Source organism: Sebastes umbrosus, chromosome 1 (assembly GCF_015220745.1).
Source record: "Sebastes umbrosus isolate fSebUmb1 chromosome 1, fSebUmb1.pri, whole genome shotgun sequence".
NCBI lineage: Eukaryota > Metazoa > Chordata > Actinopteri > Perciformes > Sebastidae > Sebastes > Sebastes umbrosus.
The window spans coordinates 1,861,993-1,934,081 of NC_051269.1; the positions used below are offsets into that span (position 1 = coordinate 1,861,993).

At 45.1% G+C, this 72,089-nt stretch overlaps 2 long non-coding RNA genes across 2 annotated transcripts; both read left to right on the forward strand.

Annotated features, from left to right (window-relative positions):
- The first annotated feature begins 31,285 nt into the window (after positions 1-31,285).
- Positions 31,286-32,159, forward strand: LOC119501584. The gene is made up of 3 exons (XR_005209863.1): positions 31,286-31,358; positions 31,845-31,932; positions 32,084-32,159. It is a non-coding gene; the product is annotated as an uncharacterized LOC119501584 (long non-coding RNA).
- Positions 32,160-32,452: 293 nt separating this feature from the next.
- LOC119501533 lies at positions 32,453-55,086 on the forward strand. The gene is made up of 5 exons (XR_005209857.1): positions 32,453-32,463; positions 39,722-39,730; positions 42,204-42,209; positions 43,656-43,663; positions 54,868-55,086. It is a non-coding gene; the product is annotated as an uncharacterized LOC119501533 (long non-coding RNA).
- Positions 55,087-72,089: the final 17,003 nt, after the last annotated feature.

The window sequence follows — 72,089 nt, forward strand, 5'->3', positions numbered from 1 at the left end:
CTCGCCCTTTCTCTCAGCCTCTCTCTCTCTCAGCCTCCCTCCCTTTCTCTCAGCCTCCCTCTCTCTCAGCCTCCCTTTCTCTCAGCCTCCCTCCCTTTCTCTCAGCCTCCCTCTCTCTCTCAGCCTCCCTCCCTTTCTCTCAGCCTCCCTCTCTCTCAGCCTCTCTCCCTTTCTCTCAGCCTCCCTCTCTCTCTCTCAGCCTCCCTCTCTCTCTCTCAGTTTCCCTCCCTTTCTCCCAGCCTCCCTCTCTCTCTCTCAGCCTCCCTTTCTCTCAGCCTCCCTCTCTCTCTCTCAGTTTCCCTCCCTTTCTCCCAGCCTCTCTCTCTCTCTCTCTCAGCCTCCCTCTCTCTCTGTCAGCCTCCCTCTCTCTCTCAGCCTCCCTCTCTCTCTCTCAGCCTCCCTCTCTCTCCGTGTAGCACCTGTGCTTGATGTTGTGAAGGTGCTCTGTGGTAGGATGGGGGAGGTTTTCTCTGAGGGTCTGTATATTCTGGGACCAATGTACTCATTCAGAAAGAGAGTGAAATGTGTGCTGCTAAACTTCCTTGTGACGGAGTAGCCCTCACTGACTATGGGCAGCGCACATTTCTCCGCTGCGCCGCTGGCTGCAGGCAGCGCGCGCGCACACACACACACACACACACACACACACACACACACACACACACACACACACGCCAAACATTTCTCCGCTCCCTTCCTGATTCACTCCGAAGTTGAAACACATCGCGACATATCCCTCTCCCCTAAACTGTTTGTCAGTAGTGCGACCAAAGGTGCACACTTGATTGTTCTGCTGTTTCCTATACGCATATATTCACACAGACATTATTCTCACTCACCAGTTGATGAAACGCTGCCTGTCCATCCTCTCATCATGTCCATCCTGTCATCACGTCCATCCTGTCATCACGTCCATCCTGTCATCAGGTCCATCCTGTCATCATGTCCATCCTGTCTTCATGTCCATCCTGTCATCATGTCCATCCTGTCATGTCCCATTCATGGATTTGACGAGCGAAACAGGGCGTAACAAGTTTCCCTGTTAAAAAGAGCGTCCTCGCACGTTTTTGAGATCATGTGATCAGCATAAATATGTTTATTATTTTTCATTGTGATTTTGTTGTAAATTAACTTGTTTTGGTGGGGGGGAGGGGTGGGGGGATGTTTAGACAGAGGTATATAATTTATATGTAAAATATGCCCAGGTTAAAGGGGCTATAAATATCTTCTCTGCTGATGAATGTTGTTAATTGTTATTTTTCTATGTAAGTAATACGTCTGGGGGGGGGGGGGGGTGACTGTTGGTTTAAAAGGGGGTCATCTTGGCCAGCTGAAGTCAGTCTGATCTTGGAGTGGTTACAGAGAAGGTAACACTCAGGAAGGTAACATATAGATTGCATTGTTTTTGCCTGTTCTGAAAGAGAAGCATGGAGTTATTGTGGAACTCTATTTTCAGTTCTATTTGATGTTTTGTACAGAGCTTATTTTCTAGTTTTTCACTTTTTGTAAATATTAAGCACTGTTTGCACTTTGGGAGGTCGGCATAATAAAAGGGACTAATACAACGTTTTCCGACTACGCCAGTGTTTTCATGTTGTATGGAGTTTTGAAATAGAACCCCGCGACATTCCTGTTTGGCCACATGGCTGACCAGGAGGAACCAGGTGAAGGGGAGTGGGCCTGTTGTAGAGTGATGTAGTTCAGGGGGCTGGTCACTGCGCGCCTTAGAGCACAATATGCATACTACACGCTGGTCAATGATATGGTGGGGTTTCAGAGTGTGTGGGGGGGGGGGGGGTAGAAGGGGTAGTCTCAACCTCCCTCTCTCTCTCTCAGCGTCTCTCTCCCTCTCTCAGCCTCCCTCTCTCTCACTCAGCCTCCCTCTCTCTCTCTCAGCCTTTCTCTCTCTCTCAACCTCCCTCTCTCTCTCTCAGCCTCCCTCTCTCTCTCTCAGCCTCTCTCTCTCTCAGCCTCCCTCTCTCTCTCAACCTCCCTCTCTCTCTCTCAGCCTCCCTCTCCCTCTCTCAGCCTCCCTCTCTCTCTCAACCTACCTCTCTCCCTCTCAGCCTCCCTCTCTCTCTCAGCCTCTCTCTCTCTTTCTCAGCCTCCCTCTTTTTCTGTCTCTCCCTCTCTCTCTCTCTCAGCCTCCCTCTCCCTCTCTCAGCCTCCCTCTCTCTCTCAGCCTCCCTCTCTCTCTCAGCCTCCCTCTCTTTCTCAGCGTCCCTCACTCTCTCTCTCTCTCTCTCTCTCTCTCAGCCTCTCTCTCTCTCTCTCAGCGTCCCTCACTCTCTCTCTCTCTCTCTCTCTCTCTCTCTCTCTCTCTCTCTCAGCGTCCCTCACTCTCTCTCTCTCTCAGCGTCCCTCACTCTCTTTCTCTCTTTCTCTCTCTCTCTCAGTCTCCCTCAGTAGAAACCAAATGAATTCAGGTTCTCTGGTTCTGTCTAAACTGTAACTCTGTCTATCAGTCACACTCCATCTTATCATCTGTTCTCTCTAGCAAACAGCTTGCAGACACACATTCTGAGTTGATATGATTAGTATGGTTCTCACACACACACACGCACACACACACACACACACACACACACACACACACACACACACACACACACTCTCTCTCTCTAATCATATTAATCTAGCCAATAGCCCAGATCGATGGTTTCCTCCCTCTGGACTGATGGATGTATTCAGAGCAGGTACAGACATGACTTCAGTATTCAAGCTATTACCACTGTGTACTTAAAGCTGTTTTACTTTATGACAGAAACATATCTTAAACATTTTGAAGACAGTGGATTGTAATTTTGAATTGTGTGTAAGATACCAACCGGTTAGTTGTTTTTTACGTCGGCTGCTAAAATTTTGTATATTGACACTTTCTACAATATGTCCGCATGGCGACCTGTCCTCCACACCCGAACTGTCTACAACTCCAGGAATACAGGACTGAAGATAAAGACCAACAACTATTTGCTAAGTGAATAATAAACTACTATCAACCCGGTCTCAACCAACTCCAATGTCAACACATCTGCGTCATTATGAGACGGTCAGAGCAACAGACGTAGATTAAACAGGACATCTCTTACACCACTGTACCCTGTATGCTGCTGCTAAATGACCATCTCTGTATGTCTGCACACAGGCTAATCTACTACACAGGCTAATCTACTATAGCTGTAGGCTACTGGCTGGATATCTATAAAGCAACCTAGATGGGGACATACTGTTAGCTAAAAAAAAAAGAATCTGTCTGGAGCCACAAAACATTTGAGCATTGTGATGAAGGTAACACAGTTTATAGTCTAAGTATATAGTATATAAGTCTAATGCAGTGAGGGCCAAGGAGGAAATGTACTACGGAGTATTAGGGCCACATTGAGGGAAAAAATCAGAGATTTCCTGAATAAAGTCATAATATTACAAGAAAAAAGTCGTAATGTTACGAGAATAAAGTCATAACGTTACGAGGAAAAAGTCATAACGTTACGAGAAAAAAGTCGTAATATTATGAGAATAAAGTCATAACTTTATGAGGAAAAAGTCGTAATATTACGAGAATAAACTCATAACTTTGCGAGAAAAAAGTCGTAATATTACGAGAATAAAGACATAACTTTACGAGGAAAAAAAGAAAATGACACGTAAAATTACAACATTACTAAATCTCAGATTTATTTTTTTTCCTCAATGTGCCTAATACTCCGTCGTACCGTCTTACCATAGACCTACAACAATACAAATAAAAATTAAAATGTAAACAAAGAAACAGTTAATCATTTCCACTTTTAAAAATCCACAGGGAGCCACTGGAGAGGGGCTAAAGAGACTAGTGTAGGCCTGCCATAGGCCTACACTAGTGATGTCATCATAACAGACATTTAGTAGTCGATACCAATACCAGTGATATTCCACGATTCTCTACAAATTCAATACTACGGTTAAAAACAAAAGTAAAATAATAAATCCCTTTAACATCCACTCCTTTATTACCGTTTGTATACTGGTTAGGAAGTCAAACAGGTCTACCTACGGTACCGCCAGGTATCAACATGCTTATATATTACATTGGTATCAGAGTAGCGTGGTGTAATGGTTGCGTACCGAGTGAATGGTCAAGTGACGGAGAGAGAGATGCGCTGAGAGCAAATCAGCTGTTTGGGTGATCATCAGAGCACCCCACTCGTGGAATGAATCCGACGCATTGTTCAGGATTATGCCTCTGGGACTGAGGGGACAGGTGGTGGAACTGGGCTCGCAGGTGATGTCGGTCTGAGCCGTTCAGGACCGGGGACAGGTGGAACGGGCATCGCGGCATTTAGATCTCTTCATTTTGAGAAATGGTATGTTTTATGGTTGTGATGTTGCTCGGGGAGTGCAGGGCGCGATTTGACACAGACGGACCTGCTGAATGTCAAACGCTCCGGTGCGACCCATCAAAATGGTCAGTCGTTCTTGACAGATCTTTGGTCGCATATGGCAAAGAAAACGGTCGCACTTTGGAGCCCTGCATTGCTGATTGAAGACAATGAAAAATGAAATGGATGATGTTGCGGTGTACATTGAAATTACTGGCGGCGAATATGAATATAATCTAATTCATCTTTGTTGCTAAACACTTGAAACCATGCTCAACTGTCATGATATCACTTTGGCAGTCTAGTGTTTCCTTTTGTTTCCTCTGTTTCCCTGCCCTTTTGTCTCCTGTGTGTTTTTCCCTGGTTTGTCTAGTCTGTCAGTGTGTTGGGAGGTGTGGCCTTCCTTCTCCTCCTCCTCCTTCTCCTGGACAGGCACTGCTGGAGCAGCTGACAGCAATCAACCAATCATCACACACACCTGCAGTATATCTACCCCGGTCTTCCTGCCAGTCATCGCCAGATTGTTCCGTCGCCCTCAGTGGTATTAAACTAAATCAGGCTCCCTAGTATTTTGCTCTTGACTTTGCTGTTGCTCTTGTTTTGGATTGTTTGGACTCACCTCGTTTTTTGCTCTGTGCTCAGGTCTGTTCACCTGCCAGCTGTGGCTGCTTCCAACCTGCCTGCTCACTCCTGCACTCTGCTCCTCCTCAACCTGGAACCCTGCTTTAGTTAATTCCTGCCTATTCACTCTCCGACACCATTCCACCGCTCGGAGCTTTTTGTGGATTCATCTGTTCCTCCGGAAGGATTTCTGGACACCCCCTCCCCGTGCCCCCCATTCCGTATATTAAGTATTGACTTTGTTACTGCATGTTTCGGACCTCCAGGATCTCCAGCCCTGTTCATTGAACATTTAATATTGTGTTAATAAATGATCTTTGTTCACCTTTAAGAGAAGTCTGTGTCTGCATTTGAGTTCAAGCTATTGTTGCAACCAGAACATAACAGAACAATCTGACCTTCACAATGGACTCAGCAGACACAGATGCTATTCAGAAGGCTGTTTCCAGCCATGGTAATTTATTAGGGCAACATCACCAGTTACTTCAGAGTTTAATGGATACTCAACAAGCTTTAGGTAACCAAATGTCTCAGATGGGAAAATGTTTGGAGACAATCTCAGGCAAATTAGCCCCATCCCCTGCTCTGCCTCCTCCTCCTCCGCCTCAGCCACTCAGAGAATCACCTGTTCCCCCACCTGAACCATATGCCGGTGATTTGGGGAGGTGTAAAGGATTCCAGCTCCAATGTTCTCTGTTTTTTTTCCCGACAACCAGTCACCTTCACCACAGACCAAGCCAAGGTAGCGTATGTTACGGGACTGTTAAGAGGGAGAGCACTGGACTGGGCTGAAGCAAAGTTGGGAAGAGGGGAGATAGATTCTGTGACCTATGATCATTTCATGAGTGAAATGAAGAAAGTGTTTGATCACCCTGTATGTATTGGAGATGCTGCTAAACGTCTGCTTAACCTACGACAGAATCAAAGAAGTGTGGCAGATTATTCTGTGGAGTTCCGGATTCTGGCAGTGGAGGCTGGATGGAATGACGAGGCATTAAGAGGAGTACTTTTACACGGTTTGTGTGAGCAGTTAAAAGATGAACTTGCTGTCTGTGATGAAACTAACTCTCTTGATACTCTTATTAATCTGTCTATAAGACTGGACAACCGTATGCGGGAGAGACGCCGGGAAAGGAACTACAAGTCCCACACTTCCGTGAACTCCTTTGCTGTCACAGTTGCCTCCGGCTCGTCAGAGACTCACAGCACTGGTTCCAGCTCCTCTGCTCAGCCTGATGAACCCATGCAGGTGGGCAGGGCTAATCTCACTCCCGCTGAATGTCAGAGACGGATCCGAGCAGGTGAGTGCATCTACTGTGGTCAAGTCGGACATTTCCTTGCTGCATGTCCTCTCCGCCCAAAAGAGCGGGCTCACCAGTAGCTGTGGGGGTACTGGTGAGTAAAACTGACGTCCCCACCAACACTAGACCACGTACTCAAATACCTGCTAAACTGTGTATGAGTATTATGTCCTTGCCTCTGTTAGCGTTGATTGACTCCGGTGCGGAGCAGAGTTTTCTAGACGCTGAGTTAGTCTCTCAGGCTGGCATCAGCACTGAACCCCTTGAGACTCCTGTCAGAGTATGTGCTTTAGACGGCAAGTCTTTAGCGTTAGTTACTCACCGCACTGAACCTCTGTCTCTCATTCTGTCTGGAAACCACCGTGAGCTAATACAGTTTTTTGTTTTCTCTGCCCCTAAGACTCCTCTTGTTCTCGGACACCCGTGGCTAAAGCTACACAACCCCCAGATCGACTGGTCGACTAGTAAGATTATGGGCTGGAGTAGTTTTTGTCATTCCTCATGCCTGCAGTCTGCTTTACCACCATTAGAGATCAGTGTTGCCTCTCCGCTCTGTGTTCCTCCTGACTTGTCTACTGTGCCCCCTGAATATCATGATGTCGGTGAGGTTTTCAGTAAGGAGAGAGCGTTATCCTTGCCACCTCATCGTCCATATGATTGTGCTATTGAGCTGCTACCTGGTACCACTCTGCCTTCGAGCCATCTGTACAACTTGTCACGTCCTGAGAGAGGTGCTATAGAGACCTACATAAATGACTCTCTAGCTGCAGGCATCATCAGACCTTCCTCTTCGCCTCTAGGGGCAGGATTCTTTTTTGTGAGCAAGAAAGACAAGACTCTCCGCCCGTGTATTTATTTTCGAGGGTTAAACAATATCACGGTGAAGAACAAGTACCCTCTGCCATTAATCAGCTCTGCTTTTGAACCACTACAGGGAGCCACTGTCTTCAGCAAGCTGGATTTGCGGAACGCATACCACCTGGTACGGATTCGAGAGGGAGATGAATGGAAGACAGCATTCAACACACCACTGGGTCACTTTGAGTATTTAGTGATGCCTTTTGGACTGACTGATGCTCCTGCAGTGTTTCAAGCACTGGTTAATGATGTGTTGAGAGATTTTTTTGGACCGGTTTGTGTTTGTCTATCTGGATGACATTTAGATTTTTTTCCTCTGATCTCGCAGAACACCAGCTTCATGTGCGCCAAGTGCTCCAGAGACTACTGGAGAACAAGCTGTTTGTGAAAGCGGAGAAGTGCGAGTTTCATGTCAGCTCTGTTGGATTCCTCGGTTACATCATTGAGAGTGGGCAGGTGAGGACGGATCCGGACAAGATCAAGGCGGTGGCAGAGTGGCCCGAACCTTCCTCCAGACTGTTCCTTTTCGCTGGACTCCTGAGGCGGATCAGGCGTTTTCCTTATTAAAGGACCGCTTTACGTCCGCACCCATCCTGGTGCAACCTGACTCTTCTCTTCAGTATGTCGTGGAGGTTGATGCCTCGGACATTGGTGTGGGGGCTGTTCTCTCCCAACGCTCCAGACCCGATAAGAAGCTACATCCCTGTGCTTTTTTCTCTCGACGCCTGTCTCCAGCTGAGAGCAACTACGACGTGGGAAATCGTGAGTTGTTGGCAGTGAAGTTGGCCCTGGAGGAATGGAGACACTGGTTGGAGGGTTTGGAGATTCCGTTTATTGTATGGACTGATCACAAGAATCTTGCCTACATCCAGTCAGCCAAACGACTGAATTCCCGCCAGGCTCGGTGGGCTTTATTCTTTGGTCGATTCAACTTCACCATTACTTACTGTCCTGGTTCCAAGAACATCAAGCCTGATGCTTTGTCCCGACAGTTTTCGTCTAAGGAGTCACCAAGTGTTTCAGACACCATTCTGCCGGCAGCCTTGGTGTTGGGGACGTTAACCTGGGAGGTTGAGTCAGCGGTTCGAGAGGCTCAACGGGAAGAACCAGATCCAGGTACTGGCCCTACTAATCGTTTGTTTGTTCCTGTGTCAGTTCGCTCCCAGGTCCTGCAGTGGGGACACGTTTCCCGGTTCGCTTGCCATCCAGGGATGAGTAGGACATTGTCACTCCTCAGACGACACTTCTGGTGGGCCACAATGGAGAGGGATGTCAAGGAATATGTCCTCGCCTGCACAGTCTGTGCCCGGGGAAAGACATCTCATCGGCCGCCTGTGGGGTTGCTCCGCCCATTACCCACTCCTGGTCGCCCTTGGTCCCACATTGCCTTGGACTTTGTCACCGGTCTCCCACCTTCTAATGGTAAGACAGTGATACTTACCATTGTTGATCGGTTCTCCAAGGCCGTTCATTTCATTGGTCTTCCCAAGCTTCCTTCTGCACATGAGACAGCTGAACTCCTGACTAATCATGTTTTTCGTCTGCATGGTATTCCCGTGGACATCGTCTCAGACCGTGGTCCTCAGTTCATCTCTCAAGTTTGGAAGTCTTTTTGTCAAGCCCTCGGAGCCACTATCAGTCTGTCTTCTGGTTTCCACCCTCAGACGAATGGACAGTCAGAGAGGGCTAATCAGGATTTGGAATCCGCCATACGTTGTGTCGCTGCTACTAATCCAACTTCTTGGAGTTCACAGTTATGTTGGATTGAATATGCACATAATTCTCTCCCTTCTGCTGCCACTGGTGTATCTCCTTTTGAGGCCTCACTAGGTTACCAGCCACCACTGTTTCCAGCACAAGAAGAGGAGTTGGCTGTGCCATATGTGCAGCATCACCTTCGACGCTGCCGCAAGGTTTGGAGGGACACTATGGCTGCTTTGCTTCAGACAGCTGAGAGAAACAAGAGGATCGCGGATCGTCACAGGACCCCGGCTCCCGTCTACATCCCAGGTCAGAGAGTTTGGTTGTCCTCCAGAGACATTCCTTTGAAGACTGACTCCAGAAAACTGGCTCCCCGTTTCATTGGACCTTTTGAAATTGAGAGAATTATTAACCCTTCCACTGTCAGACTCTTCCTGCCGAAGTCTCTTAGGATTCATCCATCGTTTCATGTTTCTCAGCTGAAACCGGTCCTCACCAGTCCTCTGGTCCCTCCGACCAATCCCCCTCCTCCCGCCCGGATCATTGACAATCAGCCGGCTTATACGGTCAGACGACTGATGGATGTTAGACGTCGAGGCCGGGGCCTTCAGTATCTGGTGGACTGGGAGGGATACGGCCCAGAGGAGCGCTCCTGGGTACCTCGTTCCCGCATCCTGGATGCTGAGATGGTTCGGGAGTTTCATCAGGCTCATCCTGATAAGCCTGGAAGATCGCCTGGAGGCTCTCGTTGAGGGGGAGGTACTGTCATGATATCACTTTGGCAGTCTAGTGTTTCCTTTTGTTTCCTCTGTTTCCCTGCCCTTTTGTCTCCTGTGTGTTTTTCCCTGATTTGTCTAGTCTGTCAGTGTGTTGGGAGGTGTGGCCTTCCTTCTCCTCCTCCTCCTTCTCCTGGGCAGGCACTGCTGGAGCAGCTGACAGCAATCAACCAATCATCACACACACCTGCAGTATATCTACCCCGGTCTTCCTGCCAGTCATTGCCAGATCGTTCCGTCGCCCTCAGTGGTATTAAACTAAATCAGGCTCCCTAGTATTTTGCTCTTGACTTTGCTGTTGCTCTTGTTTTGGATTGTTTGGACTCACCTCGTTTTTTGCTCTGTGCTCAGGTCTGTTCACCTGCCAGCTGTGGCTGCTTCCAACCTGCCTGCTCACTCCTGCACTCTGCTCCTCCTCAACCTGGAACCCTGCTTTAGTTAATTCCTGCCTATTCACTCTCCGACGCCATTCCACCGCTCGGAGCTTTTTGTGGATTCATCTGTTCCTCCGGAAGGATTTCTGGACACCCCCTCCCCGTGCCCCCCGTTCCGTATATTAAGTATTGACTTTGTTACTGCATGTTTCGGACCTGCAGGATCTCCGGCCCTGTTCATTGAACATTTAATATTGTGTTAATAAATGATCTTTGTTCACCTTTAAGAGAAGTCTGTGTCTGCATTTGAGTTCAAGCTATTGTTGCAACCAGAACATAACATCAACTGTGTGTCGTCCAACAGCAGAGTAACAGCACCTCCACCAGCTATAGACAGTCACAGCCCGGACACGCCAGGAACGTCAGGAGCGTGTGGCTGCTGAGTGGCGAGGTGGCTGCGTGATTCACGCATCGGGCGTTCACACCAGCTGCATTTCAGCTGTGTGTCTGCTGCGTTTCTGCTGCTGCAGCTGCTGCTGTCAGCTCTTTCTTTCTACATAGAGTTTGCCTTTTAATGGCCATTTCATTTATATATCACTTATATTTATTTTAGACAGAGAAAGGTTAAGAAACGTGAGGTAATTTGTAAATAATAGTAATAATCCACAATTAAAACTCTGCACTATATTCATTCATGGAGCTCTCCAAGTCACTGCATGTTCTAGAACACTCTCCGGCACATATTTCAGAATAAAAGCCTTGAGTTAACAAATGAAGGAATTCTGTCCACAGAAAAAAATGCTTGAGGGCTTTTATTTTGAAATGAAAGCAGGAAGTGTTGGTTCAAAAATAAGTCTTTACTTTTTTTTCATCTTCATAACATATTCTACAGATAGACATATAAACTGTAGTAATCTTGCTGGTATGATGTCAATAGATCACCTTCACTGTCCGTGACATATTCTACAGATGTTTAGACATGTAAACTGTAGTAATGTAGCTGATATGATGTTAATATACAGTCAATAGATCACTTTCACTGTCTGTTGCTGATGTGAGATGCACACAGTACACGTCAAAAATAGGCGAGACCTCTATTCTCTAGAAGAGACGCAGCTGAGACGCGCATGTGATGCGGAGACAGACGCCAAAATAAAAAACAACAGGTAATGCAGCCGCCACGTGCTCTTGACGTTCCTGGTGTGTCTGGGCTGTCATGCTTATATGTGCCTTCTACAGACCAGAGAGATAACAGCTGCTGCAATCTGGACATTGTGTGACCTACAACAAGGTTTATCACAGTTTTGTAATTAAGTCATGTAAAGACAACTGTTTGTCATACTGTAAGCTTTGCACTAACTTGAACAGAACATGTAGTGTCATACCACACCATGGCCCACAGCAGACACACCACAGACACCAGATGAAGTCAGTCGGGGTATAGTAGCCGATATGTGCCGTGAATGTGAATGAGGACAGTTTGGTATTTTGATGTGGCACTGCACAAAAAGCCCTGATGAAGCACATTTATTTTTCTTTTTTTGGTTCAATTATTTAATACAGCCAACACTGATTTGATGTTAAAAGATTGTACTGTGGTTCCCTACTAAGCTGCCGTCAGCCATTTCAGGAGCAAGTACACTGCTAAATTGTATTCCCAGTGGATGCCGTGATGATGACCTCTAACCTCAGCAACATCTGGTGAGAAAACGATACAAGTTTCTCTGACTTCTCTCTCCTAGTTTGTCTTTCTTGTGCCAACTCCCTATAACTCTCTTTCACTCTAAACTGCTCTTGTTTTCCATTACCCTCTGGCTAGCTCTTGCTTCCTCATCGCCCTCATTCCTGTAGGACTCTCTTACAGTACATGCTTTCTTTTTTTCTCCACTGCTTTGCTGAGATTTAATCAATTCCTCACTTTCTGTGACTTTCATAGCGATGCCAGGCCATCTAATTTAAATGTGAAGCATTTCAAATGTCAATTACAAGCTAATTAAATTAATGGCACAATGTGATGTAGCCGCTTTGCTCTTCTCGCCCTGAGCGATGGATAAATTGTCTCGGCTCAGGAGAGGAAAATGTTTAATAAAGCTGCTGCTAGACTTGCAAACACACACACACACACACACACACACACACACAAAGAAACCTGCACAACCTATAGGGAAGCTGGTTTTAGGGGAGGAGGAAGAGGAAGAGGAGAGGATGGAAGGATGAGTGGAGAGGAAACGTCAAAGGGAAGGGACAAAAAAGAAGAGGAGGCTAAAGTGATGAGAAAAGGAGGAAAGGCTACAAAGAGTATTTGTGAAAGGAGAGAAGAAAGATAGGATAAGGAGGGTAAGGAAAAGAATGGGAGATGAGAGGAATCAAAGATAGGGAGAAAGAGGAGATTAGAAGAGGAAGAAAATGAAATGAGAGAAAAGTAGATATGGGTAAAAAGAAGGAGAAGAGGTGAAAGTGGAGGATGGCTGCAGGATGGAGGAGCAGCAGGACGGACGAGGACAGCAGCAGGATGGAGGAGCAGCAGGACGGTGGAGGACAGAAGCAGGACAGAGGATGGCTGCAGGACGGAGGAACAGCAGGACGGAGGAGGACAGCAGCAGGCTGGAGGAGCAGCAGGACGGAGGAGGTGAGCAACAGGATGGAGCATGGCTGCAGGATGGAGGAGCAGTATGACGGAGGAGGACAGCAGCAGGATGGAGGAGCAGCAGGACGTTTGAGGACAGAAGCAGGACAGAGGATGGTTGCAGGACGGAGGAGCAGCAGGACGGAGGACGACAGCAGCAAGACAGAGTATGGCTGCTGGATGGAGGAGCAGCAGGATGGAAGGAGGACAGCAGCAGGACGGGGGAGCATAAAGACGGAGGAGGAAAGCAGGACGGAGGAGCAGAAGGATGGAGGAACAGCAGGACAGCGAAGGACAGCAGCAAGACGTAGGAGAGCAGTAGGATGGAGGACTGCAGCAGGACGGTGAAGGAGCAGCAGGACAGAGGAGAGCAGCAAGACAGGGGAGGACAGCAGCAGGACGGAAGAGAGAAGCAACAGGTTGGAGGAGAGCAGCAGGAAGGAAGAGAGAAGCAGCTGGATGGAGGAGGAGAGCAACAGGACAGAGAAGCTGCAGGATGGAGGAGAGCAGCAGGATGAAGGAGAGAAGCAGGATGAAGGAGGAGAGCAGCAGGACGGAGGAGAGAAGCAGGATGGAGGAGAGCAGCAGGATGGAGGAGGACAGCAGCAGGACAGAGGAGCAGCAGGCAAAGGAGAGAAGAAGGATGGAGGAGGAGAGCAGCAGGATGGAGGGAGGACAGCAGCAGGACAGAGGAGCAGCAGGTCGGAGGAGAGCAGCAGGACGGAGGGAAGACAGCAGCAGGACAGAGGAGCAGCAGGACGGAGGGGAGAAGCAGGATGGAGGAGGAGAGCAGCAGAAGGACGGAGGACGACAGCAGCAGGACAGAGGACAGCAGAAGAATGGAGGGAGCACAGCAGGACAGAGGAGAGCAACAGGACGGAGGGAGGACAGCAGCAGGACAGAGGATGGCTGCAGGATGGAGGAGCAGCAGGACGGGGGATCATAAGGACGGAAGAGGACAGAAGCAGGACCGAGGATGGATTCAGGATGGAGGAGCAGCAGGACAGAGGAGGACATTAGCAGGACGGAGGAGCATAAGGATAGAGGAACAGCAGGACGGGGTAGAGCAGCAGGACATTGGATGGCTGCAAGACGGAAGAGCAGCTGGATGGAGGAGCAGCAGGACGGGGGGAGGACAGCAGCAGGACAGAGTATGGCTGCAGGATGGAGGAGCAGCAGGACGGAGGAGGACAGCAGCAGGATGGAGGAGCAGCAGGATGGTGAAGGAGCAGCAGGACGGGGGAGGACAGCAGCAGGACGGAAGAGAGAAGCAGCAGGATGGAGGAGGAGAGCAACAGGACAGAGAAGCTGCAGGATGGAGGAGAGCAGCAGGACGGAGGAGAGAAGCAGGATGGAGGAGGAGAGCAGCAGGACGGAGGAGGAGAGCAGCAGGATGGAGGAGGACAGCAGCAGGACAGAGGAGCAGCAGGCAAAGGAGAGAAGAAGGATGGAGGAGGAGAGTAGCAGGATGGAGGGAGGACAGCAGCAGGACAGAGGAGCAGCAGAACGGAGGGATGACAGCAGCAGTACAGAGGAGCAGCAGGACGGAGGGGAGAAGCAGGACAGAGGAGGAGAGCAGCAGAAGGACGGAGGACGACAGCAGCAGGACAGAGGACAGCAGAAGGATGGAGGGAGCACAGCAGGACAGAGGAGAGCAGCAGGACGGAGGGAGGACAGCAGCAGGACAGAGGATGGCTGCAGGATGGAGGAGCAGCAGGATGGAGGAGGACAGCAGCAGGATGGAGGAACAGCAGGACGGTGGAGGACAGCAACAGGACAGAGGATGGCTGCAGGACGGAGGGAGGAGGGCAGCAGGACAGGGGAGCATAAGGACAGAGGAACAGCAGGACGGGGGAGAGTAGCAGGACAGAGGAGAACAGCAGGACAGAGGAGAGCAGAGGGACGGAGGGAGCATAGCGGGACAGAGGAGAGCAGCAGGACAGTGGAAGACAGCAGCAGGACAGAGGATGGCTGCAGGACGGAGGAACAGCAGGACGAGGAGGACAGCAGCAGGACAGAGGAACAGTAGGACTGAGGAGAGAAGCAGGATGGAGGAGAAAAGCAGGACGGAGAAGAGAAGCAGGACGAAGGAGGACAGCAGCAGGATGGAGGAGAGCAGCAAGACGGGGGAGAGAAGCCGGATGGAGGAGGAGAGCAGCAGGACGGAGGAGAGAAGCAGGATGGAGGAGGAGAGCAGCAGGACGGAGGGAGGACAGCAGCAGGACAGAGGAGCAGCAGGATGGTGGAGAGAAGCAGGACGGAGGAGGAGAGCAGCAGCATGACGGACGACGACAGCAGCAGGACAGAGGACAGCAGCAGGACGGAGGGAGGACAGCAGGACAGAGGAGAGCAGCAGGACGGAGGGAGGACAGCAACAGGACAGAGGATGGCTGCAGGATGGAGGAGCAGCAGGACGAGGGAGCATAAGGACGGAGGAGGACAGAAGCAGGACAGAGGATGGCTTCAGGATGGAAGAGCAGCAGGACAGAGGAGGACCTCAGCAGGACGGAGGAGCATAAGGACAGAGGAACAGCAGGACGGAGGAGGAGAGCAGCAGGACAGTGGAGCAGCAGGACGGAGGAGGAGAGCAGCAGGACAGAGGATGGCTGCAGGACGGAGGAGCAACTGGATGGAGGAGCAGCAGGACAGGGGGAGGACAGCAGCAGGACGGGGGAGCATAAGGACGGAGGAGGACAGCAGCAGGACAGAGTATGGCTACAGAACTGAGGAGCAGCAGGACAGTGGATGGCTGCAGGATGGAGGAGCAGGAGGAATGAGGAGCAGCAGGACAGTGGAAGACAGCAGGATGGAGGAGGACAGCAGCAGGACAGTGGAGGACAACAGCAGGACAGAGGATGGCTGCAGGTTGGAGGAACAGCAGGACGGAGGGGGACAGCAGGACAGAAGATGGCTGCAGGATGGAGGAGCAGCAGGACAGTGGAGGACAACAGCAGGACTTCACTGAATGCTGTAGCATTAAGACTTCCCTTCATTGGCCCAAACGGCTCCTATTATTCTTCAACTACAAACTGAAACTGCCCGCGAGGACAGATGTGATGTAAGAGACCTTATTTGATTTTTGAACACCAAGCCAACGAGCATTCTGTCAGTGTAGGCGTCTCTTTTTCTTCAAATTCAAATAAAGAGCAGCTGTTTTCTAATTAAGCTCTTTCACTGCTTTATATCCTGTTGAGTTTGTTACCCAACATGTAATTAGCTGGAGTACAGATTTCTGTCTAATGAGCGATGTAAACTTTCCTGCCAGCTGCTCAGCGTTGGCCAGGCCAAGCACACGGCGATCAATACACTGATCATAAAGTGAAATCAAAATGAGCTCTGGCCCTGGGCAGCGAGCTCATTATGTGCAGCTGGATAGGGAGAACACATTCACTGATGTTTCTACATAAATGTTTTTCCTAGAAATCAATAGTGACTGTAGGAACGCCTGCATACGATAACATGTTGAGGCTTCACATGCTCTCTTCACTCATTTCTAGACTTGTGAGGGCTTCTAGGAACACGGACCTAACCCAACCCCAAACCTTACCCCACGTTATAGGCTAACATTCAAACAGCCCTAGAATATGAGGAATAAAATGTTCACTTTATATAAATCTCCTCTCTCCAAAACTCAAACTGGTCATCACAATCCTCTATAGAGTACAGTCTAAGACCTGCTCTATATATAAAGCATCTAGAGATAACTTTTGTTATGATTTGACGCTATTGAAAAATAAATTGAATTGAATTGAATTGAAAGACAGAATTATAAAGAAAGACACTTGATATTAACATATCAATTATGAATCATTCATTCAGCTGCCTGTCAGAAACAAAACTAAACAGAGATTTATGATTTTTTACCTATAACCTACTAACCTACTATAACCTAAAACCTACTATAACCTATAACCTTCTATAACCTATAACCTACTATAACCTATAACCTACTATAACCTATAACCTATTAACCTATAACCTATTATAACCTATAACCTACTATGACCTATAACCTATAACCTATAACATATTAACCTACTAACCTACTATGACCTATACCCTATAACCTACTATAACCTAAAACTTATAAACTACTATAACCTATAACCTATTAGCCTATAACCTGCTATAACCTATTAACCTATAACCTACTATGACCTATAACCTAAAGTATAACCTATTAACTTACTAACCTACTATGACCTATATCCTATAAGCTATAACCTATAACCTATAACCTATAAACCTATAACCTGCTGTAACCTATTAACATATAACCTAAGGTATAACATATTAACCTACTAACCTACTATAACCTATTAACCTATAACCTACTATGACCTATAACCTAAAGTATAGCCTATTAACTTACTAACCTACCATGACCTATATCCTATAAGCTATAACCTACTATAACCTATAACCTATAGACCTATAACCTGCTATAACCTATAACACATAACCTACCTTGACCTATAACCTACTATAACCTATTAACCTACTAACCTACTATGACCTATAACCTACTATGACCTATAACCTACTAACGTACTATAATCTATAACCTACTATGACCTATAACCTATATCATATAACCTACTATGACCTATAACCTGTTAACCTACTAACCTACTATAATCTATAACCTATAACCTACTATGACCTAAAACCTACTATAACTAATAACCTATAACCTCCTATAACCTATAACCTACTATGACCTATAACCTATGACCTACTATAACATATAACCTACTATAACCTATAACCTACTGTAACTTATAACCTATAACCTACTATAACCTATAACCTATAACCTATAACTTATAACCTATAACCTATAACTTACTGTAACCTATAACCTATTAACCTATAACCTGCTATAACCTGCTATAACCTATAACCTATAACCTATTAACCTAGAACCTGCTATAACCTTTAACCTATTAACCTATAACCTGCTACCTATAACCTTTTACGTAACCTACACTAACCTATTACAACCTCATGGCCTCCAGACATCCATATAGGCCCTGATCCCTCAGAGCCACAAGACCACATCTAGTTCCTATTCCTCCATCCTTCTACTGAACTCTTAACTCCACCGCCTGTTTACATGTTAACACACACACACACAATTCAATTCAATTCAATTCAATTTATTTTTGTATAGGGTCAAATCACAACAGAAGTTATCTCAAGACGCTTTATATATAGAGCAGGTCTATGACCGTACACCATAGTTTAGAGACCCAACAGTATCCACCAAGCGCACTGTGGCCAGGAAAAACTCCCCGATTACTGGGAAGAAACCTGGAGCAGAACCGGGCTCAGGGCGGGCGGCCATCTGCCGAGACTGGATGGGGGGATAGATAGATAGATAGATAGATAGATAGATAGATAGATAGAGAGATAGAGATAGAGATAGAGATAGAGAGAGAAAAGCAGCCACAATAGTAGCCTAGCAGCTGTAATAGCTAATACAAGTAGGACTGATAACACAAAACCAATAGTGGTGGATGGAAAGAGTGATAATACAAATATCGGAATCGGAGTCATTGGGTCGTCCTCAGACGGGCTTTCAAGTGGAGCTTCCAGCTGTCTCAGTCCACCATACATCTGGCTAGCTCGCCAGCACTGTCCAGCATCTCTCCTCAGTACGCCCATGTGTGTTGGTGTGGGACGTCCCTGTGATCGATGCCCGTGCGTTGGTTCCCGCAGCATCAGCATGCTTGCTGGGAGTTCTTGATGTCTTTGGCAGTGACCGAGAAGTGTTATTCTCCAGGCTGCCACATTGTCACTAAGTGTTGGTAATCCCTCGTTAGCATTGGTAGTCCCTTGTACAGACGTAGTCAATTAATGATGGTAGCAGTTGGTGTCAAGCAGGCACCGGACGCGGTAGCAGATGCAGCCACAATACCGGAGACCACCAAGATCCAGGTGAAACCCCGCTCCTAGTGTACCCCTGCTCCAGGTATAACCTCGCTCCCGGTGTGATCCCGCTCCAGGTATGACCTCGCTCCAGGTGTGATCCCGCTTCACGGTTAGCTGCGAGACAAGGAGGCACAAGGACTCCCGGGAAGGAATGAAGTTAGTAACAACATGGACATGGGATATGAGTATATACAGAAGAAGAGGGGAGCTAAGTGTGTCATAGGAAGTCCCCCGGCAGTCTAGGCCTATAGCAGCTTAAGTATAAGCGTTATCAAAGAGGAAAGTCTTTAGCCTACTCTTAAATGTAGAGATGGTGTCTGCCTCCCGGACTGAAACTGGGAGCTGGTTCCAGAGAAGAGGAGCTTGATAGCTGAAGGCTCTTGCTCCCATTCTACTTTTGGAGACTCTAGGAACCTCAAGTAACCCTGCATTCTGTGAGCGCAGTGCTCTAGTGGGGTAGTAGGGTACTGTGAGCTCTTTAAGATATGATGGGGCCTGAGCGTTTAGTGCTTTGTAGGTAAGGAGGACGATTTTAAAATCTATTCTGGATTTTACAGGGAGCCAGTGCAGAGAAGCTAATACAGGCGTAATATGATCTCTTTTTCTAGTTCTTGTCAGTACACGTGCTGCAGCATTCTGGATCAACTGGAGAGTCTTAAGAGACTTATTGGAGCAGCCTGATAATAAGGAATTGCAGTAATCGAGTCTAGAGGTAACAAATGCATGGACTAATTTTTCTGCATCATTTTGACACAGGATGTGCCTGATCTTTGCATTGTTACGTAGATGAAAGAAGGCAGTCCGTGAGGTTTGTTTTATGTGAGAGTTAAAGGACCTATCCTGATCGAAGACAACTCCCAGATTCCTTACAGTGGTGCTGGAGGCCAGGGCAATGCCATCTAAAGTAACTATATCATTAGATAATTTGTTTCGGAGGTGCTCAGGGCCTAGTACAATAACTTCAGTTTTGTCTGAGTTTAACATCAGGAAATTGCACGTCATCCAGGTTTTTATGTCCTTAAGGCATGCTTGAAGTTTAGTTTACTGGTTTGTTTCGTCTGGCTTGATCGATAGATATAATTGGGTATCATCTGCATAACAATGAAAGTTTATGGAGTGTTTTCTAATAACATTGCCTAAGGGAAGCACATATATGGTGAATAGAATTGGTCCAAGTACAGAACCCTGTGGAACTCCGTGACTAACTTTGGCGTACATGGAGGACTCATCGTTGACATGTACAAACTGAGATCAATCTGATAAATAGGACTTAAACCAACTTAGTGCAGTTCCTTTAATGCCAATTAAATGTTCCAGTCTTTGTAATAGGATGTGATGGTCAATGGTGTCGAAAGAAGCACTGAGATCTAGCAAGACAAGTACAGAGACAAGTCCTTTGTCCGATGCCAATAGAAGGTCATTTGTAATTTTCACTAGTGCTGTCTCTGTGCTATGGTGCACTTTAAATCCTGACTGATAATCTTCGAATACACACATATACACACACACACACACACACATCAGCAGCACCAGCAGCAACAGCAGCACCCAGCAGCAGCAGCAGCAGCACCAGCAGCAGCAGTTGCAGCACCACCGGCAGCAGCAGTAGTAGCAGCAGCAGCAGCAGCAGCAGCAGCAGCACCACCACCAGCAGCAGCAGCACCAGCAGCAGCAGCAGTAGCACCACCAGCAGCAGCAGCAACAGCAGCAGCAGAAGCATGTGGGCTGCTAAAGGCCCAATCAGTGTGTCTTACTGCAACATCACACATTACAGACCTGTTTCCACTCTAAGTGGTCAGTCTGAGTGGTTGCACCAGTGAGCAGGACTCGTTCTGACACATGCTGTATTCAGCTGCTACTTCCTGTTAATATTCTCTGTTTACATCTCAGCGTATCTCTCTTAGAGCTGCTGGTAAACTAACCTGAGCTGTATCTGATGTTCACATTGTCCCAGGAGACTCAACCTTCATCACCTGCTTTTTCTCCACTATTACCAGCTCACCATCATCAGCTGCTTTCTCTCAGACTACCACCAGCTCACCATCATTACCTGTGTTCTTTCCACTACCAACAGCTCACCATCATCACTTGCGTTCTCTCCACTACCACCAGCTCACCATCATCACCTGCTTTCTCTGAGACTACCACCAGCTCACCATCATCACCTGCTTTATCTCAGACTACCACCAGCTCACCATCATCACCTGCTTTATCTCAGACTACCACCAGCTCACCATCATCACCTGCTTTCTCTCAGACTACCACCAGCTCACCATCATCACCTGCTTTCTCCTCACTACCACCAGCTCAACACCTAGCTGTACTGGGTCTTGGTCTCAATGCAAAGATGTTGTTACAGTTTAATAATACGCTCTCTCTGTCACAAGGGCTTCAGTTAGATTCTGAGTTCAAATGGTTGGTTCCTTCTTGGGAGACACATATAAACTTCCCAAACTTGGTTTTATGACATCACAAAGCACTTGTAGCCTTCAATGATGTCATCAAAGTACTCTGAAAATGTTTGATATACTTTCTTTATTGTACACATGTTCATATACAGAAGTACTAACATACATAGACAATTAAAAAAAAAGATTAAAAGAAAAAATAATATTTACTTTTTTCATTTCATTTTCATTTTCACTTTTTTTGTTTTAAGATAATGTTGAAAAGTTCTCTTTTAATTAAACATATGCTTTAATGCATTTCAACTCAGTTTTGTATTATTCCCATTTTTATACACCAAGATTTAAATTTTTACTGCAAATATATATCGGTTCAAAATATCGGTTATTGGTCTCCTTGATTACTAATAATCGGCTATCGGTATCGGTCCTGATAAAAACATATCGGTCGATCCCTAATAAATATGCCGCTTTATGTAAATGTATGTTTATATTTATTATGGGAAATCAATTAACAAAACAATGACAAATATTGTCCAGAAACCCTCACAGGTACTGCATTTAGCATAAAAAATATGCTCGATTCATAACATGACAAACTGCAGCCCAACAGGCAACAACAGCTGTCAGTGTGTCAGTGTGCTGACTTGACTATGACTTGCCCCAAACTGCATGTGATTATCATAAAGTGGGCATGTCTGTAAAGGGGAAAGGGATGAAGCCTTAGCTTTGCCACAGAGCCTTACACAGAAGGTCATGGAGCTAGGTCATTCTATCCCCTGGGCGGGCCACCTAGCATTTCACAAAACCCTCAGTAGGATTGGTAGGAGATTTGTTTGGCCCGTCATGTACACCCGTGTTAAGGATTTTTGCGCTTTGTGTGAGACGTGTCAGCTAACTTAACCTAATGGAGTAGCCCAAGCCCAGCTTCAGCCACTGCGCATCATTGATACACCATTTGACCAAATAGGCATGGATGTAGTGGGTCCCTTGAGAGAAGTTCTTCAGGAAATCATGGTACATCTTGGTAATTTGTGATTATGCCACATGTTACCCAGAAGTCTTTTCCCTCAGGTCAGTTAAAGCCAGGCAGGCTGCCAATTGTCTTTTACAACTATTTTCAAGGGTAGGCATACCTAGAGAGGGCCTGACAGACTGTGGGACAAGACAAACTTCCTGTCCAAACTACTGCAGTAAGTTTATCGGTTGTTAAGTGTGAAGGGTATTAAGACCACCCCATACCATCCCCAGATGGACGGCCTGGTGGAAAGGATCAATCAAACACTTAAGAACATGCTGCGAAAGTTTGTCTCCCACACAGGCTCTGATTGGGACCAATGGCTGCCATACCTGCTGTTTGCCTACCGGGAGGTGCCACAGGCTTCAACAGGATTTTCACCCTTCGAGCTTCTCTATGGTCGCCAGGTGAGGGGGCCACTGGACCTCCTGAGAAAGCACTGGGAGAATCCAATTGCAGATCAGGAGAATGTTGTTGCCTATATAAGGAGCAAATGACGACGACCAAGCCAACCAGAAGACCTGGTATGACAGAAAGGCCAGAGACATGACATTTCATCCAGGCCAGCAGGTGTTGCTATTGCTCCCAACCAGTGACTTTAAGCTGTTAGCCAAATGGCAGGGGCCTCACCAAATCACCAAGCGCCTGGGTAAGGTAACCTATGAACTATACATGACTGACAAATTGAAGAAACATCAGTGTTTTCACGTGAACCTGTTGAAGGAGTTTCAGGTGCCTTCACTGCCGATCCAGCAACCCGTCCAGTAGCAACTCTTAATCTGTGCCCTTGATGGAGAGGAAGACAGAGAGCAGTCATTCCCCACCAACTCTAAGCCGAGTTCAAAAGATGTGTCCCATCTCAAGCCAGCCCAGCAGAGGGAGATAGGAGCATTGCTGGATCCAGAGCTTTTCCAAGAAAAACCTGGTTTCACAACTCTGGTCAAGCACAAGGTCCATCTGAAGGGAGAGGCTACTCCCGCCGGAGGAGCTATAGGATCCCTGAACGTTTGGTACCAGAGCTTAAGAAAGAAATTGAACTGATGTTTCAACTGGGGATAATTGAGACATCGACCAGTGAGTGGTGCAGTCCGGTTGTGTTGGTTCCTAAAAAAGATGGTATTACCTTCAGGTACGTTTGTGTGTTGTATGTGATATGAGGAATGGTATGTGCCAATTGAAGGGGCTATATAAGGCTGGTGAATCTAAGTTGAGGGGTAATGCTAAGGTGGAGGCCAACATGTTTGTATGGTGCAGTGAAAGAAAAATAAAATGTTTTCATGCTGAAACGCCATCCAGTTGTGGACTTCTCCTCATCGCCTCCTTGACCGCTCGGGTTTCTAACACTCTGTCACAAAGGTGTGATCTCGAGTTCGATTCTGAGTTCAAATGGTTGGTTCCTTCTTGAGAGACACTAGTAAACTTCCCAAACTTGGATTTATGACATCACAAAGCACTTGCAGCATTTGATGATGTCATAAAAGCGCCACCCAAATTGATCATCTTGTAGATAGTGCTACAGGCTCACTGCAAGTCACACTTGATTCTGTTGCCCCTCTAAAAAAGAAGTTAATAAAACAAAGGTCCATGGTATAACCCTCAAACACGCAAATTAAAGCAAGCATCGAGGAAACTGGAAAGGATATGGCGTTCCACCAAACAGGAAGAATCTCATTTAGTCTGGCAAGATAGTCTTAAAACATATTGGAAGGCTCTCCGTGATGCCAGAGCAGCCCATTATTCATCATTAATAGAGAAAAATAAGAACAACCCCAGGTTTCTGTTCAGCACTGTAGCCAGGCTGACAGAGAGCCACAGCTCTATTGAGCCACGTATTCCTACAACCCTCAGTAGTAGTGACTTCATGAGTTTCTTTAATGATAAAATCCTAACTATTAAAGACAAAATTAATCACCTCCTACCCTCAACTGGTACCAATTTATCCTCAAACTTAGGAACCTTAGAAACAGCTGTACAACCTGATATATATTTAGACTGCTTTTCTCCCATCGACCTCCACAAACTGACTTCAGTGATCTCTTCATCTAAACCATCTACCTGTTTCCTAGACCCCATCCCAACTAGACTGCTTAAAGAAGTTTTACCCTTAGTTAGCACCTCTTTACTGGATATGATCAATGTGTCTTTACTAACAGGCTATGTACCACAGTCCTTTAAAGTAGCTGTAATTAAACCTCTTCTGAAAAAGCCCACTCTTGATCCAGAGGTCCTAGCCAACTATAGACCTATATCTAACCTTCCCTTTACCTCTAAAATCCTCGAGAAAGCAGTTGCCAGTCTGCTGTGTGACTTTCTACAGAACAATCATTTATTTAAGGATTATCAGTCAGGATTTACAGTGCACCATAGCACAGAGACAGCACTAGTGAAAATTAAAGGACTTGTCTCTGTACTTGTCTTGTTAGATCTTAGTGCTGCTTTCGACACCATTGACCATCACATCCTATTACAGAGACTGGAACATTTAATTGGCATTAAAGGGAACTGCACTAATTTGGTTTAAGTCCTATTTATCAGATCGATCTCAGTTTGTACATGTTAACGATGAGTCCTCCATGCACGCCAAAGTTAATCATGGAGTTCCACAGGGTTCTGTACTTGGACCAATTCTATTCACCTTATATATGCTTCCCTTAGGCAATATTATTAGAAAACACTCCATAAACTTTCATTGTTATGCAGATGATACCCAACTATATCTATTGATCAAAGCCAGACGAAACAAACCAGTTAACTAAACTTCAAGCATGCCTTAAGGACATAAAAACCAGGATGACGTGCAATTTCCTGATGTTAAACTCAGACAAAACTGAAGTTATTGTACTTGGCCCTGAACACCTCCAAAACAAATTATCTAATGATATAGTTACTCTAGATGGCATTGCCCTGGCCTCCAGCACCACTGTAAGGAATCTGGGAGTTATCTTCGATCAGGATATGTCCTTTAACTCTCACATAAAACAAATCTCAAGGACTGACTTCTTTCATCTACGTAACATTGCAAAGATCAGACACATCCTGTGTCAAAATGATGCAGAAAAATTAGTCCATGCATTTGTTACCTCTAGACTAGATTACTGCAACTCCTTATTATCAGGCTGCTCCAATAAGTCTCTTAAGTCTCTCCAGTTCATCCAGAATGCTGCAGCACGTGTACTGACAAGAACTAGAAAAAGAGATCATATTACTCCTGTATTAGCTTCTCTGCACTGGCTCCCTGTAAAATAAAGAATAGAATTTGAAATCGTCCTCCTCACCTACAAAGCGCTAAACCGTCAGGCCCCATCATATCTTAAAGAGCTCATAGTACCCTATTACCCCACTAGAGCACTGCACTCCCAGAATGCAGCAGGGTTACTTGAGGTTCCTAGAGTCTCCAAAAGTAGAATGGGAGCCAGAGCCTTCAGCTGTCAAACTCTTCTTCTGTGGAACCAGCTCCCAGTTTCAGTCTGGGAGGCAGACACCCTCTCTACATTTAAGAGTAGGCTAAAGACTTTCCTCTTTGATAATGCTTATAGTTAGGGCTGTCTTTGACCAGCCCCTAGTTAAGCTGCTATAGGCCTAGACTGACAGGGGACTTCCTATGACACACTGAGCTCCTCTCTCATTCTGTATATATTCATGTCCCATTCATTGTTACTAACTTTATTCCTTCCCGGGAGTCCTTGTGCCTCCTTGTCTCTCAGGTAACCATGGAGCGGGGTTACACCTGGAGCGAGGTTATACCTGGAGCAGGGGTACACTTGGAGCGGAGTTTCACCTGGATCTGGATGTCACCTGGATTGTGGCTGCACCTGCTGCCGCGTCTACTGCCTGCTTGACACCAACTGCTACCATCATTAATTAATTCCGTCTGTACGAGGGACTACCAAGGCTAACGAGGGACTACCAAGGCTTAGTGACAAAGTGGCAGCCTGGAGAATGAGACTTCTGGGTCACTGCCAAAGACAGAAGTTTTGTGTTATTCCCATTTTTGACACCAAGATTTTAATTTTTACTGATGGCCATGACAGTTTTTCCTCGCCAAAATTTAGTGCAAGTTTGGAGCCTTATTTAACCTCTTAGTAGTATTTGTGTCTTCATTCTGGCTTTAAAACTGAGCCTGCTACAACCTCAAAATCTAAACTTGTGTTAAAGAAATTAACGAATTTGCGCTAATGCGTTAATTATCACCTTAACTCTGACAGCCCTATTTCATACCTCTTGTGTCAATGTAATTAGGACCTGAACACCGACAATGTAGGTCCAAGGACTTTATGAACTTCAAATGATAATGATGATGATGATTATGATGATTATTATTATTTATTTATTTATTTGATTGCATTTTTTAAATATATAAATATATTACACTATATACATATATATACATATATATACATATGTATATATATGTATATATACACATTACACTCTATACATATGTATGCATTTTACACTATATACATATATAAGCGAATTGGTTCTAACTGCAGTCCCACAATAAAAAATATAATAAACAAAACAATTAAGTGTTGAAACCTTTGAGAATTAGTAAGAATATGTTATGAACTATTTAAACCCAATGCATTGAATGAGATTGTAATAAGCTAAATATAAACAAAATCATCATTTATAGGGTACGTTTTGTTGGGAACTGGCTATCCCAAACCCTAACCCCTGAATTTCCATTTATGTATATAACACTTTCATTTTTTTTAATAGTGTTGTTTAAAAGGTCTTTTTGATTTATTTTAAACAGAAGTTGAAAGATATAGATTTATTTTGGATTTAATTTTTAAATTAAAAAACTTAAAAAAAAATGTCCCTAATTTTCATGTCACTATTGAAACACAAAGAGTTTTAGTCCATTAGCTGAGCTGTATTTTAGCCACACCCCTGCATTTTTGACCAAGGCCTATAGAAAGGAGGCTGGGTCATGTGTCATATCTTCATGGGTATAGCACATGCGCAGTAAAATCTCGCCTGCACTCGTCGAAGTTGAGCCAATCACGACCGCAGCTTCAGTTACACTGCGCATGTGTCATACCCAAAGACCCATGTCCGCCCGTGACCCAGCCTCCTTTCTATAGGCCTTGTTTTTGACCAAGAAGAGACTCTGTATCCCTCTCCCTCATGATAGCCTGGTGAGTTGTTAAATCCCATCATTTTGAAGTAAATCTGACCCAAAGTCTGAAAATCAGTATGTAACTTTAAGGATTGTCACTAATGAACACATATTCTTTGCAATTTAGTAAAGTTTTTTGGGTTATAATGTAAAATATTATGTTTTTATCTGTATACAGCTGTTGAAAGCTGCATTTGCTAGCAATGTGCTTGCTGGCATTTTTGAGTTATGCTCAAGTTTAGCTGAAACAGTCACTACCGAAACATATGGTAAAGCTTTGGTAGTGACATGATAGTTCCGGTAGTGACAAAATGGATTGTTCAATCATCTATTTCAAGGAAATAAACATACTTAAGGTAATGTTTTTATAATTAATATAAATTGAAGTTATTTAAACATGTAGATAATGCTGATTTCTATTTAAAATCGTAGAGTTATGCAGGGAGGAAGAAGACATTTTCATCAATCAGTTCAACTTTTTTTTAGTTATAATGCAAAATATAATGTTTTTAACTGTGTACAACTGTTGAAAGCTGTGTTTGCTAGCAATGTGCTTGCTGGCATGTTTGAGTTATGCTTAAGTTTAGCTGAAATTGTCACTACCGAAACTTTACCATATGTTTCGGTAGAGACAATTTCAGCTGATAGTGATGATAATAATATGATAGTTTCGGTAGTGACAAAATGGATTGTTCAATCATCTATTTCAAAGAAATAAACATACTTAAGGTAATGTTTTTATAATTAATATTAAATTAAGTTATTTAAACATGTAGATAATGCTGATTTCTATTTGACATTTTCATCAATCAGCTATTGATGAAGCCTCTTGGATGTGAGACTACAAGATATCGAGTGACCTGGACAAATGAGAACCTTTACAGATATGATGCTGAATTTAATATACTGCTAATTCTCAGCATGTGAAATAACTGTTCCACACATAATTATTCCAGTTCTTCAGTGCTTCTTCTTTTGGAGTATAGGAACCCTTCTTACATTACATTAAATACATGATGCAAGAGGCATATTTACTATTAACTCAATGTTTACTTTGATACATTTACAACAACATTTTACAACTAGAAACACAACAAGAGTCCGTTTTGGATGACTGTAGAAACATGGCGTGAAGAGGACCCTCTCCGTATGTAGATAAACCAGGCTCATTGTAAGGTAACGAAAACACAACAATTCTTAGTTTCAGGTAATTATACACTGAAGAAGATATACTTATAATACTATATATAATTTCTGCCAATAGATCCCCCTAGATGCTACACACAGCTCCTTTAAGTAAAATTAAAAATATCATTAAGTCTGTGCAAGAACAACATGTTGCAACAAGGAATTCTAGGTTAAAAACCCTGTTTCAAAACCTTTACAGTATAGAGAAAAAACAATGAAATTAAAACTGGAGTGTTAAAGGGGGAAAAAAGCTTAATTTCTATTTTGAACCATCCAAAGGACATGTGTCGAACCACAATTCATGCCCTCATCCATCTGGTATCTTGGATAAAAAGCTGCTTGATGTGCAGGAAAGGGCACTAGTGCGTCCAGCTACTTTGTTCAGCCTCATAATGATAATTCAGCAGTTTTGGTCTTTTTCAAGCTGCAAATTATCAGCTAAAGTATCCCGAATATATATTTGGGGCAAAAATGGCACGGAAAGCTCTCTGAATAAGTTTAAACTCTATTGAAAGTGCCAAACATTGACATGTCAACAGACAGACATAACTCAATAATGGTTGACAGTATATTTAGAGGTAAGTTAGTGCTCTCAACTTAGAGAGTGTCAGGGTCAGCATGAGAGAGACTGATACTAGTGCCTGTATGAGGGCCAACATGAGGGACAGTATCGGGATCTGCATGTGGGGCTGCATTTAGGCCAGTCTGATGGACAGCATTGAGGCCAGTCTGAGGGACAGCATTTAGGACAGTCTGATGGAAAGCATTGAGGCCAGTCTGAGGGACAGCATTGAGGCCAGTCTGAGGGACAGTGTTGAGGCGAGTCTAAAGGACTGCATGGAGGCCAGTCTGAAGGACTGCATCGAGGCCAGTCTGAGGGACAGCATTGAGTCCAGTCTGAGGGACTGCATTGAGTTCAGTTTGAGGGACAGCATTGAGTCCAGTCTGAGGAACAGCATTGAGTCCAGTTTGATGGACTACACTGAGTCCAGTCTTAGGGACTGCATTGAGTCCAGTCTGACGGACTGCGCAGAGTCCAGTCAGAGGGACAGCATAGAGTCCAGTCTGAGGAACAGCATTGAGTCCAGTCTGAGCGACAGTATTGACTCCAGTCTGAGGGACTGCATTGAGACCAGTGGAAGGTTCAGTATTGAGGCCAGTCTGAGGGACTGCACTGACACCAGTCTGAGGAACAGTATAAAGTCCAGTCTGAGGGACTGCATTGAGTCCAGTCTGAGGAACAGTATTAAATCCATTCTGAGGGACTGAGGCCAGTCTGAGGAACGGCATTGATTCTAGTCTGAGGGACAGTATTGACTCCAGTCTGAGGGACTGCATTGAGTCCAGTCTGAGGGACTGTATTGAGTCCAGTCTGAGGAACAGCATTGAGTCCAGTCTGAGGGACAGTATTGACTCCAGTCTGAGGGACTGCATTGAGTCCATTCTGAGGGCCTGCATTGAGACCAGTGTAAGGTTCAGTATTGAGAGAAGTCTGAGGGACTGCATTGAGACCAGTGTAAAGTTCAGTATTGAGGCCAGTCTGAGGGACTGCACTGACACCAGTCTGAGGAACAGTATAAAGTCCAGTCTGAGGGACTGCATTGAGTCCAGTCTGAGGAGCAGTATTAAATCCATTCTGAGGGACTGAGGCCAGTCTGAGGAACAGCATTGATTCTAGTCTGAGGGACTACACTGAGTCCAGTCTTAGGGACTGCATTGAGTCCAGTCTGAGGGACTGTATTGAGTCTGGTCTGAGAAACAGCATTGAATCCAGTCTGAGGGACAGTATTGAGTCCAGTCTGAAGGACTGCATTGAGTCCAGTCTGAGGAACAGTATTAAGTCCATTCTGAGGGACTGAGGCCAGTCTGAGGGACTGCACTCAGTCCAGTCTGAGGGACAGATGGAGTCCAGTCTGAAGGACAGCATTGAGGCCAGTCTGAGGGGAGAGCATTGAGTCCAGTCTGAGGAACAGCATTGAGTCCAGTCTGAGGGACAGTATTGACTCCAGTCTAAGGGACTGCATTGAGACCAGTGGAAGGTTCAGTATTGAGAGAAGTCTGAGGGACTGCATTGAGACCAGTGTAAAGTTCAGTATTGAGGCCAGTCTGAGGGACTGCACTGACACCAGTCTGAGGAACAGTATAAAGTCCAGTCTTAGGGACTGTTTTGAGTCCAGTCTGAGGGACTGTATTGAGTCCAGTCTGAGGAACATAATTGAGTCCAGTCTGAGGGATAGTATTGACTCCAGTCTGAGGGACTGCATTGAGTCCATTCTGAGGGCCTGCATTGAGACCAGTGTAAGGTTCAGTATTGAGAGAAGTCTGAGGGACTGCATTGAGACCAGTGTAAAGTTCAGTATTGAGGCCAGTCTGAGGGACTGCACTGACACCAGTCTGAGGGACTGCATTGAGTCCAGTCTGAGGAGCAGTATTAAATCCATTCTGAGCGACTGAGGCCAGTCTGAGGAACAGCATTGATTCTAGTCTGAGGGACTACACTGAGTCCAGTCTTAGGGACTGCATTGAGTCCAGTCTGAGGGACTGTATTAAGTCCATTCTGAGGGACTGAGGCCAGTCTGAGGGACTGCACTCAGTCCAGTCTGAGGGATAGATGGAGTCCAGTCTGAAGGACAGCATTGAGGCCAGTCTGAGGGGACAGCATTGAGTCCAGTCTGAGGAACAGCATTGAGTCTAGTCTGAGGGACTACACTGAGTCCAGTCTTAGGGACTGCATTGAGTCCAGTCTGAGGAACAGCATTGAGTTCAGTCTGAAGTACTACACTGAGGCTGTATTCGAAACCGCATACTATACTAGTAGTACGTACTGATTTGGCCAAAATGTAGTATGTAGTATGCAGTATGCGAACAAAAGCAAAATCTCCAGTATGCCAAAAATACCCAGATGACGTACTGATTTGGAAAAATTCTCCAGTATGCATCAGACCAGTCTATCTCGCCTACTGTATCCCACAATGCAATGCGCTGCGACGGTCACTTTTGGAAATTCTTGTAATGGCGGACATGGCGGACGGCAACATCCCGGCGACAGCAGTGGACAGGGAGGAATATAAATGTAAGTACCACTTATAGCATATTATTTTTCTAATTTAATGTAAGGACAGCAATTCATAAGTGCTACTGTCTATCTGTAACGAACGTAATTTGTCCTACTAACGTTAACTTTACCCATAGCAAAGCCGTAACTTTTAAGTTAAACCTACAAAGCTAGCTAACGTTTGATATGACGGAGACAGCAATGTTAATCTTGGTGAGCTGTCAATAAGAAAACAACACAACATACATATCTTAAATCTATCGTACTGATATTTTTGTTAATAGGGACAGAGCAGGACACAGAAGCCCTTTTCCTCTGGAGGACTTCAAACGAAGCCCTCTTCAGTGGGCGGTGGAATGCTGCCCTAAAAGGATTTGAGTGAGTCAAGTGATTATTAGCTTTTTAATAGACAACTTTGCTTGCCTTGTAGGTAGCGACCGTTAGATATTTAAATTGTTGTATTTTCACGTAAACAACTACCTTTTAATTGCTGTTTTTTGACAGAGAGTTTGTCAGGGAGCAGTCTTTGGTGGGCAAAATAGAGCCCACCAAAGTTAAAAGGAAGTGGGAAAACCTTAAACAAAAGTACAAGGTAAGTTTGTGTCCTAAATTGACCATTTAACCTCATAAGTTCTGTTTGACCTCCTAAAATGGCATTGTTTTTCTGCTGTGAGCTACACAATCCATGAGTGCAACAGATGCAGTTGTCATGCCTTGAATGTGTGTGTGTGTGTGTTGTACAGGAATTGAAGGCCCCTAAAACAGGCATAAGCACAGAGGGAGGAGAGGCCACTGCCGCATCCTGGAAGTGGTACTCACTGACCATCGACTCATCCAGCCAGGATGTGGTGGTGGTCTCTCCTCCCTCACCCAGGGAACCCCAGACTGAGGGAGAAACCCCCTCAAAGAGAAGGAGGGAGCCAGAGTGGGTCCAGATTTTGAAGCAGGTCACTGAAAGGGATGAAGAAAGAGAGAAGATGTGTCTGGAGAAAGAGGAGAGAAGGGAGAGAGAGGCACTGGAGAGAGAGGGGAGGAAGGACAGGGAGCAGCTGGAGAGAGAAGAGAAAAGGGAGAAAGAGCGGCTGGACAGAGAGGAGAAGAGAGAGAGAGAGTGGAGAGAGTGGTTGGTGAAGAGAGAGAATGAAAATGCAGAAAGGGAGGAGAGGAGACAGAGAGATTTGCTCTCCCTTGTTGAGACAATTTTGAAAAATAAATAAATATATAGATGGATTTTGGTATCAGCTCTTTCATTTACAGTGATAATGTTGTTTGTTTTAGTGTCACATAAAAATCATCTACTTTATTCACATACATCTATTCATTCATTCTATCTACATTCATACATCTATTTTACTTATCATTTTGACAAGTAATTATATTGTATCGTAATTATGATGAATTTAACATTAATAATGCTGATAATGATGGTGTATTTTTTATCACAATGAGGGAGGATGAGCCACATCATCATAGCCATCATAGAAATTATGAATTTGAGACAACATACATAATGCTTTTCATATCATACCAAGACAACCAGTCAACTAGTCCAGCATTGCAATAACTTCACCCTTGTGTTATAAAATTGTAAAACAAGTACTGGTACAATAGAAATAGAGTATACAGCCATGCTTCAAGGACTTCTAATTTTAGTGTATAATCTTAAATTGTCCTTATCGTGAATGAATACAACAAAAGGTCAAATGTGACATATATCTGATTTATTGCATAAAGGAGGGAGAGAGAGAGAGAGAGACGGGGGGAGAGAGAGGGGTGGGGGGGGGAGGGGGTGGGGAGGGATGTACAGCAACCACAATGATACTAAACTTACTAAAATGACTAACTAATAATAAGAACAAGAACAATTATTGCAGGAAATATGTACAAAATAAATATATATGTTTGTTACTGCTGCATTCAGTAATCATGCTCCTGCAGTGCAGGGATGGCAGCACCAGGAGCAGAAACCTCTGCTGCCAGTCTGTTCCTCAAATGTTCGCCCGGCAATATGTGGTCCTCACGCTGGTTTGGCTGGTCCTCCACCTCGTCCTCGCCATGGACAGCCCCCTCCTCCTCATCCACATCTGGCTCCACCAAATCCCCATTTGTTATTGAGAGGTTGTGGAGGAAGGCACACGTGGACACCACCTCTGGCACGAATGTGGACTTCACCTACAGGAAAAGAGAGGTTGTATGTAACTGTATAATGTCAATTAAACTAAAATTATTTGTTTTAATTTTTCCTGACCTGCTGCTCAGCAGTCAGCCAGTGTATCTACTTACATTTACACATATCTTATGTTCTCCTTTACCTCAAGAGCCTTGAGGAAGATGCTGCGCCACCGGGTCTTCATCATTCCGATAGCCCTCTCCACCACACATCTGGCCTTGGAATGATGCCGGTTATACCGCCCCTGGACTGGGCCCTGCACCAGCTCCCTGTATGGGGTCATGAGGCTGATGGGTGCCGCCAGGCATGGATATCCTCCATCTCCAATGATGCACCAGCCAGGAGGCGGGTAGAGCTCCTCTACATAAATGGAGCTCCAACGCAGGACCCGAGCATCATGGACCGAACCAGGTAGTCCTGTAACCGGTCATTGTGAAAAAAAGGAAAGGGGTAACGGCTTTTAAAAAAGGCTCTAAAGGCACATTGAAGAATATATTGTGTAAAAAATGCCTGATACATAAACACTTTTACTTATGATTAGGAAATATCTTTGGAAGTAACAATACAATTAACAATGAAAAGTAACCACAAATCCCAATTAAATATAATCTGGGGTCACAGTTTCACTTAAAAATACTATTGAAATCTTAAGACTCAAAGCAATATTGTATCAACCTGTTGATACAATGCTCATTCCAATCCATACCTGTGAAAGTATTTAGGAAGTGACCTTTGTGGTCACAGATCACCTGCAGCTGGATGGAGTGGAAAAGCTTCCTGTTAAAAATTAAAAAAAGTAGAAAAATGTAGTCACTTGACAGTTGACATTGATATGAGATTAAAGCAGGCCATTATATCTTTGTGTGAAGTGGCAATTTGTATGCAAGGTACCTATTCAGGTAGTCTTCCTTATTTGCTGCAGGTGGCTTGATTCGTATGTGGGTCCAATCAATGCTGCCGGCCACTCTACGGAAGGCACGGGAGCCAGCCAGCCGGGCAAAGCCTTCCCCGATCCCCTCCAGCTCATCTGCGGCAGGGAAATGTACCACCCTTTTAAAGATGGCCATGATGCTGCCCGCGACCCGATGGACAACATCATGGACCGTGGTGATGGGGACGTCAAAGGCCTCGGACACCACACGATATGAAGTGGCACTGGCCAGCCAATATAAATAAAGGGCAACCTCCAGGTCTTTCACCCAGCCATGGTCCTTGGCGTACCCCAGACACTCCACCAAGGCATTTATGGTCTGCCTTGAAAGCCGAAAGTCTTTTTTAAAATCTCCCTCTCCCAGGTAGAGGCGGACTACAGGGGTGTGGGCATTCAACCTTAAATACTGCCCTCGAAGCGCAGATAATGGCCAACATACTTCTCCTGGTGGCGTCCCTCCTTCGTCGCCTTCGTGCCACATTATTGGCATTAACAACACTAACATATGACATTTTAATATTCTATCTACAACAATATCTATTTAATATTCTATCTATATCTATTTAATATTCTATCTATATCTATTTAATATTATATCTATATTCTATTCAATATTCTATCTAAATCTGTTTATATCTATCTATCTATATTCTATTCAATATTCTATCTAAATCTATCTATATTCTATTCAATATTCTATCTAAATCTGTTTATATCTATCTATCTATATTCTATTCAATATTCTATCTAAATCTGTTTATATCTATCTATCTATCTATATTCTATTCAATATTCTATCTAAATCTGTTCATATCTATCTATCTATCTATATTCTATTCAATATTCTATCTAAATCTATCTATATCTATCTATCTATCTATATTCTATTCAATATTCTATCTAAATCTATCTATATTCTATTTAATATTCTATTTATAGCTAACCTTTCTTTCTTTCAATCTTTCTTTCTTGGCAGTAGGGGGCGGAGGTTTTCTATTGTTCGTGCTTGCGGGCTTCCGCTTTCCAAAACCGGAAGCCCGCGAAACTCGGCCTCGCGTACTACAAAATAAACCGATTTACGTTCCATACTGCATACTACTGAGGATGCACAGTATGCAGTATGTACTGCATACTGCATACTGCGCTCCTCAGTAGTATGCAGTATGCGGTTTCGAATACAGCCTGAGTCTAGTCTTAGGGACAGCATTGAGTCCATTCTGAGGGACTACATGGAGTGCTTTCTGAGGGACTGAACTGAGGCCAGTCTGAGGGACTGCACTGGGGCCAGTCTGAGTGACTGCACTGAGGCTAGCATGAGGGACTGCACTGGGGCCAGTCTGAGGGACTGCACTGAGGCTAGCATGAGGGACTGCACTGGGGCCAGTCTGAGGGACTGCACTGAGGCTAGCATGAGGTATAGCATTGAGATCAGTGTGAGCTACAGTATTGAGGCCAGTCGGAGGGACTGCATTGACACCAGTGTAAGGTTCAGTATTGAGAGAAGTCTGAGGGACTGCATTGAGACCAGTGTAAAGTTCAGTATTGAGGCCAGTTTGAGGGACTGCACTGAGGCTAGCATGAGGGACTGCACTGGGGCCAGTCTGAGGGACTGCACTGAGGCTAGCATGAGGTATAGCATTGAGATCAGTGTGAGCTACAGTATTGAGGCCAGTCGGAGGGACTGCATTGACACCAGTGTAAGGTTCAGTATTGAGAGAAGTCTGAGGGACTGCATTGAGACCAGTGTAAAGTTCAGTATTGAGGCCAGTTTGAGTGACTGCACTGAGGCTAGCATGAGGGACTGCACTGGGGCCAGTCTGAGGGACTGCACTGAGGCTAGCATGAGGTATAGCATTGAGATCAGTGTGAGCTAAAGTATTGAGGCCAGTCTGAGGGACTGCATTGAGACCAGTGTAAAGTTCAGTATTGAGGCCAGTCTGAGGGACAGTGCTGAGTCCAGTCTGAGGGACTGCATTGAGTCCAGTCTGAGGAACAATATTAAGTCCATTTTGAGGGACTGAGGCCAGTCTGAGGGACTGCATTGAGTCCAGTCTGAAGGACTGCACAGAGTTCAGTCTGAGGGACAGCATAGAGTCTAGTCTGAGGGATAGTATTGAGTCCAGTCTGAGGGACTGTATTGAGTCTGGTCTGAGGAACAGCATTGAGTCCAGTCTGAGGTTCAGTATTGAGTCCAGTCTGAGGGACTGCATTGAGTCCAGTCTGAGGAACAGTATTAAGTCCATTCTGAGGGACTGAGGCCAGTCTGAGGGACTGCACTCAGTCCAGTCTGAGGGACAGATGGAGTCCAGTCTGAAGGACAACATTGAGGCCAGTCTGAGGGGACAGCATTGAGTCCAGTCTGAGGAACAGCATTGAGTCTAGTCTGAGGGACTACACTGAGTCCAGTCTGAGGAACAGCATTGAGTTCAGTCTGAGGAACAGCATTGAGTTCAGTCTGAAGTACTACACTGAGTCTAGTCTTAGGGACTGCATTGAGTCCAGTCTGAAGGACTGCACAGAGCTCAGTCTGAGGGACAACATAGAGTTTAGTCTGAGGGATAGTATTGAGTCCAGTCTGAGGGACTGTATTGAGTCCAGTCTGAGTGACAGCATTGAGTCCAGTCTGAGGGACTGCACTGAGTCCAATCTGAGGGACTGCATTGAGTCCAGTCTGAGGGACTGCATTGAGTCCAGTCTGAGGAACAGTATTGAGTCCAGTCTGAGGGACTGCACTGGGGCCAGTCTGAGTGGCTGCACTGAGGCTAGCATGAGGGACTGCACTGGGGCCAGTCTGAGGGACTGCATTGAGACCAGTGTAAGGTTCAGTATTGAGAGAAGTCTGAGGGACTGCATTGAGACCAGTCTGAGGGACTGAACTGAGGCAAGTCTGAGGGACTGCACTGAGGCTAGCATGACGGACTGCACTGGGGCCAGTCTGAGGAACTGCACTGAGGCTAGCATGATGTACAGCATTGGGATCAGTGTGAGCTACAGTATTGAGCCCGGTCTGAGGAACAGCATTGAGTCCAGTCTGAGGGACTGAACTGAGGCAAGTCTGAGGGACTGCACTGAGGCTAGCATGACGGACTGCACTGGGGCCAGTCTGAGGAACTGCACTGAGGCTAGCATGAGGGACTGCACTTGGGCCAGTCTGAGGGACTGCACTGAGGCTAGCATGATGTACAGCATTGGGATCAGTGTGATCTACAGTATTGAGGCCAGTCTGATGGACTGCATTGAGTCCAGTCTGAGGAACAGTATTGAGTGCTTTCTGAGGGACTGAACTGAGGCCAGTCTGAGGGACTGCACTGGGGCCAGTCTGAGTGACTGCACTGAGGCTAGCATGAGGGACTGCACTGGGGCCAGTCTGAGGGACTGCACTGAGGCTAGCATGAGGTATAGCATTGAGATCAGTGTGAGCTACAGTATTGAGGCCAGTCTGAGGAACTGCATTGAGACCAGTGTAAGGTTCAGTATTGAGTCTAGTCTGAGGGACTACACTGAGTCCAGTCTTAGGGACTGCATTGAGTCCATTCTGAGGGACTACATGGAGTGCTTTCTGAGGGACTGAACTGACGCCAGTCTGAGGGACTGCACTGGGGCCAGTCTGAGGGACTGCACTGAGGCTAGCATGAGGTACAGCATTAGGATCAGTGTGAGCTACAGTATTGAGACCAGTGTAAGGTTCAGTATTGAGAGAAGTCTGAGGGACTGCATTGAGACCAGTGTAAGGTTCAGTATTGAGGCCAGTCTGAGGGACTGCATTGAGACCAGTCTGAGGAACAGTATAAAGTCCAGTCTGAGGGACTACACTGAGTCCAGTCTGAGGGACTGAGGCCAGTCTGAGGGACTGCATTGTGTCCAGTCTGAGTGACTGCATTGAGTGCAGTCTGAGGGAAGGTACTGAGGCCAGTCTGAGGGACTGCATTGAGGATTGTTACCTAAAATAGTTTGCTGCTTGGCTCAGCTTACAATTACAGTAACTGGAATAATTATATTTAATTCAGCATCATCTCTGTAAAGGTTTTCATTTGTCCATGTAACTGGATATCTTGTAGTCTCACATCCAAGAGGCTTCATCAATATGGAATTGATTGATGAAAATGTCCTCTTGACCAAACAGACAAAGTCCAGTTCTATAAATTAACTACTCCACTTGTGTCATGTAAAACTAGTGGGTTCCTGTGCTGTAAGGGATGAGTAGAGTACTCTTTGTTTTAATTATTACATAATGTGCTGAGTTTATTAAATTTTTCACTTTTGTTTTGCTAAGTTTATAATGTAATAATGTTCTTATAATGTAATAACTTATTACATCATGAACAAAACTGTTATTACATTGTGTGCTTAAGGTTTTATTACATTATGTGCTGATTATTACATTATGAGCTTTTATTACATTTAAATTATTACATTATGCACAGTCATTACGTTATGAGTTGCTACAACCCTTCTTTTTCACAATAGACTTATGCACCAACTTATGCATCATTGGACACAATTGTTCTGTCTTCAATAATAATAAATTGCATTCTATTGCTCATATAACATTTGTGTTTGTAATATTTCCAAGGCATGAGGACTGTTATGAGTTAATATTAAGCACTAAGGTTGAGGGAATATGATATATTCTTGCGAACAAAACACTGTGGTCACTACCGAAACAGTGGTCATTTTGTAAAAAATAAGCTATATTGAATTATCAACTAAAATGTTATGATACTGATTGGTTAAATGTATGTTCAATTTAATCAATCTTTAACTCTGAAATCAATATGATCAGCATTATGCATTTTACAAAGAAAGATTGCATTTCGATTTTGATGAATCTTATAAATTGAACTTAAACATTTTTTTTTAAATTTAAATTTTAATTGATTTAGTTGTGAAAGATATGTAAAAATAGTCTTTAGAGGAGGGATGTAAACACAATCTTAACAGTTTAATACAAAACTTTGTATTTGAGTTTTTTACTGTGTTTCGGTAGTGACAAATTTTGGGAGAAGAAAAGCATTCCAAACCAGTCTAAAAATACAGTACCAAAATTGACTGTACTTTCATTAGATATGTATACCTATATATATGTATATATACCTATGTATATATGTATATATATATATATATATATATATGTATAGAGAATATAGAATATAGAATATTGGTAGAATGTATACAAATGGGACTATCAGTGTCATGATATCACTTTGGCAGTCTAGTTTTCCTTGTGTTTCCTCAGTTACCCTGCCCTTTTGTCTCATGTGTTTTTCCCTGTTTGTCTAGTCTGTCAGTGTGTTGGGAGATGTGGCCTTCCTCCTCCTCCTCCTTCTCCTGGGCAGGCACTGCTGGAGCAGCTGACAGCAATCAACCAATCATCACACACACCTGCATTATATCTACCCCGGTCTTCCTGCCAGTCATCGCCAGATCATTTAATTTTCATTTTCACTTTTTTTGTTGTAAGATAATGTTGAAAAGTTCTCTTTTAATTAAACATATGTTTTAATGTTTTTCAATGAAGTTTTGTGTTATTCCCATTTTTGACACCAAGATTTTAATTTTTACTGTAAATGTATATCGGTTCAAAATATCGGTTATCGGTCTCCTTGATTACTAATAATCGGTATCGGTATCGTTCCTGAAAAAAACATATCGGTCGATCCCTAGTATATATGCTGCTTGATGGAAATGTATGTATATATTTATTCTTGGAAATCAATTAACAATACAAAACAATGACAGATATTGTAGCATTCAATGATGTCATCAAATCACTTGGAGCATTCGATGATGTCATCAAATCACTCTGAACATTTTTATATACTTTCTTTATTGTACACATGTTCATATACAGAAGTACTAACATACATAGACAATTAAAAAAAAGATGAAAAAAATTATATTTACGTTTTCATTTTCACTTTTTTGTTTTAAGATAATGTTGATAAGTTCTCTTTTAATTAAACATGCTTTAATGTTTTCATTACATCCAGAATCGACTACTGCAACAGCATTCTTTACGGCTCACCATCCAAAGTCCTCAATAAACTCCAATACATCCAGAACTCTGCTGCCCGTCTGCTCACCCATCCCCGGTCCCGTGACCACATCACCCCTGTCCTCCAGAACCTCCACTAGCTCCCTGTCCCACAACGCATCCAGTTCAAACTCTTTCTCCTCACTCACCCCCCCTACCTCACAGACCTGCTCCACCATTACACTCATACACAAGCAGTCACAGCTCCGTTAGGGTATCAGGCTCCTTATTCAGTGCCTGTACAGCCATCAGGCCCATCAGCTGCCACTAGCTCACTAACTCCTTCAGCCGGTTCCGGTGTCCACTCTTCCTGATCTCACTACAGATAGTGAAAGAGAGTTTACTGACCTCAAGATGCCTCTGGATAACCCTCTGGGTCCTCCCACAGAGCTGACGGAGCATTATAAATACCGTGTGCTCATGGAACACCTCGTCTTGGAGGAGGCACGACTTATAGCCCAAACCTGCTGCCATCATCCTCAGCCCTACAGTGCAGCTATGCAAGCTCTGTAGCGCCAGTATGGCCAACCCCATCAGCTGGCCCAGAGCGAGACTCCAGCTATACTCAACATGCCAGATGTCAAGCCTGGACTCCAGTTGATCTGGTTTCTCCCACATTTAGGCTCTCTGTGCCACCTCAGTAGTCAACAGTGTGTTCTCAGTGTGTTCTGAGTTTGTGTGTTGTCTACTCTGGTGGTACGTATGGGTTTTCTCCGGGTGCCCCGGTTTAACTCACATTCATATGCATGTGCATACAAACATCTAATAACTAATTAAGTCAAATGAAAATAATAAATAATAATATTACATTTCTGCTCATCTCTCTTATCATCTTTGTAACTATTTTTATGATTTTATTTTGTATTTATATGATTTTATGTTGTTTTTTTTAAGTTCTGGGTGTTCGTAAAGCACTTTGTAACCTTGTTTTGAAAGGTGCTATATTATAGCCATCATAACCATTTCCTGCTTCCATCTCTATTTGTATTCAAAATATTAATAAAACTATACAATTATCACATGTCTCCTTGTCTCCACATAACATTATATAGCCCTATAAAATCTGTTTTATCTTTCCCAAATTCAGTTTTTTCCGTTTTAGTTTTTCTGAATTGTCATCAGAAAATGTGTCTTTAAGAATAAAAAAACACAGGGTGTGGTGTTAAAATCTGTCCCTTGTGCCAATAGGTGGTGAGCACTTCCACAAAATTCACCTTGTTGTTGGAGTGGTTGATAATTGACAGGTGGGGGTTCTCAGAGTTTGTGGGAGGGTTGCCTGGGTTGTGACATTTCAGGACAATTGGGCACAGGACGCATCATCAGTGGTGTACCCTTGTTTCATCCTATGTTTCGGCATTTTAACACTATACACCCTCCACAAAGGCGGCCAGCTGCAGGGTGATCAATCCTCAGCTTGTGTACTGTGCTCAAGTGTCCCGAAATTCACCTTACTGCTGGGAATGGCAGACGGCTGAAAGGCTGATAGGTGGGGGTTCTCCAGTGGGTTATGCGGATGTATTCGGAGCCCTGCCCGGATCATTCTGCTTGAGCCAAATCCACTGGCTGCCTCTTTCAGCCGCTTCTGAGATTGCTCTGATGATCCGCCGCAGAGCCTGACCGTGGCTCTTTCAGCAATCTGATGGTAGAAGAAGCCACGAATCCTCTGCATCCTACCTCGACTGGATAGACTTTGGTGTTCCAGCCTCGCTGCTTCGCTTCTGCTGCTAGCTCTGCGTAGCGCAGTTTCTTACGTTCGCCGGCCTCTTCAATCAAGTTTTCCCATGGAACTGTGAGCTCTACTATGTAAGCAGTCTTGAGTGAGGGGGACCAGAGTACCAAGTCTGGCCTGAGGTTGGTGGAAGCAATCTCGGGTGGAAAAATTAATTGCTGGCTGACGTCCACCAGCATCTTCCAGTCGCGGGCCATGAATAGGCATCCTGTGTCTGGCTTGGTGGGAGGGTGTTTGGGTGTTTTCTGTCCTTCTCGGACAAATGCTGTTACCTTAAGGGGATTGGTTGCTCTCAGGGGGGGCAAGGAGTTGGTCAACCGTCACTTGTCTTCCAGAGCTGATGCCAGGCTCTTGAGGATCTGATTGTGCCGCCAGGTATAACTGCCTTGCGAAAGGCTGGTCTTGCAACCTGTCAGGATGTGTTTGAGAGTCGCTGGAGCTGGGCAGAGGGCACAGGTTGGATCCTCGCCATACCACTGATAGAGATTATTTGGTGATGGAAGAAGGTCGTATGTCGCTCTGATGATAAGGCTAATCTTGCTTGCTTACATTTCCCATTGCTCCCTCCAGTGAGCCATCTTGCGCCCCCGCTCTCGCAGGCTCTAGGATTATGTTCCTTTGTTGACTTTCTGTAGCATTTAGCGGGTGTCTCCAACTAACTGAACCAGCGTTGGGGACTGCTGACATGGGTAGGTAGCCCATGACAGCCCCAGTGGGGTTTTTTCCCTTCTGTCAGCTGTCTCTCCAAGCTGTCACATGGACTTTCCCATGTTGTCAGCTGTCCTTTCACAGCGGTCACTGGACGGGTCCAGATAATTACAATAAAAAAACACAGGATGTGGTTTTAAAAAGTGTGTTGGATGAAGAAAAAGTCAACAATTCATAAGAAAATATTAAATATTTAATGAATATCACTGAATTTGATTTAATACAATGGTGCACTATTTTTTTTAATCAATGAAGTTGCTTCCATTCAGCTATAAAAAACACACCATACTGTCCTTTTGTAAAGTGAGGTGCTCTAAATGTAGCTGTTAGTTTTGAATTGAGGTTTCTGGGTGACTAACAGGTGACCTCTCCCCCAGGTCTCCCCTCAGCCTGGGCCTGCACTCTCATTGGCTGGAGCTCCCCGACAGGTCAGACATTTAGCGTTCTAGGTGATGCATCGGCGAGCCTCTCAGCTTATGTCTTTGAACGGCGAGCACTGAGCCAACGCCAGTTTGCCTCTGATCTGGGGCTTTGGTCGGGAAGCTCCAGAAACTGTTGGCAAGTGTAAAATCAGGGCTAAAGTGGTTTAGTGCGAGCTAGGTTAGTCGTCTGAGAGGATCTCTTCCACATCAATGTGTGCGTGAACGTCAGCTGAGCTCGCTGTCGGTGAAACGCCGACACAGAGAAGAGAAGCAGCGTCTGGAAGCAGCATCTGGAAATGAAAACAATACATAGTAGTAGAGTTTTTCTGGTAGTCGACTCAGAGGCTGTGAAAAAACGCTCAGAACAGCAGCAAAATCCAGATTTTCATGAACTGAATCAACATTTTGATAAATTCCACGTTATTCCAGGTTTTACAGCTGATGACATTTTAATCATCAGATTCTGTGATTCTGTCCGTGTTTTCCACAACACAGAGATCATAGAGCCCTAAAGTCCCAAGTCACAACTTTCTACCTCATAAGAGTTATCAGTCTCATTCAGTGGTGCCTCCCGCAGGGTGCTGTTTTCATCCTGCAATGTGCTATTTTTCACCTGAAGCAGCGTAGTATTCTCCACTTGTTTCTGGAGGGACCCGTTTAGGAGCACCAGTCTGAAATACATCAACACACACACACACACACACACACACTTTTCTCTGCTAATTTTTGACCTTTTGTTTGCTAACACAAAGCTCTAGCTGCTTCCTTATTTGAATAAATGCTGATAATGATCAGTAATTGTTTTTTCTCTAATGCTAATCAGCCCAGCTCAGGCTAATGAGGTCAGGACGCTCCCACCAGTAAACAACATGCACACTCATCCAGTGAGTCCCAGTGTTTATTGTTTGCATGTCGAACCGTTCAAAAGGTTACTCGCAGAAACAAATTGGCATTCTAGTGATTAAATCTATCTCAAACTGCACTCCTGCCTTCCAATAGCAAACACATGTTAACTATTAATCATTCAGACTTACTCAATAATAAGTGGGGTGTTTTTTTTACGATTTCTAAATAGATGTTTTAAAACCAGAATCGATATATTTGCTTCATCTGAGTCTACGCGGAAATAGAAGGAAGTTACCGCTTTTATTGTGGTAGTCTGAGTAACGTGACCTCATATCCAATCCCTATCTGTCAACCAAAACAAACCTCAGAAAGTCTAAACCGTTGGAGGGTCAGCGTAGATTCGACCTGCACCCTCCCATGTTAAATCCAGCGTGGTAAACACTACACATCCAGTAAAGGATGGAAACACTTTGGGTTTTACACATTGACAGGAAAAGCAGAGCTAGACATCACGGCTAAAGCTGCATGCTAATTTCTAAAAAAAGGCCATAATAAGTCCAAACAAAGGCTGAAAAAAGTCAGAAAAAAAGCCGAAATATGTTTGAAAAATGCCGAAAAAATCCCAAAATATTGCCGAAATATGGCAAAAAAAAAAAAAAGGCAAAAAAATGCCAAAGTATGTCTGAATAAAAGTCTGAAAAATGTCTGAAATTTTTACGAAAAAAGTCTGGAAGAAGTCTGAAAAATGTCCAAAAAGGCAGAGAAAATGCCCAAAAAAGGCTGATCTATGTCTGAATAAAAGTCTGAAAAATGTCTGAAATATTTCCGAAAAATGACCAAAAAAGGCCGAACAAAATGTCCAAAAAAGGCCAATATATGTCTGAATAAAAGATTGAAAAATGTCTGAAATATTTCAGAAAAAAGTAAAAAAACATGTCTGAAAAATGTCCAAATAAAGGCAGAAAAATGTCTGCAAAACATCTGAACAAAAAGTGTGAAACAGTTAGCAGGAAACGTTATGGTATCGCGGTAACGTGGCGATGGAGCCGGCTGTCGCTCTTGTCTCCGTGGTCAAATGGGGCGACGCTAAGACTGTAGAGCACCCATATACTGACATTTCTATTCTCTGCATTCAAACGGCCCCGATGGAGCTGACCATGGATGGTTAAAGAGAACGAAGCTGAAAGGAGAGCTAGAGACCACCTTGGAGAAGTTACAGGAAGTGGACACATGGGACTAAGTCTGCTTTTCAAAAAAAGGTGTTAACAAACTGGTGTATAGGGACCTCACCAGACAAAGAGCCTTGGCCTACATGGGAGATTTGAAGCCTGATAACAGAACAAAGACTAAACCGCCAGCTCTTGAAATCTCGCACCTACATGCGAGATTTCAGTTGAATCCAAATGGGGGCTGCCCATTGGATGAGGCTAACAGGAAATGTGGGGTCTTTCCAGTGACACGCCCACAATCTCACAGGAGATAAAAGCACGCCGACTTGAGAACTCGTCCCTTTTCAACCGCGAACAACGTTTGCTCCAGGAGGTACCCAACGCTGCAGCGTTCACTTTAAGACCGAGCCACAGTTCCTGACCTCGCCGGACGAGTTAAGCCATTGTCGTGTTCATCAGACGTCCAGACCACCATACCTGCAGAAGGAAGAACCGGACCCTCGTTCTTCACCAAGGAAGAGACGACTGCCCCTCCGTCTTCACATCGGCTGCTTCCCATCCGCTGCCACACGGAGAGCCAGCCCTGCCGTTCCCCCCGCTGACGAGCATCATAACGGCCCGTTATTGTCCGAGCCTGCGCGACGCCGCCGGACCAACTAACGACGATTTACACCACTATCGCTTCGGAGAAGCGATTCAAGTAAGAGGCTTGTGTCTGGGCAGAGACTAGTGAAATTGTGTAGTACAACAAGTTAATAATTATTATTGCTTTGTATTGAACGTACGGACCGCCGAGTCCGCTTGTTTGCTTTGTTTACTTTGCTTGTTGTTGTTGTTTTGCTTTGCTTTGCTTCGCTGTGTTATTTTGCTGTGTTATTTTGCTGTGTTTTACTGTGCTGACTGTTGACCACTGTGTGCTCCCCGCCATGGGTTTTTCTTGAGAATCTCTTTTTGCTGCACCAGAGCTTCTCTTTTTCTCCACTTCTACACACTCATTCCTACTTTGCCGACACGTGGGACTCGCCTCCCGTTAGTGCGTTGTCGGTAACTTTCGTGGCGCTTCCGCCACCAGAGCAACTCCTCCCTCACGTGACGTAACCACTTACGTGGTGACGTCCACTTCGGGGCTTCTCTTGCTCCTCCCATACCACACACACACTTAGACACTCCTCCTACACACCCATTACCTTACAGACACGTGTGATTCACATCCCGTTTGTGCGTGGTCTGTAATGTTCGAGCAACTCCTCCCTCACGTGACGTAACCACTTAGGTGGTGACGCCACCGCAAGCTTCCCCTTGCTCCTCCTCACACACACACACTCCCACACACACACTTAGACACTCCTCCTACACACCCATTACCTTACAGACACATGGGATTCACATCCCGTTTGTGCGTGGTCTGTAACGTTCGAGCAACTCCTCCCTCACGTGACGTCACCACTTACGTGGTGACGCCACCTCGAGCTTCCCCTTGCTCCTCCTCCACACACACACTCCCATTTCACACCTAAACACACACACACATACACACGTTCATACACACACACACACACCATCTCTTGCTTTTGTGTTTTGTTTAATTCTAGTTTAGTGCTTAGAGCTGCATTGTAGAATATCCATTTGTTGATTAAAAGTGTTGTTAATCTTTAATTACTATTGTTTAATAACTATTGATTTAGATTGATGTTGTTAGAGTGTTGTTTATTGTTGATTGAGATCACTATATTTAAATAAATGGTCTTACTTTAAATAGCAGTTGTCTGTGTTTATTGTGCATTTATATTGTAGTAACAGCTGGTTGTGAGAGTTAGTGCTCGGATTCACCCTTCACCATTCATCTCCTAAGTGTAAAGTAGTGTTAAAATACTGGCATTTGGAGTGAACAACCCCCTTTTGAGACTGAATTAAGGTTTTGGTTATTGGTCCCTGATTCCAGGGTGGTGCCCCGTTCATTATTAATGTTTATTGATAATTCTTATTAATAATAATAATTCTATGAATATTATTTATTAATTAGCTAATAACAAACCTGTCCCATTTGTAAATCCCCTACACTGGATATAAAAAATACATCTATGGAAATAAGATTGATGGATTATATTCACCAGAAGTATAAAACATTACATGTCCCTTGTAAATTAAAAAGAAAATGCCACTAATCTGTGATGGAAATGTCTTTATTCTTTGATTTTTGGGTTACTGGATACAAATTTTTATAAATAATTCCTGACAATGATCCTGATATATTTGACTTCAGGACATCTCTGACTACATACATGCTGAAAATCAAACATTTTACTGGATTCATTTAGAGATTTTTCAAAGTAAAAGTCCCTAGAAGTGGATGATTCAACTTGTTCCCTCCATGGTCTAGAGTTAAACAAGTTAACAACAATCACAATAAATCACAATAATAAATCACAATACTTAAAAATCACAACACATATCGAATCAGCATCCAAGTATCATGATAGTGTAGAATCAAGAGATAGGTGGATCGTTCCAGCCCTAGAAATAATAATACAATTCCATATGTCCTGGCTCATTGACGTCTACTTCCTCTTATCATTTATGTCTTGTAGGGAATACCCTGTTTTGGATATTATATTATATTATTACATGGCTTTGTTGAATACTCTATTCTTTATTTCACGATGACCAGTTTGCTGTACATTATTCCTTACATATTTTACCATATCATACCCAAAATATAGTGTTTTCATATTTGACACTGTACTCTATCATATATATATGTATATATATATATACATATATATATATATATATAAACACATTATAATGTGTGTGTGTGTTGTAGTGATTTATTTCCTGTCTGATCGGGTTTGGCAGAGCAGACTGAGCTCAAGCTCAGTGTCAAGGTGTATTTATGGTGTGTGTGTGTTTGTGTGTTTGTGTGTGTGTGTGTGTGTGTGTGTGTGTGTGTGTGTGTGTGTCAGACAGAGTATTTATAGCTCTGGTCCAATCTGTGATCCATCCAGCTGCAGAGAGCAGATAGTGGTTTCCAACACAACACAGAATACCTATACCAATATAAACACACACACACACACACACACACGCACACGCACACGCACACACACACACACACACACACATGCACTAAGGTACACAGGCGCATGTGACGGCATCACAATACAACTTCTGTAAATATAATATAATAGACCATTCTAATTAATTTAATTTAAATTAAATTAATTACTTTATTTATTATTATCAGATCATTAATAAGATCATTCGATTACTTCACTGTCTCCTAGTTTTTAAACATTTTCATCTTTTAGTCATTTATGTGACACAAAAGAACCTTAAAACAGTGACGGATAATTCTCATGTTTCCTCGGCTTTAAATAATAATAATAATAATAATGATAATAATAATAATAATAATAATAATAATAAAAATAAAATAATAATAATAATAATAATAATAACAAAAATCTCGAAGCGTTTTTTAAAAGACATTCTTTAAACAACAAAGCACTTTTTTTTTGAATAATTATTTCATGAACAGTTGGTTTTTCAAGATAATTAAACATATTTAGGAGTGTGGTCAAACGTTTGTAAAGGCTGGTGGAAGTGCATTGTGTCTTGGTTTCTCAGCAATGAAGTTGTTAATTCAAATGTTCAAAACCACCAATAAGAAGATAAAAAATGTTCTTCAAAGCTATATCATTGCCACCTTAAATTATGTGCTAAAAGAGTTATTAGTACCGGCACTTTAAGAATGACGGTGTTTTAATAGCCGTGAGTTGCGTCAATGTGCGACCGCGGGGCGGTGTGTGTGCGCAACGCTTTGCTTTAGAGGACGCCATCAGGATTGGGATCCAGATGGCGTGATACAGTGATAACCAGAAAGAAGGGGTCTAAACTAAACTGTAGTGATAACCAGAAGGATGGAGTCTAAACTAAACTGTAGAGATAACCAGAAGGATGGGGTCTAAACTAAACTGTAGTGATAACCAGAAGGATGGAGTCTAAACTAAACTGTAGAGATAACCAGAAGGATGGAGTCTAAACTAAACTGTAGTGATAACCAGAAGGATGGAGTCTAAACTAAACTGTAGAGATAACCAGAAGGATGGAGTCTAAACTAAACTGTAGTCATAGCCAGAAGGATGGAGTCTAAAATAAACTGTAGAGATAACCAGAAGGATGGAGTCTAAACTAAATTGTAGACATAACCAGAAGGATGGAGTCTAAACTAAACTGTAGTCATAGCCAGAAGGATGTAGTCTAAACTAAATTGTAGAGATAGCCAGAAGGATGGAGTCTAAACTAAACTGTAGAGATAACCAGAATATTGGAATCTAAAATAAACTGTAGTCATAGCCAGAAGAATGCAGTCTAAACTAAACTGTAGTCATAGCCAGACGGATTTAGTCTAAACTAAACTCTAGTGATAACCAGACAGATGGAGTCTAAACTAAACTGTAGTGATAACCAGAAGGAAGGAGTCTAAACTAAACTGTAGTGATAACCAGAAGGATGGAGTCTAAACTAAACTGTAGTGACAACCAGAAGGATGGAGTCTAAACTAAACTGTAGAGATAACCAGAAGGATGGAGTCTAAACTAAACTGTAGAGATAACCAGAAGGATGGAGTCTAAACTAAACTGTTGTGATAACCAGAAGAATGCAGTCTAAACTAAACTGTAGCGATAACCAGAAGGATGGAGTCTAAACTAAACTGTAGTCATAGCCAGAAGGATGGAGTCTAAACTAAACTGTAGTGATAACCAGAAGGATGGAGTCTAAACTAAACTGTAGTGATAACCAGAAGAATGCAGTCTTAACTAAACTGTAGAGATAACCAGAAGGATGGAGTCTACAAGAGAAGATTAAATCAGGTCATAAACCACATTCTCACTATTAGCTGGTGTCTCTATCAGCAGAACTCCCTTTAAAAAAACAAGGAAATAACAGCGCGGCTCTGATTACCAATCAAATGTACCAATAACATTAGATTCACCATATTTTCTGAATCTTTCCAAACATCTTCTGGAATTCAGCAAACACATAATCCAGGTAAAAGTAGTATTTTACCATGTATCTCTGTAACGTGTTAAAGTGTTATTTCACCATGTGTCTCTGTAACGTGTTAAAGTGTTATTTCACCGTGTGTCTCTGTAACGTGTTAAAGTATTATTTCACCGTGTGTCTCTGTAAAGTGTTAAAGTGTTATTTCACGGTGTGTCTCTGTAACGTGTTAAAGTGTTATTTCACCGTGTGTCTCTGTAACGTGTTAAAGTGTTATTTCACCGTGTGTCTCTGTAACGTGTTAAAGTGTTATTTCACCGTGTGTCTCTGTAACGTGTTAAAGTGTTATTTCACCGTGTGTCTCTGTAACGTGTTAAAGTGTTATTTCACCGTGTGTCTCAGTAACGTGTTAAAGTATTATTTCACCGTGTGTCTCTGTAACGTGTTAAAGTGTTATTTCACCGTGTGTCTCTGTAACGTGTTAAAGTATTATTTCACCGTGTCTCTGTAACGTGTTAAAGTATTATTTTACTGTATGTCTCTGTAACGTGTTCAAGTGTTATTTCACCGTGTGTCTCTGTAACGTGTTAAAGTGTTATTTTACCGTGTGTGTCTGTAACGTGTTAAAGTATTATTTTACCATGTGTGTCTGTAACGTGTTAAAGTATTATTTTACCGTGTGTCTCTGTAACGTGTTAAAGTATTATTTTACCATGTGTGTCTGCAACGTGTTAAAGTATTATTTTACCGTATGTCTCTGTACGTGAAATGGACGGAGAGGAAAATCAGTCCGGTGAGAGTGACTCTTCTCTCTCTTCACACCACTTCAACACAACACAGCTCTGTCTACAGTGACTGTGGTTTCTTCATGATTTTAAGCTTGAGCTTTTCTCTCATCAACTTCTACAGAACTTCAACTGAATGCATTATCATTTTGTGGGTTTTTGTTTTCGAAGCCTTTCATCATCTTCCGTGCTGCAGTACCATTCTACGCCTGAACTGTTACTGATGCTCCAGTGGGGGCGCTGTTTTTTTTTTTAAAAAAAGCCTTATTTAACACTGTTTGAATTGAGTGACATCAGCTGTTTCCTTTAGAATAAATATATATATATATAAACAGAAAGTTATAAGAGAAATAGAAATAACATTAGATCCATCCATCCATCCATCTTCAACCGCTTATCCGGGATCGGGTCGCGGGGGCAACAGCTCCAGCAGGGGACCCCAAACTTCCCTTTCCCGGGCCACATTAACCAGCTCTGACTGGGGGATCCCGAGGCGTTCCCAGGCCAGAGTAGAGATATAATCTCTCCACCTAGTCCTGGGTCTTCCCCGTGGTCTCCTCCCAGCTGGTCGTGCCTGGAACACCTCCCAAGGGAGGCGCCCAGGAGGCATCCGTGCTAGATGCCCGAACCACCTCAACTGGCTCCTTTCGACGCAAAGGAGCAAGGACTCTACTCCGAGTCCCTCACGGATGACTGAGCTTCTTACCCTATCTCTAAGGGAGACGCCAGCCACCCTCCTGAGGAAACCCATTTCGGCCGCTTGCACCCGAGACCTCGTTCTTTCGGTCATGACCCAACCCTCATGACCATAGGTGAGAGTAGGAACGAAGATTGAACGGTAGATCGAGAGCTTTGCCTTCCGGCTCAGCTCTCTTTTCGTCACAACGGTGCGGTAAAGCGAATGCAATACCGCCCCTGCTGCTCCGATTCTCCGACCAATCTCACGTTCCATCGTCCCCTCACTCGCGAACAAGACCCCGAGATACTTAAACTCCTTCACTTGGGGTAAGGACTCATTCCCTACCCGAAGTAGGCAATCCACCGGTTTCCTGCTGAGAACCATTGCCTCAGATTTAGAGGTGCTGATTCTCATCCCGACTGCGTCACACTCGGCTGCGAACCGATCCAGTGAGTGCTGGAGGTCGCAGACCGATGATGCCAACAGGACCACATCATCTGCAAAAAGCAGCGATGAGATCCTCAGCACACCGATCTGCAAACCCTCCTCCACCCGACTACGCCTCGATATCCTGTCCATGAATATCACGAACAGGATTGGTGACAAAGCGCAGCCCTGGCGGAGGCCAACCCCCACCGGAAACGAGTCCGACTTACTGCCGAGGATCCGAACACAGCTCTCGCTTTGGGCGTACAGGGATTGGATGGCCCTGAGAAGTGCCCCCCTCACCCCATACTCCCGCAGCACTCCCCACAGTATCTCCCGGGGGACCCGGTCATATGCCTTCTCCAAGTCCACAAAACACATGTAGACTGGATGGGCATACTCCCAGGCCCCCTCCAGGATCCTTGCGAGAGTGAAGAGCTGGTCCGTTGTTCCACGGCCAGGACGGAATCCGCATTGTTCCTCTTCGATCTGAGGTTCGACTATCGGCCGAACCCTCCTTTCCAACAGTAGACTTTACCAGGTAGGCTGAGCAGTGTGATACCCCTGTAATTGGCACACACTCTCCGGTCCCCCTTTTTGAAAAGGGGAACCACCACCCCGGTCTGCCACTCCTTAGGCACTGTCACCGACTTCCACGCGGTGTTGAAGAGACGTGTCATCCAAGACAGCCCCTCCCCACCCAGAGCCTTCAGCATTTCTGGGCGGATCTCATCAACCCCCGGGGCTTTGCCACTGTGGAGTTGTTTGACTACCTCAGTGACTTCCACCAGGGTAATTGATGATGGTCCCCCATCAGCTTCCAGCTCTGCCTCTACCATAGAGGGCGTATTGGTCGGATTCAGAAGTTCCTCAAAGTGCTCCTTCCACCGCCCGATTACCTCCTCAGTTGAGGTCAACAGTGTCCCATCCTTACTGTACACAGCTTGGATGATTCCCCGTTTCCCCCTCCTAAGGTGCCGGATGGTTTTCCAGAAACACTTTGGTGCCGACCGAAAGTCCTTCTCCATGGCTGCTCCGAACTCCTCCCACACCCGCTGCTTTGCCTCCGTCACGGCAGTGGCTGCTGCTCTTCGGGCCCGTCGGTACCCTGCAACTGCCTCCGGAGACCTCCGAGATAACATATCCCGGAAGGCCCCCTTCTTCAGTCGGACGGCTTCCCTGACCACCGGTGTCCACCACGGTGTTCTAGGGTTGCCGCCCCTTGAGGCATCTAAGACCTTAAAACCACAGCTCACCGCCGCAGCTTCAGCAATGGAAGCTTTGAACATCGTCCACTCGGGTTCAATGCCCCCAACCTCCACAGGGATGCCAGAAAAGCTCCGCCGGAGGTGTGAGTTGTAGATCTCTCGGACAGGGGCCTCCTCCAGACGTTCCCAGTTCACCCTCACTACGCGTTTGGGCTTACCAGGTCTGTCCAGAGTCTTCCCCCACCCTCTGACCCAACTCACCACCAGATGGTGATCAGTTGACAGCTCCGCCCCTCTCTTCACCCGAGTGTCCAAAACATGCAGCCTCAGATCAGATGATACGATTACAAAATCGATCATCGACCTTCGGCCTAGGGTGCTCTGGTACCACGTACACTTATGAGCATCCTTATGTTCGAACATGGTGTTCGTTATGGACAATCCATGACTAGCACAGAAGTCCAACAACAAACGACCACTCGGGTTTAGATCAGGGAGGCCGTTCCTCCCAATCACGCCACTCCAGGTGTCTCCATCGTTGCCCACGTGCGCGTTGAAGTCTCCCAGGAGAACTATGGAGTCCCCTACTGGAGCCCCATACAGGACTCCATTCAGGGTCTCCAAGAAGGCCGAATACTCCGAACTGCTGTTTGGTGCATACGCACAAACAACAGTCAGAGTTTTCCCCCCCATAACCCGAAGGCATAGGGAGGCGACCCTCTCGTCCACCGGGGGTAAACTCCAACGTAGCGGCACTCAGCTGGGGATTTGTGAGTATCCCCACACCCGCCCGGCGCCTCACACCATGGGCAACTCCAGAGAAGAATAGAGTCCAACCCCCCCAAGAGTACGGTTCCAGAACCGAGGCTGTGCGTAGAGGTAAGCCCTACCAGATCCAACTGATAGCGCTCCACCTCCCGCACAAGCTCCGGCTCCTTCCCCCACAGAGAGGTGACGTTCCACGTCCCCAGAGCCAGCCTCTGCCGCCCCGGGTCCAGTCCGTCGAGGTCCCTGGCCTTCACTGCCACCCGTGTGGCAGCGCACCCGACCCAAGCGGTTCTTCCCGCAGGTGGTGAGCCCACAGGATGGAGAGGAGGGGGGTGCCACGTTCCTTTTTCGGGGTATCCCCGGCCCGGGCTCCGTGGCAAGCCCGGCCACCAGACGCTCGTTGACGGGCCCTCCGTCTGGGCCTGGCTCCAGACGTGGGCCCCGGGCTTCCTCCGGGCCGGGTAACTCCTCCTCTGCCTCGTGTTGTCATTGGGTTTTTTGTGAACCATTCTTAGGCCGGCCCCTCACCTAAGACCAATTTGCCATGGGAGACCCTACCAGGAGCACGAGGCTCCAGACAACACAGCCCTCAGGGTCATAGGGACACACAAACCTCTCCACCACGTTAAGGTGATGGTTCCCGGAGAGGCCGATTGGAAACCGTGACCCGCCATCGGAGGGCCCCCCGCCGGCCGGCCTCGTGCCGGTGTTCGGGCGGTGGGCTCCTCCGCCACTGCGGGTTCGCCTCTAGGGCCGGGAGGGCCCGCGCAGGGGTGACCGTGTGTCCCCCTGCGCTCCTCCCTGGTCCGGCCGATGTGCAGCGAGACCGAGACGCCCCGTCTGCCCTAGCCGTCCTACGACGGAGCCCCCGTCCCCGGGCGGTGAGGCTCGGCTGGCAGCCGAGCCTCACCGCCCGGGCGTCGGGGAGCCTCCGGAGAACACCACGTTTCTCGAACCTAATAACATTAGATATGAAATGTAAATGTGTGTGCATTACCAAATAAATAAATGCAAACATAAAGTTAATTATCAAATAAATCACATACTGTAAGTATAGGGGACATCAGATTTCTGCATACCATTCCATTTTTTGATTAATATATATTTACAATTTAACATTTTTAATTCATAAAAAAATAAATTCCCATGTTGTGTCATCTATTATTCCATGACTTTTGCTGATGTTTTAGATTTTTCCATGGTATCATTCGAGCAAGGTCATCATTTTGTATGGTGACAACACTAACACTAATACGTTAAAACAATGTCTGTCCTCACGAGCGTTTTAGAACGATTTGAAACGATTCTCCATGCTAACACCTCTGAAAACACAAGTCACCTGACCACATGTTCATGTAACGACACTAATCTGCAGCCTTCATTCCTGATTAGCAGACGACATTAAACTACAAGCTGTTGATTGAGCTTTACTCCTCGTTAGCTGGCATCACATCAGTGTGTGTGTGTGTGTGTGTGTGTGTGTGTGTGTGGTTAACTGTGTAATTCAGCGTGAAGCCTGCAAGGCCTTTGGAGTCTGCACACTGTCATTACAAGAGTCCTCATGGATTCGAAATACTGAATGGGGGAGGAGGGGATAAGGTGGAGAAAGAGAAGAGGGGGGAGGGTGAGAGGAGAGATGATAAAGAAGGTTAATGACAGAGTGAGAGGGTTAAGAGGGTGAAGAGGGTGAAAAGGGAGAAGGGGGAGCAGGATGCCGATGGAGAATGTGAGAAAGGCTGGATGAAAGAGAAAGGGATGGAGGGAGATGAACAGAGGAAGAAAACACAGGGGAAGTAGAGGAGGTGAAGAGAGAAAAAGGTGAGAATGAGAGGAGTGATCATCTCTCCATTCTTTGTTCATGGTCCCGTAAAGGTCACAGATCGCTTAGCGCTCCTTAAAATATCTGGAGTTTAATGAGGAACCTTTCAGATCTCCGTTCTTCATTAACTGGCTGTCTCTCATCACGAGCAGCGGGACAGAAAACCAAACCTTTGTCTCTCTCTCTCTCTCTATCTATCAGCTGGGTTCTGTTTTTCCCTCTTCATATTCTGCATTTTCTCCTGTTGTTCTCTCAGCGTCTCGTTTCTTTAATACCTCTTTCTTCACGTCTTTCTTTGTGATGGTTTCACTGTCATTGCAGCCATGCTTTCTCTCTCTCTCCCTCTCTCTCTCTCTCTCTCTCTCCCTCTTTCCATACGGATGTATTTCTGTTGTGGGAGAGACCGAATTCAGGAGCTGTTCAAGGATTCTTTTATTTCTCAGTTTTACAGTCAGCTTTTCTTTCAGGTTTGATCTTTGCTTCTCTCAAAGAGACTCAGAGAGGCTGGATTGAGGTCTGACTGTGTGTGTGTGTGTGTGTGTGTGTGTGTGTGTGTGTGTTTTGTGCACGTTTGTAAGCACCGACCTAAAAGCATTACTGAGCTGAGAATGAACAATTTCTAATATTGTATGTTGAATAAATCATCCTTCTTCCAGAGGCAACAACACCTTTTAAATAACTGGAGTATCAGCATGCAAAACCAGGCGGCCCCATACATTCAATTAGGACTGTCAATCAATTTAAATATTTATTCACAATTCATTGAAATTAATCACACATTTTTTTTATCTGTTCAAAATGTACCTTAAAAGGAGATTAGTCAAGTATTTAATACTCTTATCAACATGGGAGTGGACAAATATTCTACTTTATGCAAATGTATGTACTGTACATATTTATTAGTATTCTTTATTGTACATATGTTCATATCGTACTAACATACATAGACAATTAAAAAAACGATTAAAAAAATAAGAATTACATTTTTATTTCATTTTGATTTTCACTTTTTTGTTTTAGGATAATGTTGAAAAGTTCTCTTTTAATCATTATGCTTTAATGCATTTCAATGAAGTTTTATGTTATTCCCATTTTGACACCAAGATTTAAATTTTTACTGCAAATGTTTATCTGTTCAAAATACCGGTTATCGGTCTCCTTGATTACTAATAATCCGTATCGGTATCGGTCCTGAAAAAAACATACCGGTCGATCCCTAGTAAATATGCTGCTTAATGCAAATGTATGTATAAATGTATTATTGTAAATCAATTAACAACACAACACAATGACAGATATTGTCCAGAAACCCCTCACAGTCATCCTCCCAATCAAAACATGGCAAACTGCAGCCCAACAGGCAACAACAGCTGTCAGTGTGTCAGTGTGCTGACTTGACTATGACTTGCCCCAAACTGCATGTGATTATCATAAAGTGGGCATGTCTGTAAAGGGGAGACTTGTGGGTACCCATAGAACCCATTTACATTCACATATCTGGAGGTCAGAGATCAAGGGACCCCTTTGAAAATGGCCATGACAGTTTTTCCTCGCCAAAATTTTTTGTTTGGAGCATTATTTAACCTCCTTCATTAAAAGGTAGTATGACATGGTTGGTACTGATGGATTCATCAGGTTTTTTCAAGTTTCATATTCACTCCAGCCTTACAACTGAATCGCTACAACCTAAAAATCACAAGTTGCATTAATGCGTTAAAAACATTTTTGCCGGTAAAACAAATTTGCATTAACATGTTCTTATCGCATTAACATTGACAGGCCTACATTCACATTGTTAAAAATATGAATTGTCATGTAAATAAAAAGAAACAAACACAATTAAAGCTGCGAGCAGCGATGAATGGGCCATCGCACCTTCCCGCGCGTCGGGGTTACTGGCGAGATGGAGATTGACGTGGCCAAGCACAATGAAACCGGAACTGTGATGAGTCCAAAGACGCCTGCCACAAGACTTTACGACAAACGGTTTATGAGTTATGAAAGGGAGCGTGGCTAACGTCTTGGGGCGGGGCTATGAGTCTATATTGACATGTAAATGTCTTCATCACTGGACCCTTATCATGCCTGAGAAATTTGGGGCAGATCGGACTATGTACAGTGGAGTTAAAACAACTTCCTGTTTCATGGCGAATGGCTCAAAATGGCCGCCACGCCACGGTCAGGTCGTTTTGTGAAAACTCACCCTTTAATAACTTTTCATCCATAAGGTCTTAAGATGGTCCTGACCAAATTTCAAGTCGATCTGATTAAATCTGTAGGAGGCGTTTGTCAAACTACACGGCCTATAAAACGCAAAAAATTCGCGGAAATCGCACATTAAATTAAAAATGGCTGACTTCCTGTTGAGTTTTTGGCATACCTCCAAGAGGCTTTTTTTGTGTGTCTCCACATGTTACATCTGTCTGCCAAAGTTCATACATGTAGGTGAAACCAGAGAGAGGGGCTCAATTTTTCCAACTTTCTAGCACCCAAGCCCGTGACCCTTAAAATATCAAATTGTGTGCCAAGTTTAACAACTTTTTGAGCATGTTAATGTCGTCAAAAAGGCGATTAATTTGGTAGAAAAAGAAAGAAGAAACACTACAGTTTCAATGGGGCCTTCGCTGGCCCAACATTATCGGTGCTCAGGCCCTAATTAGAGACGGCTACTTAAACATTCATCCATTAACTGCGCCTCACCCCCAGTAATAGTAAGAGTCTTTCCTATAGTACCAATATATCCACATTATGTCTTCACCAGGTCACAGAGACAGACCCAACCACAACACGCATACGTTAATAGACCATAAAATATATGAACACATTTATGAAAAACTTCCTTTAGTGGTTGTGAAAATATGTTTTTAGACTGATGTGTGGCTGACTTCACCAGATATTAAACAGACACATTTCACAAGATGAGTGGAGGCAGCTGTGTTAGTGCCTTGCTCTTTGCAAGGAATTGAACCGCTAACGCTCTCAATAAGATCAGTAAGCTGCTTTGCAACAGTTCCAGACTCAACATGCATGTTTTTATGGAGCACCACAAATTCTCAACTCAGTAAATCTGACGTGTAAACAAAACAGTTTTTGTTCCATAACCGATTGTCTGAGGCAAAAAAAAAGAGCAAACAAAAGTCTTTAAGCAGCAGGATTGTGTTTTCCAAGAGGGCGGGGGGGGGAGCTTATGTTCTCATTAAAATAATTGGTAGAACAGCCAACTGAGTCGCTCGCTGCTCCGACGCGTGATTTATCTAAAGGCTGTCAACCCTGCAGGGTGGCAGCAGGTTTATGTGGGCGCTTTCCACTGTGTGTGTATAAGATGTATATTTTGTGAAGAGTATACATATGTGTGTGCATAATTATTGGATGTGTGTTCCCGCTTTTAAAAGCAGAGCATCCAGCAGCTGTTTGAGATCACGCACCTCATCATCTACCTGCCTCATCACCTACTTGCCTCATCATCCACCTGCCTCATCACCCACCTGCTTCATCACCCACCAGCCTTATCATCAACCTGCCTCATCACCTACCTGCCTCATCATCCACATGCTTCATCACCCACCAGCCTTATCATCAACCTGCCTCATCATCTACCTGCCTCATTACCCAGCTGCCTCATCACCCAACTGCCTCATTATTTATCTGCCTCATCACCCACCTGCCTCATCATGCACCTGTCTCATCGCCCACCTGCCTGATCATCTACCTCCCTCATCACCTACCTGCCTTATCATTTATCTGCCTCATCACTCACCTGCCTTATCACCCACCAACCTCATCACCCACCTGTCTCATCACCCACCAGCCTCATCACGCACCTGCCTCATCACCCATCGGCCTCATCACCCACCTGCCTCATCACCTACCTGCCTTATCATTTACCTGCCTCTTCACCCACCTGCCTCATCAATTACCTGTCACATCACCAACCTGCCTCATCACCCACCTTCCTCATCATCTACCTGCCTTATCATATACCTGCCTCATTACTCACCTGCTTCATCACCCACCAGCCTCATCACCCACCTTCCTCATCATTTACCTAACTCATCACCCACCTGCCTCAGCCCACACCTGCCTCATCATCTACCTGCCTCATTAACCACCAGCCTCATCACCCACCAGCCTCATCACACACCTGCCTCATCATCCACCAGCCTCATCACCCACCAGCCTCATCGCCCACCTGCCTCATCCCGCACCTGCCTCATCATCTACCTGCCTCATTAACCACCAGCCTCATCACCCACCAGCCTCATCACACACCTGCCTCATCATCCACAAGCCTCATCACCCACCAGCCTCATCGCCCACCTGCCTCATCCCGCACCTGCCTCATCATCTACCTGCCTCATTAACCACCATCCTCATCATCCACCAGCCTCATCACCCACCAGCCTCATCGCCCACCTGCCTCATCCCGCACCTGCCTCATCATCTACCTGCCTCATTAACCACCAGCCTCATCACCCACCAGCCTCATCACACACCAGCCTCATCACCCATCGGCCTCATCACCCACCTGCCTCATCACCTACCTGCCTTATCATTTACCTGCCTCTTCACCCACCTGCCTCATCAATTACCTGTCACATCACCAACCTGCCTCATCACCCACCTTCCTCGTCATATACCTGCCTCATCACTCACCTGCCTCATCACCCACCAGCCTCATCACCCACCTTCCTCATCATTTACCTACCTCATCACCCACCTGTCTCATCACCCACCTGCCTCATCCCGCACCTGCCTCATCATCTACCTGCCTCATTAACCACCAGCCTCATCACCCACCAGCCTCATCACACACCTGCCTCATCATCCACCAGCCTCATCACCCACCAGCCTCATCGCCCACCTGCCTCATCACCTACCTGCCTCATTCCACCTGTCTCATCACCCACCTGCCTCATCGCCCACCTGCCTCATAACCAACCTGTCTCATCACCCACCTGCATCATCACCCACCTGTCTCATCACCCACCTGCATCATCACCCACCTGCATCATCACCCACCTGCCTCATAATCTACCTGCCTCATCACCTACCTGCCTTATCATTTACCTGCCTCATCACCCACCAGCTTCATCACCCATCTGCCTCATCATTTACCTGCCTCATCACCCACCTGCCTCATCACGCACCTGCCTCAACACCCACCTGCCTCATCGCCCACCTGCCTCTTCACCAACCTGCCTCATTACCCACCTGCCTCATCATCTAACTGCCTCATCACCTACCTGCCTCATCACCCACCTGTCTCATCACCCACCTGCCTCATCACCAACCTGTTCATCACCCACTTGCCTCATCACCCAGCTGTCTCATCACCCACCAGCCTCATCATCTACCTGTCTCATCACCCACCTGCCTCGTCACGCACCTGCCTCATTACCCACCTGCCTCATCGCCCACCTGCCTCTTCACCAACCTGCCTCATTACCCACCTGCCTCATCATCTAACTGCCTCATCACCTACCTGCCTCATCACCCACCTGCCTCATCACCCACCTGCCTCATCACCCACCTACCTCATCTTCCACCAGCCTCATCAACCACCAGCCTCATCACCCACCTGCCTCATCATCTACCTGCCTCATTACCCACCGGCCTCATCACCCACCTGTCTCATCACAAAACTGTCTCATCACCCACCTGCCTCATCATTTACCTGCCTCATCACTCACCTGCCTTATCACCCACCCTCCTCATCACCCACCTGCCTCATCACCTACCTGCATTATCATTTACCTGCCTCATCACTCACCTGCCTTATCACCCACCCTCCTCATCACCCACCTGCCTCATCACCTACCTGCATTATCATTTACCTGCCTCATCACCCACCTGCCTCATCATTTACCTGCCTCATCACTCACCTGCCTTATCACCCACCCTCCTCATCACCCACCTGCCTCATCACCTACCTGCATTATCATTTACCTGCCTCATCACTCACCTGCCTTATCACCCACCCTCCTCATCACCCACCTGCCTCAATATTTACCTGCCTCATCACCCACCTGTCTCATCACCCACTGGCCTCATCACCCACCTGTCTCATCACCCATCAGCCTCATCACCCACCTGCCTCATAATCTACCTGCCTCATCATTTACCTGCCTCATCACTCACCAGCATCATCACCCACCTGCCTCATCACGCACCTTCCTCATCACACACCAGCCTCATCACCCACCTGTCTCATCACCCACCAGCCTCATCATCTACCTGCCTCATCACCTACCTGTCACTTCCTGTCCCCTCATCTGGAAGTCAATGGGCTTTAGTTAGATGTTGTGACCTTATGCATATATGACCAACAGGGTGTGTTTTCTTTCTTTTCTTATTCTTGTTTTAATTTCTTGTCATTTAGCTGAAAGGTTTTCACTTTTAATATGATGTGTATTAATTATTCACTTTTAATAGTGAATATCAATTAATAATTAAAACACGAAGGCTTGGCCTGCTGCCGCTGGGTGACCGGGGCAAAATAACTCACTCTATATTTATTTATCTATATGAATGTCAGACTATTGATTGATTGAACTTGATCAGAATAAATCAACATGACGTCAAATATCAGCCTCAGATATAAAATAACCATTATTATTATGATTTTGTCTCCTCTCATTGTCCTAACAGCACATGGCTTTATCCAGACTGCTAGTGACACACAGTGGTTGACCCATCAGGTGTCACTTACATACATGGTTTTATTTTATTTTATTTTATGGTCACTTTTTATGGACCTCCAGAACCATGTTGCTATCGTACATGAAGCCTTGGAAAGGTCAGGCCACTAATGGCCTAATCCCAATAATCCCTTCCTGTGTTTAAATGAGTTGATATGAACTGAGCATGTGTCTTTAATCCTAATGACAGTTGTTTCTGTGTCATTGTATAACTAATGTAATATGTAATATCCTCTCAGAAGCACTTTCAGTCGCTGTGATGATGAACTGGATCATTGTGATGTCCAAATGTTGTTATCAAGTGAGTATAAAGATAAGTGATGTTAAAGATAATAAAGAGCCAATGTAATATTCATCCCTGGCTGTTAAAAGTACTTCAGTATTTCAGTTTGAGGGCGTAGGTATTGTTTCAACATGGGGACACACACACACATATGAAGCGAGGCGTTTTAAATCTTAAATGTCTCTTAAAAATCTTAAAAATCTCTTAAATGTTCACGTGGCACCTACATCAATGTTACATTAAATAATTTTAATTAATTAATAAACCCCTGAACTTAAATAATTTCAATAAAGATTTCTGCTTATGATCAAAACATTTCCCACATATTGGAATTATCTGAGAAGTCGAGAATAAAGTGGGGGAGAGAGAGAGAGAGAGAGAGAGAGAGAGAGGGATTTTTTTTACATTTATCATTTGATATTGCAATATATTGTTATTAATTGTTTTTTATTTGTTTGTTGTTTTACTGACACAACAAACATGAATTATTTCTGTATTGTTTTCTTCCATTTACATGCATGTTCTTTTTAAATATCTATATATTGTATTACAATGTATTAATGAATTGTATATATGTATACACAGAGAGAGAGAGAGAGAGAGAGAGAGAGAGAGAGAGAGAGAGAGAGAGAGAGAGAGATAGAGAGAGAGAACAACAACCACAATAATAGCACAGCAGCTGTAATAACTAATACAAGTAGGACTAATAACAGAAATCAATAGCAGTGGATGTAAAAGAGTGATAATACAACTATCGGAATTTATATCATTGGGTCCCCCTCAGAAGGGCTTTCAAGTGGAGCTTCCAGCTATCTCGGTCCACCATACATCTGGCTAGCTCGCCTGCACTGTCCAGCATCTCTCCTCAGTACGTCCATGTATGTTGGTGTGTTACGTCCCCGTGATCGATGCCCGTGCGTTGGTTCCCACAGCACCAGCATGCTTGCTGGGAGTTCTTGATGTCTTTTGCAGTGACCGAGAAGTCTCATTTTCCAGGCTGCCACTTTGTCGCTTGGTAGTCCCTCGTATAGACGGAATTATTTAATGATGGTAGCAGTTGGTGTCAAGCAGGCAGCGGACGCAGCAGATGCAACCACAATTCAGGTGACATCCAGATCCAGGTGTAACCCTGCTCCAGTCTTAACCCCGCTCCAGGTGTAACCCCGCTCCATGGTTACTTGCGAGACAAGAAAGCACAAGGACTCCGGGTAAGAAATTAAGTTAGTAACAATGAATGAGACATGAATATATACTGAAGGAGAAAGGTGCTCAGTGTGTCATAGGAAGTCCCCTGGCAGTCTAGGCCTATAGCAGATTTACTAGGGGCTGGTCAAAGACAGCCCTAACTATAAGCATTATCAAAGAGGAAAGTCTTTAGCCTACTCTTAAATGTGGAGCGGGTGTCTGCCTCCCGGACTGAAACTGGGAGCTGGTTCCACAGAAGAGGAGCTTGATAACTGAAGGCTCTAGCTCCCATTCTACTTTTGGAGACTCTAGGAACCTCAAGTAACAAAGCATTCTGGGAGCGCAGTGCTCTAGCGGGGTAATAGGGTACTATGAGCTCTTTAAGATATGATGGGGCCTGACCGTTTAGCGCTTTGTAGGTAAGGAGGACGATTTTAAATTCTATTCTTGATTTTACAGGGAGCCAGTGCAGAAAAGCTAGCACAGGAGTAATATGATCTATTTTTCTAGTTCTTGTCAGTACACGTGCTGCAGCATTCTGGATCAACTGGAGAGTCTTAAGAAACTTATTGGAGCAGCCTGATAATAAGGAGTTGCAGTAATCTAGTCTAGAAGTAACAAATGCATGGACTAATTTTTCTGCATCGTTTTTAGACAGGATGTGCCTGATCTCCGCAATGTGACGTAGATGAAAGAAGGCAGTCCTTGAGGTTTGTTTTATGTGCGAGTCAAAGGATATATCCTGATCAAAGACAACTCCCAGATTCCTTACAGTGGTGCTGGAGGCCAGGGCAATGCCATCTAAAGTAACTATATCATTAGATAATTTGTAACATTAGGAAATTGCAGGTCATCCAGGTTTTTATGTTCTTAAGGCATGCTTGAAGTTTAGTTAACTGGTTGGTTTCGTCTGGCTTAATCGATAGATATAATTAGGTATCATCTGCATAACAATGAAAGATTATGGAGTGTTTTCTAATAACATTGCCTAAGGGAAGCACATATATGGTGAATAGAATTGGTCCAAGCACAGAACCCTGTGGAACTCCGTGACTAACTTTGGCGTGCATGGAGGACTCATCGTTAACATGTACAAACTGAGATCGATCTTATAAATAGGACTTAAACCAACTTAGCGCAGTTCCTTTAATGCCAATTAAAATGTTCCAGTCTCTGTAATAGGATGTGATGGTCAATGGTGTCGAAAGCAGCACTAAGATCTAGGAAGAAAATCCTTTGTCCGATGTAATTAGAAGGTCATTTGTAACTTTAACTCCTGCTGTCTCTGTGCTATAGTGCACTTTAAATCCTGACTGAAAATTCTAAAATAAATGATTGTTGGCTGATGTTCGTAGTCGTTGGATGTTGGTAGTCGTTGGATGTTGGTAGTCATTGGATGTTGGTAGTCGTTGGATGTTCGTTGTCGTTGGATTTGGAGGTCATTGGATGTTGGTTGTCGTTGGATGTTGGCAGTCGTTGGATGTTGGTAGTCATTGGATGTTGGCAGTAGTTGGATGTTGGTGGTTATTGGATGTTAGCAGTAGTTGGATGTTGGTGGTATTTGGATGATGGTGGTCGTTGGATGTTGGTGGTTGTTGGATGTTGGCAGTCGTTGGATGTCGGTAGACTTTGGATGTTGGTAGTCGTTGGATGTTGGTAGTCGTTTGAATTTGGCAGTAGTTTGATGTTGGTGGTCTTTGGATGTTGGTTGTCGTTGGATGTTGGTATTGGTTGGATGTTGGTAGTCGTTGGATGTTGGTTGTCGTTGGATGTTGGAGGTCATTGGATGTTGATTGTCGTTGGATGTTGGAAGTCGTTGGATGTTGGTAGTCGTTGGATGTTGGTAGTCGTTGGATGTTGGTGGTCATTGGATGATGGTGGTCGTTCGATGTTTGTAGTCGTTGGATGTTGGTGGTCGTTGGATGTTGGCGGTCGTTGGATGTTGGCAGTCGTTGGATGTTGGTTGTCGTTGGATGTTTGCAAACGTTGGATGTTGGTGGTTATTGGATGTTGGCAGTAGTTGGATGTTGGTGGTATTTGGATGATGGTGGTAGTTGGATGTTGGTGGTTGTTGGATGTTGGCAGTCGTAGGATGTCAGTAGTCTTTGGATGTTGGTAGTCGTTGGATGTTGGTGGTCATTGGATGTTGTCAGTCGTTGGATGTTGGTTGTCGTTGGATGTTGGTGGATGTTGGCAGTCGTTGGATGTTGGTAGTCATTGGATGTTGGTAGTCGTTGGATGTTGGTAGTCGTTAGATGTTAGCAGTCGTTTGAATTTGGCAGTATTTGGATGTTGGCGGTCGTTGGATGTTGGTTGTCATTGGATGTTGGTATTGGTTGGATGTTGGTAGTCGTTGGATGTTAGTGGTCATTGGATGTTGTCAGTCGTTGGCTGTTGGTTGTCGTTGGATGTTGGAGGTCATTGGATGTTGGTTGTCGTTGGATGTTGGTAGTCGTTGGATGTTGGTAGTCGTTGGATGTTGGTGGTCATTGGTTGATGGTGGTCGTTCGATGTTTGTAGTCGTTGGATGTTGGTGGTCGTTGGATGTTGGCGGTCGTTGGATTTTGACAGTCGTTGGATGTTGGTGGTCATTGGATATTGGTGGTCATTGGATGTTGGCAGTCATTGGACGTTGGTACGGTTGGATGTTGGTGATCGTTGGATGTTGGTAGTCGTTGGATGTTGGTGGTCGTTGGATGATGGTGGTCGTTGGATGTTGGAAGTCGTATGTTGGAGGTCGTTGGCAGTCATTGGATGTTGGCAGTCATTGGATGTTGGAGGTCATTGGATGTTGGTTGTCGTTGGATGTTGGAGATCATTGGATGTTGGTTGTAGTTGGATGTTGGTAGTCGTTGGATGTTGGTAGTCGTTGGATGTTGGTTGTCGTTGGATGTTGGAGGTCATTGGATGTTGGTTGTCATTGGATGTTGGCAGTCGTTGGACGTTGGTACGGTTGGATGTTGGTGGTCGTTGGATGTTGGTAGTCGTTGGATGTTGGTGGTCGTTGGATGATGGTGGTCGTTGGATGTTGGTAGTCGTTGGATGTTGGTAGTCATTGGATGTTGGTAGTCGTTGGCTGTTGGTTGTCATTGGCTGTTGGTTGTCGTTGGATGTTGGAGGTCATTGGATGTTGGTTGTCGTTGGATTTTGGAGGTCATTGGATGTTGGTTGTCTTTGGATGTTGGCAGTCGTTGGACGTTGGTACGGTTGGATGTTGGTGGTCGTTGGATGTTGGTAGTCGTTGGATGTTGGTGGTCGTTGGAAGATGGTGGTCGTTGGATGTTGGTAGTCGTTGGATGTTGGTAGTCATTGATGTTGGTAGTCGTTGGCTGTTGGTTGTTGTTGGCTGTTGGTTGTCGTTGGATGTTGGAGGTCATTGGATGTTGGTTGTCGTTGGATTTTGGTAGTTGTTGGATGTTGGTAATCGTTGGATGTTGGTGGTCGTTGGATGATGGTGGTCGTTGGATGTTGGTGGTCGTTGGATGTTGGCGGTCGTTGGATGTTGACAGTCGTTGGATGTTGGTAGTCATTGGATGTTGGTAGTCGTTGGATGTTGGCAGTCGTTGGATGTTTCTGGTCCTTGGATGTTGATGGTCGTTTGATGTTGGCGGTCGTTTCATGTTGGCGGTCTTTGGATGTTGGAGGTTGTTTGATGTGTAGCGGTCATTGGATGTTGGCAGTCGTTTGATGTTGGCGTTGTTGGATGTTGATAGTTGTTGGATGTTGGCAGTCATTGGATGTTGGATGTTGGTAGTCGTTGGATGATGGCGGTTGTTGGATGTTGGTGGTCGTTGGATGTTGATGGTCGTTGGATTTTGGTAGTTGTTGGATGTTTGCAGTTGTTGGATGTTGGTGGATGTTGGCAGTCGTTGGATGTTGATAGTCATTGTATGTTGGTAGTCGTTGGATGTTGGTAGTCATTGGATGTTAGCAGTCGTTTGAATTTGGCAGTATTTGGATGTTGGTGGTCGTTGGATGTTGGTTGTCATTGGATGTTGGTATTGGTTGGATGTTGGTAGTCGTTGGATGTTTGCAGTCTTTGGATGTTGGCAACCGTTGGATGTTGGTAGTCGTTGGAATTTGGCAGTAGTTGGATGTTGGTGGTCGTTGGATTTTGGTTGTCGTTGGATGTTGGTAGTGGTTGGATGTTGGTAATCGTTCGATGTTGGCAGTCGTTGGATTTAGGTGGTTATTGGATGTTGGAAGTCTTATGTTGGAGGTCATTGGCAGTCATTGGATGTTGGCAGTCATTGGATGTTGGTGGTCGTTGGATATTGGTGGTCATTGGATGTTGGAGGTCATTGGATGTTGGTTGTTGTTGGATGTTGGTAGTCGTTGGATGTTAGTAGTCGTTGGATGTTGGTGGTCGTTGGATGATGGTGGTCGTTGGATGTTGGTGGTCGTTGGATGTTGGCGGTTGTTGGATGTTGACAGTCATTGGATGTTGGTAGTCGTTGGATGTTGGCAGTCGTTGGATGTTTCTGGTCGTTGGATGATTGTAGTCGTTGGATGTTGGCAGTTGTTGGATGTTGGCGGTCGTTTGATGTTGGCGGTCGTTTGGTGATGGCGGTCGTTTGATGTTGGCGGTCTTTGGATGTTGGAGGTTGTTTGATGTGTAGCGGTCGTTGGATGTTGGCAGTCGTTTGATGTTGGCGTTGTTGGATATTGGTGGTCATTGGATGTTGGCAGTCATTGGACGTTGGTACGGTTGGAAGTTGGTGGTCGTTGGGTGTTGGTGGTCGTTGGATGATGGTGGTCGTTGGATGTTGGAAGTCATTGTATGTTGGAGGTAGTTGGCAGTCATTGGATGTTGGCAGTCATTGGATGTTGGTGGTCGTTGGATATTGGTGGTCATTGGATGTTGGCAGTCGTTGGACGTTGATACGGTTGGATGTTGGTGGTCGTTGGATGTTGGTAGTCGTTGGATGTTGGTGGTCGTTGGATGATGGTGGTCGTTGGATGTTGGTAGTCGTTGGATGTTGGCAGTCTTTGGATGATGGCAACCGTTGGATGTTGGTAGTCGTTGGAATTTGGCAGTAGTTGGATGTTGGTGGTCGTTGGATTTTGGTTGTCGTTAGATGTTGGTAGTGGTTGGATGTTGGTAGTCGTTCGATGTTGGCAGTCGTTGGATTTAGGTGGTTATTGGATGTTGGAAGTCGTATGTTGGAGGTCGTTGGCATCATTGGATGTTGGCTGTCATTGGATGTTGGTGGTCGTTGGATATTGGTGGTCATTGGATGTTGGCAGTCGTTGGATGTTGGTACGGTTGGATGTTGGTGGTCGTTGGATGTTGGTAGTCGTTGGATGTTGGTGGTCGTTGGATGATTGTGGTCGTTGGATGTTGGTAGTCGTTGGATGTTGGTAGTCATTGGATGTTGGTAGTCGTTGGCTGTTGGTTGTCGTTGGATGTTGGAGGTCATTGGATGTTGGTTGTCGTTGGATGTTGGAGGTCATTGGATGTTGGTTGTCGTTGGATGTTGGTAGTCGTTGGATGTTGGTAGTCGTTGGATGTTGGTTGTCGTTGGATGTTGGAGGTCATTGGATGTTGGTTGTCGTTGGATGTTGGAGGTCATTGGATGTTGGTTGTCATTGGATGTTGGCAGTCGTTGTACGTTGGTACGGTTGGATGTTGATGGTCGTTGGATGTTGGTAGTCGTTGGATGTTGGTGGTCGTTGGATGATGGTGGTCGTTGGATGTTGGTAGTCGTTGGATGTTGGTAGTCATTGGATGTTGGTAGTCGTTGGCTGTTGGTTGTCATTGGCTGTTGGTTGTCATTGGCTGTTGGTTGTCGTTGGATGTTGGAGGTCATTGGATGTTGGTTGTCGTTGGATTTTGGAGGTCATTGGATGTTGGTTGTCATTGGATGTTGGCAGTCGTTGGACGTTGGTACGGTTGGATGTTGGTGGTCGTTGGATGTTGGTAGTCGTTGGATGTTGGTGGTCGTTGGATGATGGTGGTCGTTGGATGTTGGTAGTTGTTGGATGTTGGTAGTCATTGATGTTGGTAGTCGTTGGCTGTTGGTTGTTGTTGGCTGTTGGTTGTCGTTGGATGTTGGAGGTCATTGGATGTTGGTTGTCGTTGGATTTTGGTAGTTGTTGGATGTTGGTAATCGTTGGATGTTGGTGGTCGTTGGATGATGGTGGTCGTTGGATGTTGGTGGTCGTTGGATGTTGGCGGTCGTTGGATGTTGACAGTCGTTGGATGTTGGTAGTCGTTGGATGTTGGTGGTCGTTGGATGATGGTGGTCGTTGGATGTTGGTGGTCGTTGGATGTTGGCGGTTGTTGGATGTTGACAGTCGTTGGATGTTGGTTGTCATTGGATGTTGGCAGTCGTTGGACGTTGGTACGGTTGGATGTTGGTGGTCGTTGGATGTTGGTAGTCGTTGGATGTTGGTGGTCGTTGGATGATGGTGGTCGTTGGATGTTGGTAGTCGTTGGATGTTGGTAGTCATTGGATGTTGGTAGTCGTTGGCTGTTGGTTGTCATTGGCTGTTGGTTGTCATTGGCTGTTGGTTGTCGTTGGATGTTGGAGGTCATTGGATGTTGGTTGTCGTTGGATTTTGGAGGTCATTGGATGTTGGTTGTCATTGGATGTTGGCAGTCGTTGGACGTTGGTACGGTTGGATGTTGGTGGTCGTTGGATGTTGGTAGTCGTTGAATGTTGGTGGTCGTTGGATGATGGTGGTCGTTGGATGTTGGTAATTGTTGGATGTTGGTAGTCATTGATGTTGGTAGTCGTTGGCTGTTGGTTGTTGTTGGCTGTTGGTTGTCGTTGGATGTTGGAGGTCATTGGATGTTGGTTGTCGTTGGATTTTGGTAGTTGTTGGATGTTGGTAATCGTTGGATGTTGGTGGTCGTTGGATGATGGTGGTCGTTGGATGTTGGTGGTCGTTGGATGTTGGCGGTCGTTGGATGTTGACAGTCGTTGGATGTTGGTAGTCGTTGGATGTTGGTGGTCGTTGGATGATGGTGGTCGTTGGATGTTGGTGGTCGTTGGATGTTGGCGGTTGTTGGATGTTGACAGTCGTTGGATGTTGGTAGTCGTTGGATGTTGGCAGTCGTTGGATGTTTCTGGTCGTTGGATGATTGTAGTCGTTGGATGTTGGCAGTTGTTGGATGTTGGCAGTCGTTGGATGTTTATGGTCGTTGGATGATTGTAGTCGTTGGATGTTGGCAGTTGTTGGATGTTGGCGGTAGTTTGATGTTGGCGGTCGTTTGATGATGGCAGTCGTTTGATGTTGGCGGTTTTTGGATGTTGGAGGTTGTTTGATGTGTAGCGGTCGTTGGATGTTGGCAGTCGTTTGATGTTGGCGTTGTTGGATGTTGATAGTTGTTGGATGTTGGCAGTCGTTGGATGTTGGATGTTGGTAGTCGTTGGATGATGGCGGTTGTTGGATGTTGGCGGTCGTTTGATGTTGGCGGTCGTTTGATGATGGCGGTCGTTTGATGTTGCCGGTCTTTGGATGTTGGAGGTTGTTTGATGTGTAGCGGTCGTTGGATGTTGGCAGTCGTTTGATGTTGGCGTTGTTGGATGTTGATAGTTGTTGGATGTTGGCAGTCGTTGGATGTTGGATGTTGGTAGTCGTTGGATGATGGCGGTTGTTGGATGTTGGTGGTCGTTGGATGTTGATGGTCGTTGGATGATGGCAGTCGTTGGATGTTGGTAGTTGTTGGATGTTTGCAGTTGTTGGATGTTGGTTGTCGTTGGCTGTTGGTTGTCGTTTGATGTTGGAGGTCATTGGATGTTGGTTGTCATTGGATGTTGGTAGTCATTGGATGTTGGTAGTCGTTGGATGTTGGTGGTCGTTGGATGATGGCGGTCGTTTGATGATGGCGGTCGTTTGATGTTGGCGGTCTTTGGATGTTGGAGGTTGTTTGATGTGT